We start from the raw sequence: 72,089 nt of genomic DNA, 5'->3' as shown, positions 1-72,089 counted from the left end.
ACTATAGCTTCTGCAGTGAGATTATTTTTAGGCTCTGTCTCTCTCTCTCTCTGTTATTTTGGGGGGATGTTTCAAGAGGGAATGGCAGATATGAGGGACAGGGAGATGAGTGGGACTGGGGTGTATGATGTGAAACTCACAAAGAATCAATTAAAAGTTTTTTTTTTAAAGGTGTATCTTTCCACCTCTAAGATCCAGATTAGAAGTCGATCTTCCCCTTTCAAATTAAGCAAAAAGTTCCCCCTCACAAGTATACCTTTCATTTTTGTGTTCTAGTTAATCCCAGATGAAGTTGACAAGTAAGATTAGCCATCGCAGTAGCTTTGCTGGTTATCTTATCCCCGTATCAACAAAATGGACTCAAGCATGCATCCGCCATCATCTCTGCAGGGTCTGTGGCTGGTGTACTTTCTCCATTGTCAGGGGATAAATGGCCTATTCGTATGAAATCAGATCATCAGATTGGAAAATGCTAAGGTAGCCAATAGCCAGAGAAGCCACTGTGATTATAGGCATTGCACAACTCTGAAGGTGTCAAACATTTTTTACTTAAAAGCTAAGTTTATTGTCAATCAGGACCATACATAAAGAGTGCTTCTCTATATTCCACAGACAAGATGGATCAATGACAGCACTCCTGTGTTTGCAGTTGGAAGAAAGACATGGGTGAGACCAAGTTGTTGTTCCTTGGCTTTGTGCCTTCAGGTGAGTCCCTGACTCTCTCAGTGTTAGCTCTCTCACTTGAAAAACAGATAATTCCCTATTGCTAGGGTACTTAGCTGCTTGCATTCTAATACTAATTTGTGTACCCCCCTCCAAAAAAGAAAAACTGTTTGCACAAGAGTGTCCACAGGTAGCTTCTGGGACCCTGCCGCCACTTGGTTCTGGTTGGTAAATAAAGATGCTGTCATCCAATAGCTGGAGAGGACAGACAGAGGCAGGACTTTCAGATTCCCAGGCTTGAGGCTGGAAGGAGAACAGGAAGAAGGAGATAGGCCATGCTTTAGGAGAGTGAGGAGATGGGAGAGACAGAGGCTGCTGCCATGGGGTAGAGAAGCAAGGAGAGTGCCCTGGGCTCCAGGCCCAGAAAGCACTGCCCGGAGGGCTGCAGAAATGAGTCCGGAGCAGGCAAGATGGAACTTAGTAAGTAGTAACTCAAAATTATCGGTGGGAGGTAGCATCCACCAGGACTGATGGTCAGCTATCATGCTGCTTAAGGTGTATTAAAAATACAATGGCTGTGCTTATTATGTCTTTCATTTGGGAAACTAAACCTTTGAGGCTGCAAGCAGCCCCATGCAGGGATTAATTAATAATTAATACAACAGGGATGTAAACAAAACGAACACATCTGTACTCCAGCTTTGAAGTTTTGCTCCCGGTTACAGGTGCTATTGTCAAAGGTTCTGGAAAATTTAGGAGGAAGGATCTAGTGAGGGGAAAGGGCAAGAACAGCTTTTGGAAGCTTATCTTGTTCTCCGCTCCTCTTGCTCTGGTTTCTGTCCACTCTGATGTGAGTAGCCGCTGCCCCATGCCTCTGGTACCATAACGCTTAATCTTGGAACCAGATACAGTGGAGCTGACCACGATGGACTGAATGCTCTGAAACTGTAGCTTAAATAAATCCTCCCTCTCGAAAGCTGTTTTGGCAGATATTTTGTCTTAACAATGTAAAATCAACCAATACAGAAGATCGGTATTAGAGGCATCAGGTCACTGCTATGAAATCTGCCCATGTAATTTCAAAGCCTTTGGAACGGATTTCAGGAAGAATTTGGGAGAGTTTAGGAGACTGTGCTGGAGAAGTTCCAGAATGCTTCAAGGTCAGCAGTCAGCTTAGTAGGAGATTCTTCTAGGAGCTCAGAAGAATGTGAGTGATCAGTTATTTGTTTTTGTTTGTTTTGTTTTGATCAGAAGTAGCTAGCCAGAGAAGGGCCAATATTCTGTAAACCTCCATCATCTTAGGATACACCCGTGTTTGCCCAGCCCCTGGCCTCTCCTGAGTCTGGATTCCCTTACCACACCCCTGTCCCTCGTGACAGATTATGAAGAAGAGCTCCCACCACTGGGAGGAGGGACAGTCACCCCTGCCTTAGAATAAAAGTTTCCTGCACCAGTGTGCTTGCTAGCTCAGCTGGGTCAATGGCATATCCCTTCTGCAGAAAACCAAACCAAAGCAAACCTGCCTTGCAGGTTACTCTTGCCTTCTTAGAGTGTTCCTTTGTGTAGCACAGAGGAGGCTCCCCTCCCCATCCTACCCCACCCCCACCCACAGAGACACAAGGATGTCGATAGGATTCAGGTGGGGAAGGTTAGGTTCAAGTTCCAAGTGGGAATGCAAACTCTATCAAGAATTAGACAAAAGGCCATTCATGTTATGTTCAGGCAAATAAGCTGTCTGTTTTGCCCACATCTCAAAACTTTGTGTAAGTCTGAATTTAAAGACAACAGACTTTAAGGCAGTGGGTCTCAATCTGCGGGTCTCCACCCCATGGGCGTTGATTGACCTTTTCACAGACGTCGCCTGAGACCATTGGAAAACATGGACATTTATACTATAATTCACAGTGATAGCAAAATTACAGTTATGGAGTAACAACAAAAACAATTTTATGGTTGGGGGTCGGCACGACGTGAAGAACTGTATTAAAGGGCTGAGGCATTGGGCAGGTCGAGAATGACTGGACTAGGGTTTTGCAGAGACTATATTGCATGACAGTGTAGCGATCAGGAAGTAACACGAGGCTGGTAACTTTCAGATGCATTTATAGTAAGAATTTGGAGTAAAAGGCGGAGTGGAAGACTGGAAAAGTGTGCATGGTGATCTGGAGTGAATTTTGTAGACAAGGATGAGATGACTGTTAGAGATCAAAGTGCTGAAAGGAACCCAGGCGACATTTAGTAGGACAAGAGGAGAGTCGCTTTGAGGGCATTTCCAGAATTGACCAAACTCTGTCCATTTGTAGGCTCAAGGCTGCAGAATCGTAAACTCTGGCAAAACATTCGCAGCTGTACCTTGCTTTCACAGGGCCGCCCAGAGAAGGGTTTTCCCTGGGATCAGCTGCCAAGGCACTCAGAGGCCCTATTAGCCGTCGTCCAGGAGGCCATCGGCTACTGCTCAATCCGGAGCTACAACTTGGCATCACAACATGGCACTGGTTTTACGGGTATGCAGAGTGCAAGCCTTACCAAGTCATGGGACTTTCTATCAAAGTCTCAAGGGAAGCCTGGGAGTCAAGTCACAGCCTGTCAAGATCAGGATCCCTGCAGGCAGCTCTTGAGAGGGCGACAAAGCTGGCTCAGTCAGTCAACAGGGTCTCAAGGGAGGGAGTGAGGATTGAAAAAGAAAACGACGATTAGACAACACTATAACCTGACTCTGGCCAGTGCTGCGGCTGAAGCAGCTTTATGTCTGTCTAGCCTGCTTTTATATTAATCTAGGTGCATACAAAAACCACGGTCAGCTCTTAGATCAAAGACACAGTAATCAAGCCATAAACAGAGACACTCCTGGTAGTCATCAAGCAAGCAGTAAGCCAAAGGATCACACAAGGTGATAATTAAGTCAAGGAGTAAGCACAGAGTTCACACAAGGCTGTAATCAAGCAGAGCAGTAAGTCGTCATGGTTTCTAATAGTCTTCTCTGAGCCTACTTCCCTGTCCGAGCCCAGGGACAAATGCCAAACTTCTAGAAGGGTACCAAAAGCTCTCCCCAAGAGGGCAATGCTTAAAGCTTTGAGGGTGAAGCCCAGATTGCAAAGAGAAACCTCAGGGTGTTGGAGAGGTCGGTAACGTGGAATGATCTTAGGAAAGCCACAGGCCGGCAATAGGAAGGCATAAGTGGATGCTCACAGTCATCTATTACATCTATCACAGGGCCCCTAATGGAGGAGCTAGAGAAAGTACTCAAGGAGCTGAAGGGGTCTGCATCCCCATAGGTGGAACAACAATATGAACTAATCAGTACCCCCAGAGCTTGTGTCTCTAGCTGCATATGTAGCAGAAGATGGTCTAGTCAGCCATCATTGGGAAGAGAGACCCCTTGGTCTTGCAAACTTTATATGGCCCAGTACAGGGGAAGACCAGGGCCAAGAAGTGGGAGTGGGAGGGTAGGGGAGCAGGGTTGGGGGAGGGTATAGGGGACTTTCATGATAGCATTTGAAATATAAATGAAGAAAATATCTAATAAAAAATGAAAAAAAGGGACTATGGGTAACAAAGTTGCAGAGACAAGGCTGAGTGAGCCTGCGGACCTCCTATTAGTACATCACCTGCCCCTAATGCCCAAGCACAGATCTCAGCTGTAGGATTTAATGTTTACTCTGCCTAGTTTCAGTCTTGCTTCTTTCTGATCCTTCCATGCCATTTACCACCCCTCCTTTCCGGAGTGGGCTTCTCTCTGACCCATCCTCTTCTACACTAGCTTAGCAAGCAAGGCTTTGGCACCTGGCCTTGGGGAAGATTTCAGAGATAAGCCATAACAGTCTTTGTATCCAGAGATTGCTTTTAGAAAGCCCATGTGATCCTCTTCATTCTGCCTTTATTCCTTCCTCATAGTTTGCTATTGAATGTCTGCTGCCATCAAACCCTGAATCATTAACTTTCTGATAAATTAACTTTCAGATAAATGTTCTCTGCTTTTACGATGACAGATTCTTATACTATTTTTTTATTCTAAAACATTTATTATTTTATGGCTGTAGCAGGATACCCAGCTTCTCATCGCTATAACCAAATCCCTGACACACTACAGATGCTAAAAAGAAGGCTGAGCCCGCTGATCTGGCCTCTGATGAGCACAGTGGATACCACAATGCTGCAGAAGCACTCACAGAAGCAGACAGTCACACCTCAAACTGGAGCTGAATGAAAAAGGACAGACCATGGTTTGCTCTGCGTACAGTAATTCAGAGAACTCAAGGGGCTGTTGAATTGACCAAGGGACCTTCTGAGGAATTCTCAAACTCAATAAACTCCAATAAGACCCCAGAGCCCCAAAGACCTACCACCTCCCACACAGCGATTCTGGCGATCAAGTCTTTTTTACCATAGCAGACCTTTGGTAAATACTTGAGTCACATTCAAACACAGTATGTATACAGCTTATAACATAGTTTATTACCATCTTGATATTTCCTTTAGACTAATTTATTTATTTTATTTCTATATTTATATTCAGTTCTGTATATTTTTATATTTATATACAGTTCTGTATATCTATATACAGATCAGTGTGTATATGTGTACAAGTGTATCATGACATGGATGTCAAGATTGGAGGACAACCCATGGAGTTAGTTCTCTCCTTCCACATGGTCCAAGGGATTTCATTTGGGTCATCGTGCTTGGCGGGAAGTGCCCTTAGCTCCCCTAGGTCATCGTGCTTGGCGGGAAGTGCCCTTAGCTCCCCAGCCACTATGCTGACCCAGCTTTGTTACTTATTGGACTGTCTAGCAGTATGTTGGCAAGAAGAAGATTTTTGTCTTTTTGTTTCCTGGTTCACCTTACCTTAACTAGAGCCTGAAAGATAACAAGCACTCTGTAAAACACTGGGGTAAACACTCGGCCGAGGCAGAGTAGAGACCTACAGAAGACAAGGTACAGCGTGCAGACTCAAGACTCAAACCACAGGGAGGGTCTCAGAGTCTTATGCCCGTCTCTAAGCGCCTTTTTTTTTTTTTTTTTTTTGGTCTAGCTGCCTCATCACCCTTCTTTCTTCCTGCTGAGCTCTTTTACACCACCTTCCTTCTCTCTTCTCATATATTTACTTTGTCTCTTGTTAAGATGGTGATCCTGGGTGAGCATTACCCAACAGAGAGGGGCAGACCTCTTCTGGAGAGCCAAACCCAAAACGTCTCTATTTACGACCAACAGAGTCAACTTCCTTTTTTCTTAAGTAGACGGTTGGGTAAATACTGGTAAATACTGTTATACAAGTATTATAAATACTAGTAAATGCTGTTATACGAGAATTATAAATACTAGTAAATACTGTTGGGTAAATGTTAGTGTGATGAAAAATTGGCCATATACAATACAGTAAGAAAGTGGCTTTCAAGAATTATATAAGGGGATTGTCATCCCAAATAACAATGTATTAGGGTTGAAGAGATGGCTCAGTGGTTAAGAGCACTGGCTGATCTTCCAGAGGTCCTGAGTTCAGTTCCCAGCAACCACATGGTGGCTCACAACCATCTGTAATGGGATCTGATGCTATCTTCTGGTGTGTCTGAAGACAGCTACAGTGTACTCATATAATAAAATAAGTAAATCTTAAAAAAAAAAACAATGTATGTTACTTTTTGTTGCTGTGATAAAACACAAACATTATGACCAAGGTAACTTATAGAACGGAAGGTTTATCTGTGCTTATGGTTCCAGATATATAAGGCTTAAATGGTGGAGCCATGGTGGCAGGCATAGCTTGTAACAGAAAGCTGAGAGCACACGCATTGAACCACAAGGAGGAAGCAGAGAGAGCAAACTGGTGATGGTACCCGCCTTTAGACTCTCCAAGCCTCCTTCAGTGATGTAGCTCCTCTAGTGTCCTTGCTGGCGTTGGGTGCCCACTTGACACAAGCTAGAGTCATCAGAGAGGAACAAAGCACAGCTGAGGAAATGCCTCCATGAGATCCAGCTGTAAGGCATTTTCTCAATTAGTGATCACTGGGGAAGGGCACAGCCCACTGTGGGTGGGGCCATCCCTAGGCTGGTGGTCCTGGGTTCTATAAGAAAGCAGGCTGAGCATGCCATAAGAGCAAGCCAGTAAGCAGCATCTGTGGCCTCCTGGGTCATCAGCTCCTGCCTCCGGGTTCCTTCCCTGCTTGTGTTCCTGTTCTGGCTTCATCGATGGACTGTAGAGCTAGAAGTGTAAGCCGAGCAGATGCTTTCCTCTCTAATATGCTTCTTGGTCATGGTGTTTCATCACAGCAGTAGAAACCCTAACGAAGACAAATTAGTCTCAGTGTGGTGGGGCATCACTGTGACAGACCTGACCATGCTTTGGGGAGGACTGTGGAAGCAATTTGGAACTCTGGGCTAGGAAAGCCACTGAGTGTTGAGAGCTCAATGAGAAGTTCTGTAGGAGTATGAAAGACAAGAATGTTGGGAACAGAGCAGAAGATGGAGGGAGACCTGGCTTGTGACAGTTCAGAGGGAAGATTAAAGATTCTATCAGGGCCATTTGTTATTTTGATGTAAGATTTTGTGGTTCTGGCTAGCTGTGTCTGAAGAATCAGCTGTGATTAACAAGATAGCAGAACTACTGAAGTGAAACCTCTGTGTTACTGGGACAATTGATGCTGGTTAGCTGGAGCTAAGAAATTAGTTTGGAGCTCAGAAATTAGCCATGATTAAGATGAGACCAGCATCACGGAGGTGAAATCTTCTGGGAAGTGTTTTCTGAGAGCACAGAGAAGCTGTGTTGCAGTCTGCCAAGGCTGTACTTCCTACTCATAGCTGGACTTGGTAATGTGCAAAAGTTGCCCAGGTGGTACTGGTTTTGAAGGCATGAGAGGTCATGGAGAACAGCTGAGTGTTGGCACTGAGAAAGCCCAGGAGAGCCCACTGGTGAAGGTGCAGCCTCAGTGACAGTTGAAGGCCTAGTACTGAATGAGTCATGCAAAGAAGTTGAGTCTTGGCATCATGAAGAGAGTCTATGAGAGGCTGTTGGTAAAAGTGCAGTCCAATTGCAGCAGAAGACCCCAGCGTTTTGGAGATGGCAGGACCATGGAATGGCCACCAAGAACAGCAGCAGCAGTAAAGTGGATCAAGCTGGATTCCAGAAGAAAAGCTGTGTGCGACAGAGGGCAGAGCTGGAGACCCAAACCCTTGGAGGAACCCAGAAAATGGTGAGTGAATCTCAGACATTGGATGGTTAGAGCTTGATTTTATTTTGATTTGATTGTTACTGTACCCTGATTTTTTCCCCTCTTGATATTGAGAAAGTATTTTATTTGAGCCCACAGTTGGGAGACTTTGATTAAAAAAAAAAAAAAAACAACAATTTTGGATTTAAGAGATTGGCTATCTTAAAAGAGACTGAAAGGTTGGTATGTTTTAAATTCGTAAAGACTGTGGGACTTTTAAAGTTATTTATGTTTTTAATGTGAGATCTAAGAAAGGAAGTGTTATGGATTAATAGTGATGTGTTTGTGTGTCCAGTTGACAAGCGGTCAGTTGTATTGGCTGGTTTTGTGTATCAACTTGACACAAGCTAGAGTCATCAGAGGAAGGAGCCTCAGCTGAGGAAATGCCTCCATGAGATCCAGCTGTAAAGTATTTTCTCAATTGCTGATCTGTGGGGGAGGGCCCAGCCCATTGTGGGTGGGGCCATCCCTGGGCTGGTGGTCCTGGTTCTATAAGAAAGCAGGCTGAGCAAGCCAGTAAGTAACATCCCTCCATGGTCTCGGCCTCTGCATCAGCTCCTGCCTCCAGGTTCCTGCCCTGTGTGAGCTCCTGTCCTGACTTCCTCCAGGCTATGATCTGGCCTTGTAAGCTGAATTAACCCTTTCCCCTCCAATGTGTTTTGTTTTTTTTTTGTCGTGGTGTTTCATCACAGCAACAGAAACCCTAACAAAAACATCCAGCAAGGCTGTGCCTCCTAAACTTCCCTGAACAGGGCCAGCAACTGGGGACCAAATGCTTAAATACTTGAACCTATCTGTGGTTGACATTGATTCTACCCACCATAGACAAGAGTAATTCTCTGGCAGTTGGTGCTTTGGGGATAGACTACCCATGCTCACTGCATTCCGAATGTTTAGATGCCTCCCATACTTGTCTAACTGTGCCCTCTGGACCTCTCTCTGGAAAATACATCATGATTCTGTCATCTTGGGATAATTGGTTTAACATGGCTCTACCCATGACTGCTCAGCAGCAATGGTTTCAGATGTGTGGCTTGGGGGAACAGTGCCAATCACTGACATCATTAAAGGCTGGGTTTTCCTGAAGTCATTAAATGTCCGTATGTCAGCGGATATAATTTCCCATTGAAGAAGGAAGACATGTTCACCAGGTTGTTGCTCTTTAAGTAAATACAATATGCAATTAGTAATCTTGCCAGAGGCAAATGCTTTCCTCTCTTCTATCTTTCTTTGAACATTAGTTCCCCCCCCCAAATCCTCTGCCCTGTACCTCCCCTCCCCATGTCCCTGCTGAATCACAATCCTTCTGAAGGCAGCCATTAAATGGGGGTGGTGACACACAGGCACGAGTTTGATTTGAGGGAACTGTGCTGTGAGCAGGGGGAATCAATGCACTCTGACAGAACAATGTATTAAGTGGATATTATGAGACCCATGATTCCAGATAACACTTTAACATGCGTAAATGTGCTCTACAGTTTAACTTAACAGGTTAGTTAATTGGGATATCCATTCTCTTTGGCCTCTTAAAGACAAGTGTGGGGGACTGGAAATGCAGTGTGCTCCTGTGGGGAACCTGTGAGCACTCTGCCCCACTGGGCATGCTGGATCATCAGTGGTATTATTGTGAGCTGGTGTTGTTGTGGGCAGGAAGGGCTTAAACTGTAAAGGAAATGAGTATTAGAGCAGTTAGTGTGTTTAGGGAGGGATGAGTGGTCTGCCTCTTCTGTTATGGAAGAGCAACACACTGGAGGAACTTTCTGATGGTCATAGTCTGGCCGCTGCATGTCTGAGAGTCACTGGCTTCTTCACACCTCACAGGGCAATTTGGGGATCGCTACTTCTCTGTCACCTTCTTTCAAGTTCTTTAACTCCTTGTCAGTGTTCTGGATTCCGGGATGGCCTCTGACGGTTACGTAGGGTGTTAGATATGGACTCCGGCTTACTGTCTCATTAGATATGCAGCGTCCCCTACTTCCCGATGCTCGGTGGCTGCCATGCGTATTACTGGTTCTTTATATCTACCCACTTTTGAAAAGAGTCACTTTTACTTTGTAGAATGTATGTGCCTGTGTGTCTGTGGGTATGATATGTGTGCTCATGCCTATAGAGGTCAGAAGATGGCATTGAGTCCCATGGAGTTAAGAGTTACAGGTAGTTGAAAGCCACCCAACTTGGAAGCTGGGAGCAGAGTTCAGGTCCTCTTCCTGTGAAGCAAGCACCTCTGAGCCATGTCTCTGCCCCTACTGGCTGTTCTACTCTACCAAGGACAGCATCTAAATTGAGGAAGAGATCATGTCCTTCCAGGTTTGGATTGCTAGTTCATTTATATGGAGGGGGAAGTTAGTATTTCACCAACTACCTCCTGACGGTCACTTCTTGGTTCAATGGGTTTATTTCCAAGCACTTCTGCTATTTGTTAGAGAGAAGCCATGTCTCATGGCTCAGTTTGACTGATACACAATGGCAGTGTGGTTGACTAAGCCAGACTTTGGGATCTCTTTACTTCTGCAGTAGCGGCTGCTTTAAAATGCTCATTTCTTAATGCTGGTGGATGAGACTCGAATACATGTAAGCACCTCCCCCCCCCCCCCCGGAGAATTCCTTCAGCTCTTGAAATAAATGATGCAATAGATTATTTATGCATGAGAACCTGGAAGAAAAATATACACAGAGCACTGTAATTGACTCATATTTTAAACATCTGATTGGTGGTATGCAGTCAACAGTAAACATTTTATTTATTTTAATCCCAGGGCTGGAGAGATGGCTCAGCAGATAAGAGCATTTACTAATCTTGCATAGTTTGATTTCCAACACCCAGTCTGATGGCTCCAAACCACCTGTAACCCTAGCTTCCGGGGTGGGGGTGGGGGTGGGGAGGCACTGACTCTGGTCTCTGTAGGCACCTGTATTTATACCCACATGTGTGTGCACGCAAACAGCTACCCACTCCTAAAAATAATAGGAGTAAATCTTAAAATTTTCTGTCTCTTAAGGTATTAAATCACTTAACAAATTAAACCTAAGCTTGAGAAAAGGGGTGGGGCAGGTAACCCAGTATGAGTAGAGATCCAAGTTTCAAAACCAGATCCCTTAAAGCTTAATAGTGTTGTCTATTCATTTCTTCACAGGGAACATGTGAAAGTTATGTAATAAACGTGTGTTCCAATGACCTGAAAATTGGCTACTAGTTGCCTCCCCTTCCAAATATCTCACTTATTGTAACGATTCTTGTTATTTGGACACTCTCGGAGATTCCCTTGGGTAGATTTCAGACTCGTGTGAGTCTCTGTTAAAGTGACTACTCATGGCACACATCTTTTGATGGATACAATGAAGCAGGCCTGCTGACAGAGATGGCTGCTATCAACAGGGGGTAGTTGCCAATCGTAGCAGTGTGTGGGAGTTCTTGAGAGTGGGCTGTGCAAAGCAAAGGCATTTGTGGGGTGTATGTGGTCTACCTTGGGTGGTGATTTTAAGGGTATAAAACCTTTATGGAAACAGAACCACCAAATGTGGAGAAACGGACAGCACCCAATCGGCTTTAGCCTCAGTTACAACCTGGATTGCAAAGAAGTTTTGTTGGGGGATTCCAAGTTGCTCTAGGTGGAACATTGTTCCCACGAGTGTTTTTTTTTCCTTTTCATTGAAGACACATGAGGTGCATTATCTACGATTAAGCAGGTTTTCAGCCTGGTATAGGTATGAGTACTTTCACTCGAAAGTGTCCTATATCCAGCTTTGGGGAGTTTACATTAATCCCATGCTCTCAAATGACATGAGAAACTTTGATCCCTGGTGTTCACATTCTTTCTGAAGGAACTTAGAATTCTAGACTCCCTTTTGAGAAGTGCATCTCAGAAACCTGGTTCCACTTCATATACCCCAGTCACACCCAATCCCAAATAGGTTCCCATTACCCAAACTTTTATAGCATTTCACTGAGTGTCCCCTGTTAGCTGCCTCTGCCCATCACTCTCCTGTCATGTCATATGTGGGGGTGGCGGCTCCAAACCTCTCTCCTCTCTCTCCTCCTCCCTTTGGTTTTGAATTGAGTGTCTGGAGCTATTTTTTATGAATCATCTACTTGTGACAAATTTGTCACAATCATCATGCAGATTGACTTAGCCCCTTTTCCACAGTAAGTCTGTTTCTCAACAGGCCTTGACCTCAATCTGTTTCTGTGTTGTAGATAGCCCTGGGGCTAATTATATTTGATGTTAATTCTGTTCTCTAATGTAACCTAAGCTACAGCTGCTGTTCATACCAGGGCTGCTGCCCCAAATGAAGTTTACTTGTCACCACTCTGTCCCACATCACAGAATGAACTGAGGCAGAACTGAGGGTTCCCACAGTCCCTGTGGCCCCTTTGCTCACCCCCTAGCATGTACATGTGTTCTTTGTATAGGGGGTTCCTTAAACAAATTGAGAATGAAGTAAATGAATGGCAAATTGTCACACAGCAGCCGGTGGCGAGGAAAGAGGGTTCGTATCCAGAGAGTGCTGGATGCTCTTGGCTTTAGGAGGTGGTAGGGTGTGGTAGATCTCGAGGAAAAGATAGTCATTTCCTCAAGAGATTCCTAGGGTATAAAACATTTATGGGAATATCGGGGGTTAAAAGGGAGCCAACACCCAGTCAGCCTGGATGCCAGTTGTAGAGAAAACTGGAGCAGGAACTGTGGTGTCAAAGATGGACAACCTTTTAAATTACACATCCCCCCTTCCCCCCAGATCTGGTGAAATCATGCAAATGTCAGGCAAGCTCCAACTTCTGAATTGGTGGAGGACTTGCTGCTGGTGTAGATTTGATGACTCAGAGAAGAGAATGGGGCAGGTGACCGGTATGGGAGAAGACTGCCACCCCCACCTCTCAGTTCACAGGGCTGTCCCTTCCATTGAAAGGTGAGTTTCTTACGAGAATGAAACATGAGCAATGCTGTGGTCTCGCGCTCACCGTGAGCTTTCATTTTACTGGTAAAAGCAGAACAGAAAAGCGGGTCTGGAGTGTGTGAGGGGAAGATAAAGAGGGAGAGTGACCAGCACTCGGGGGGGGGGGGGGTTGGGGGGGGAATCTCTGTCGGTCTGAGGCCAGCTTGGTCTACATAATGAGTTCCAGGATGGTCAAAGCTACACAGTGAAAACTTGTCTTGAAAAACAACAACAATGGGAAATATGGAACATTCTAGAATAATATTTTGGCACAAAGTTGGTGTTCAAATATCTGTTATTGGCCCTTCCACCCTGCTGTAATGTAGACAGAGATAACCTACAGTTTATAAAGGGACAGTCAGTCTCGTCATTCTATCTTTTTAAAAGCTTCCTTCATAACCAGACCTCATCAGGCAGAACTTCTTTGTTGTGTAACTTATTTGTAGAGAAATTGCAGACTCAAAGAGCAGCAGCTTCGTCTTTCATGGAAGATGTCTTTGCTTGATTCTGTGAATTTGTGTATAATTCACAGAATATATAATTGGACAAAGAATGAATCAATACACCCATTCCTGAGGTATCCCAGGATATCCTAGCCCTTTTCTACCACATTGTATTCCTTAGGACATATCCAAGTAGCTTGAAGAGGCACTTTTCCGGTGGCAGCCTCTCCTTGGACAGCAAGCCCCACGTTGTGTGGATGCAGCTTCCCATTTGCTGTTTTTAGATAGATTTTGATCTTAAGTTCTGCCCTTCATGGTAGATACTTACATACTGGGCTCAGTTTCTGCATAAGACTTCGAAAGTCTTCCACAAAGTCAAGTTCCTTGTGAATGTATAGTTGGAATGGAGCAAAGACATCTTCCATGAAGGACAGAGTTGCTCTTGGAGCCTGCAGTTCCTCTATGTATAAAGTACAAGAAATTGTATAAGGTTAGCCATGAATTAGGCATTTGTTTCTAATGTCACTGCAACATCGTTACTTAATGACTGTCTGGAAAAAAAAAAAAAGTAGACCACAGACAGAAAAGCATCAGACACATCGAAAAGTAACAATGGAAATGGTGTTCTAGTTTACCAGAAATAGCTTTTGTTTTCTTTTTAAACAGCTGTGTGTTTGAAATGCAGTGTTCCCACAACCAAAAAAGGATTAGATTGCATCAGGATTATCATCCCCTGTTCACACTACACGGCAGAGCTTGATACTGGAACTGCTGCTTCGGACCTGGCTACCTTGACAGACTGTCAACAGCTCTGGACTCTGCGTCCCTTGAATAAGGATTTTTGGTGACAAATGATTGTGATTTCTGGTAATGCACTTGGCAGTGCACGTGGCTCAGACAGGCCACATTTCAGCATGCACTTCACCCACATCTCCCTCTTCCTGGTTCTTAGGTCCTGTGGGCTCTCGTCCTGCTGGTAGGCCTCCCAGAAGTCCTGTTCCAGTTATTCCTGTTGTGGGCCCAGTGGCAGGTGATCAGCATCCAAGTGCATGAGAAGTGCATGAGAAGCCATTGTTCTAGCTTTACAAAAGAGGGCCTCTCCACAGGAGCACACAGTGATGGGGAAGAAACGTGGGGGACAGTTTGGACAGGAACAGTCCAGGAAACCCCTTACATTGAGGCCACAGTCGATAGTGCCAGGCAGATAGTCAGGTTCTGCATTCACACATCCGATCATCGTTCATCATCCTTTGATGCCATCCAGTAGGGGTTGTCCACCACTGTGTGCTGCTTCTTGTGGTCTGGCTTCTTCAGGCTATGCAAACCTTCAGACAGACTCTTCTCATGGATCCTAAGTTGAGGCAGCGCAAAGTGGCCACCACCATGTTCCTGTTCTCATGGACCAGACAGCTCTGGGAGTTGAGGTCTCTGTGGATGATGATTATCAAATGGAGGTAGGCCATCCCTGATGCAGTGTCCTTGCCAAAGCTGACCCTCTGACTTCACAGGTACTGGCTGTCCAGGCTCTCGCTCTTAATGATGCCCCACAGGGCACCGCCGTTAATGTACTCTGTCATGAAGTTCAGCCACTTGTTTTTGTATGGCACCCTGATCTTGAGCTTGTTAGGGTGCTCCAGGCACCACATGACCTTTACCTCCTTGAGGAATGTCCTTTGAATCTCTTCATCAAAGTGAATAAGTTCCTCCATCACCATCACCCTGCCTGTTTCTCAGTGTGTCACCTTGATGGACTGGCCTTAAGAGCTCAACACCTCCCTATAGATGAGGTCAGACAGCCGGGAGATGTGGTGTGGTCTGCAGAGGGATTCAGAACGATCCAGATCCTTGTGCTAGGAGGCTGGAGAGGCTAGTGAGATGGCACCCAGGGACATGTCAATACTTCAGCTCCTCTAGACCGGTTTCTGCTGGGCAGAGCTGCCTGCCTGTCTGCTGGGAGTGTGTACTGGGGAGCTCAGGGGGCTGGGATCCGATGAGTCACAGGGGTCATGCTGAAGGGTCAGCTGGAGTAGGCAGCTGGTCTCCTGGATCTCGGCCAGCAGCATATTCCGGATGGATGTGCTGTTGATTTCCCAGAACCAGTCTCCCACATGGATGGAATTCTTCACATCTGGGCTCAGGCAGCCCAGGTCTGCTCCTTGAAATCTGACTGTGTGTAAATGCTCCATGCCTGTAACATTCTGGTGGGTCATGAGGTGGGCAGGGGGTCGATGGAGATAGACAGGCCTCGTTTGCCATGGGCAGAGGCTGGGATAGACATTAAGGTTACAGGTGGGCAAGTGGGAGCCGGGTGAGCCAAGTAGGATCTGTTCGATGACTGGAGTTACCACACAGTCTGGTAGTAGCACTGCCGGCAGTACAGCTTGGAGCGCTCCACCAGTGTGTAGGTGTCTGCATGGCCATTGAGTTTCCACAGGCGAGGCAGATAAAGCACTCGGGGTGGTACTTCAGCTCCCAGGTCACCATGACTAGCCCTTTGGTGCTGTGTTCAGAGCACCCATGGCAAGTCTTGTCATAGAGGGAGTCCAAGTAGTCCTACTCGCAAGAGAGTTGTCCATCGTCTTAGTACCGGTGTGAAAGGGAGGCATTACACTCACAGCACCTATAGCTGTCCACATGCCAGTAAGCATTCAGGGCCTGAGTGTCATGTGTTTTGGGAATTGTATCTTGGGTATTCTAAGCTTCTGGGCTAATATCCACTTATCAGTGAGTGCATATCATGTGTGTTTATTTGTGACTGAGTTATCTCACTCAGGATGATATCCTCCAGATCCATCCATTTGTCTTAAGAATTTCAAAAATTAATTGTTTTTAATAGCTGAGTAGTATTCAATTGTGTTTAGCTATGCACTCCATTTTTAATAGGGTTATTTGGTTTGCTGGAGTCTTCTTGAGTTCTTAATATATATTGGATATTAACCCTCTGTCTTAGTCAGGGTTTCTATTCCTGCACAAACATCATGACCAAGAAGCAAGTTGGGGAGGAAAGGGTTTATTCAGCTTACAGTTTCCACACTGCTGTTCATCACCAAAGGATGCAGTACTAGAACTCAAGCAGGTCAGGAAGCAGGAGCTGATGCAGAGGCCATGGAGGGATGTTCTTTACTGGTTTGCCTCCCATGGCTTGCTCAGCCTGCTCTCTTATAGAACCCAAGACTACCAGCCTAGAGATGTCACCACCCACAAGGGGACCTCCCCACTTGATCACTAATTGAGAAAATGTCTTACAGCTGGATCTCGTGGAGGCATTTCCTCAACTGAAGTTCCTTTCTCTGTGATAACTCCAGCCTGTGTCAAGTTGACACATAAAACTAGCCAGTACAATTGACCCCTTGTCAACTTGACACACAAACACATCAGTAGTAAGCCTCAACCCTTATATTCTTATTCATCCCCAAGACCTAAATAATTTTAAAAGTCCCACACTTTATATATTAAAAGTTCAATCCCTTTAAAATGTCCAATAACTTTTAAAATTCAAAGTCTCTTAACTGTGGGCTCCACTAAAATACTTTCTTCTTTCAAGAGGGAAAAAAAAATAAGGTCACAGTCACAATCAAAAGCGAAAATTATTCTCCAATCATCCAGTGTCTGGGATCCAACTCACGATCTTCTGGGCTCCTCCAAGGGCTTGGGCCATTTCTCCAGCCATGCCCTTTGTAGCACACATGTCATCCTCTAGGCTCCAGATGCCTGTACTCTACTGCTGCTGCTGTTCTTGGTGGCCATTTCATAGTACTGGCATCTCCAAAACACTGCATGACCCCTTCAGTCCTGGGCCATCAATTGCAATTGAGGCTGCACCTTCACCAATGGCCTTCCATGGCCTCTCATAGTGCCGAGCCTCAGCTGCTCTGCATGACCCCTTCATGCCTTCAAAACTAGTACCAACTGGGTGACTCTTAACATTACCAAGTCCCACTGCAGCAGGAGTACAACCTTGGCTATCTCTGAAACACAGCCTCTTTGTGCTTTCAGAAAACACTTCCCAGAAGATGTCACCTCAACAATGCTGGTCTCTTCTTGATCACTGCTAATTTCTTAGCTCTAGCTAGCCAGCATCAATAGTCCCAGTAATGCAAAGTTTTCACTTTAGTAGTTCTGGTATCTTGTTAATCACAGCTGATTCTTCAGCCCCAGTTAACCAGAACCACAGAATCTTCACAATCAAAATAGCAATAGCCCTGATAAGTGTCTTTAATCTTTCCTCTGAAATTTCACAAGTCAGACCTCTATCTTCTGCACTGTTCTCAACATTATCTTCTAAGCTCTACACAACATCCCACAGAGCTCTTAACACTGAATGGATCTTCTAGCCCAAAGGTCCAAAGTCCTTCCACAGTCCTCCCCAAAACATGGTCAGGTTGTCGCAGGAATACCCCACTATGCTGGTATCAATTTGTCTTAGTCAGGGTTTCTATTCCTGCACAAACATCATGACCAAGAAGCATTTGGGGAGCCTGTGTCAAGTTGACACATAAAACCAACCAGTGCACCCTCTATTGGATTTAGGTTTGGTATAGGATCTTTTCCCAATCTGTTGGTGGCCTTTTTGTCTTATTGACAGTGTCCTTTGCCTGACAGAAGCATTGCAATTTTATGAGGTCCCATTTATTCTTGATCTTACAGCACAAGCCATTGCTGTTCAGTTCAGAAAATTTTCCCTTGTGCCCATATCTTGAGGCTCTTCCTCACTTTCTCCATAAGTTTCAGTGTCTCTGGTTTTATGTGGAGGTTCTTGATCCACTTAGACTTGAGCTTTGTACAAGGAGATAAGAATGGATCAATTCGCATTCTTCTATATAACCACCAGTTGAGCCAGCATCATTTATTGAAAATGCTGTCTTCCCCTGCCCCCCACTGGATGGTTTTAGCTCCTTTATCAAAGATCAAGTGACCATAGGTGTGTGGGTTCATTTCTGGGTCTTCAATTCTATTCCACTGATCTACCTGTCTGTCATCAGTACCATGCAGTTTTTGTCACAATTGCTCTGTAGTAGAGCTTGAGGTCAGGGATGGTGATTCCACCAGAGGTTTTTATTGTTGAGAATAGTTTTTGCTATCCTAGATTTTTTTGTTATTCCAGATGAATTTGCAAATTGCCCTTTCTAACTCTGAAGAATTGAGTTGGAATTTTGATGGGGATTGCATTGAATCTGCCAATCCATGAGCATGGGAGATCTTTACATCTTCTGAGATCTTCTTCAATCTCTTTCTTCAGAGACTTGAAGTTCTTATCAAACAGATCTTTCACTTCCTTAGTCACACAAAGGTATTTTATATTATTTGTGACTATTGTGAAGAGTGTTGTTTTCCCAATTTCTTTCTCAGCCTGTTTATCCTTGTGTAGAGAAAGGCCACAGCTTTGAGTTAATTTTGTATCCAGCTACTGCACTGAAGTTGTTTATCAGTTTTAGTTCTCTGGTGGAAATTTTGAGTTCACTTATATATACTATCATATCATCTGCAAATAGCGAAATTTTGACTTCTTCCTTTCCAATTTGTATCCCTTTAATATTCTTTTGTTGTCTAATTGTTCTGGCTAGGACTTCAAATACTATATTGAACATGTAGGGAGAGAGTGGGCAGCCTTGTCTAGTCCCTGATTTTAGTGGGATTGCTTCAAGTTTCTCTCCATTTATTTTGATGTTGGCTACTGGTTTGGTGTATATTGCTTTTATTATGTTTAGTAATGGGCTTTGAATTCCTGATCTTTTCAAGACTTTTATCATGAACAGGTATTGGATTTTGTCAAATATTTCCTCAGCATCTAATAAGATGATCATGTAGCTTTTTCTTTTGAGTTTGTTTTTATAGTAGATTATGTTGATGGATTTCCGTATATTGAACCATCCCTGCATTCCTGGAATGAAGCCTACTTGATCATGATGGATGATCATTTTGATGTATTCTTGGATGGAGTTTGCAAGAATTTTATTGAGTATTTTTTGCATCGATATTCATAAGGGAAATTGGTCTGAAGTTCTCTTTCTTTGTTGGATCTTTGTGTGGTTTAGGCATCAGAGTAATTGTGGCTTCATAGAATGAATTGGGTAGAGTACCTTCTGTTTCTATTTTGTGGAATAGTTTGAGGAGAATTGGAATTAGGTCTTCTTTGAAGGTCTGATAGAACTCTGCATTAAACCCATCTGGTCCTGGGCTTTTTCTGTTTGGGAGACTATTAATAACTGCTTCTATTTCTTTAGGGGATATGGGACTGTTTAGATCATTTATCTGATCCTGATTTAACTTTGGTACCTGGTATCTGTCTAGAAAATTGTCCATTTCATCTAGGTTTTCTAGTTTTGTTGAGTATAGGTTTTCATAGTAGGATGTGATGAGTTTTTTGGATTTCCTCAGATTCTGTTATTTCTCCTTTTTCATTTCTTCTTTTGTTAATTAGGATACTGTCCCTGTGCCCTCTAGTGAGTCTAAGGGTTTATCTATATTGTTGACTTTTCTTAAAGAACCAGCTCCTGGTTTGGTTGCTGCTTTGAATAGTTCTTCTTGTTTCCACTTGGTTGATTTCACCCCTGAGTTTGATTATTTCCTGCTGTCTACTCCTCTTTGGTGAATTTGCTTCTTTTTGTTCTAGAGCTTTTAGGTGTGCTGTCAAGCTGCTAGTGTATGCTCTTTCTAGTTTCTTTGTGGAGGCACTCAGAGCTGTGAGTTTTCCTCTTAGGACTGCTTTCATTGTGTCCCATAAGTTTGGGTATGTTGTGGCTTCGTTTTCATTAAACTCTAAAAGTCTTTAATTTCTTTATTTCTTCCTTGACTAAATTATCACTGAGTAGAGTGTTGTTCAGCTTCTACATGTATGTGCACTTTTTATTATGTTATTGAAGATCAGCCTTAGTTCATGATGATATGTTCAGATGCATTGGATAATTTCAATATTTTCGTATCTGTTGAGGCCTATTTGGTGACCGATTATATGGTCAGTTTTGGAAAAGGTACCATGAGGTTTTGAGAAGGTGTATCTTTTTTTTTATGAAATGTTTTATAGATATGTCAAATCCATTTGCTTCATAATTTCTGTTAGTTTCACTGTGTCTTGTTTAGTTTGTTTCCATGATCTGTCTATTGATGAGAGTGGGGTGTTGAAGTCTCCCACTCTTATTGTATGTGGTGTAATGTGTGCTTTGAATTTTAGTAAAGTGTCTTTAATGAAGGTGGATGCCCTTGCATTTAGAGCATAGATGTTCAGAATTGAGAGTTCATCTTGGTAGATTCTACCTTTGAGTATGAAGTGTCCCTCGTTTTTTGATAATTTTAGGTTGAAAGTAAACTTTATTCGATGTTAGAATGGCTACTCCAGCTTGTTTCTTGGGACCATTTGCTTGGAAAGTTGTTTTCCAGCCTTTTAGTCTGAGGTAGTGAAAGACTCTGACTTGGCAATGAAGAAGAAGCTCAGTTCAGCCTTGCTGAGTAGGAAACCAGGAACTCGCTCTCCTGTGGCAGAGCATCCATCCACTGTGCTTCAGAACTTTGCCTGTAAAGTCTCTTTCTCCATCAGCAAATCCGCGTATCTCTGTTGAAGCTCTTTCTCTCGTTCCTGTTGCCGCTGCACATCTTCTTCTAGACACTCTAGCCTACGGGGAATAGCAGAGTCTTCATGTTTCTTGAGTTCTTCAAAAGTGCGTAGCTCCAAGTGAGCCTGCTCAATCTGGTCCCATAAGTCATTCAACTGTTTCATGAGCCCCATAGCACGAGACTGGTATCCACCAAGCAAAATCTTCATCTTCTTTTCCATCTTTGCAGCTCTCTTGGCTTCTGTTGTCATGTGACCCCTGTTTATCTCAAGTCTCTTTTCAAGTGATTCAATTCTGTCCTTTTTGCTAGCAAGATTAGCGCGAGTGTAGCAGCTCTGAGCAGGAAGATAGAGGACTTGACTGTAGCATTCCTCCCACACCTGGTTGTAAGCTTCACTGGAGAGTTCTCCATGGCTCATTCCTTGTTTGACCACTTCCATCTCTTGTACCAGAGCATCCTGGGCCTTTTTCAGATCTTCTTTGGAGAACTTCTCATAAGGGCTATGCTCAAGATAAGTAATGTGCTCTGAATCGTTGGTAGCAAACCCAACATTTTTTCCTTTTTTGTTTCCAGATGGTTCGTAGGGATGATGTAGAAGATCATAATGAAGCATCGTAATCATTTCTTTTTTGATCAGTTCTTCGCTCTTCTGTAAATCTGTTAGAGGTGGTTCTACATCGAAAGGTCTTAAAATAGTTTCATTTACTTCAGACGGCCTGGGCAGATCCTTCTGAACGGCTTTGTGCATTCGTTTCATTTCCTTTACACGCTCAGCATCTCGGGTGGCCTGCTTTCGAGCATCCACATCAGCAGCATCTTCAATGTAGGTATCATCTATTTCACGTTCTTCCAGTTCCTTCTCGGCATTTTCAGGCAGAACGATTTCAAAATCGTTCTTAGGTGCAGGGAGGCCTAAGAACCCGAGACGGAGATGTTCACGAGATTCTCTTTCCATCTGCTTCACGTAAGAGGGGTCACTGTGGTCTGCCATTCCATCCTCTGGATTAATGTGTAACTTGTCTCTAAGTGGTGTTCTACCTGGGGTGGCATTAGTGACTGGTTTAGGAGTTGTTCCACTTCGGGGAGTCAGCCCTTCAGCTCCATTAGAAGGAGTCCTGAGAGGGGTAGACAGAACTGTATTTGGAGTCTGCACAACTTGCTGCTGTGGGGTCACACCAGAGAAGTCACTCTCATGCAGTGGGGTATTAAGCCCACCTATCAACGGAGTGTCCACATTGGTCAAGGCCATGAGGTTCTGAGCTTCCTGTAGAATCCTGTCTTGAGGGGCTGGTGTCCGTGGTGTTCTCAGAGCGATGCTGTTGTTTGTGACATTGTACTCAGACAGGAGAGTGCTAGAAGCAGAGTTTGTTATTCCTGACTCCTCCGCCGTCTGCCGTGCGACTTCACTGGCCTGGCCTACCTTGACAACTTCCTGGAGTTCAGCATCTGAAATCTGAGGCGCAGGCAACACAAGTTTGCTTCTCTTTTTAGTGAACTCGGAGACACCACTGGTTTGGAGGATAGCTGATGGTAAATCAGACTCCTTTTTCCTTTTTAAACGCTGTTTGTCTGTTTTTCTATCTCTTCCTTCTTTTTCAGATCTTAGCTCCCCATCAAGATCCTGCTGTCGCATTTTCCTGAAGTCTGCATCAAGGGCCTGGTAATTCTCCTCAGAAGTATCATAAAAACCAAGAGCTGGCTTTTTTTCAAATGGGATTTCAGCATTATAATCAACACCTCTCTTCCTTTTCCTTTTCTTCTGAATCTCTATGCCAGCTGCTCGAAGCTCTCGTCTTTTCTGGAGGGCAGCAAGGCGCCTGGCTTCTTCCAACTGCTTTTCTCTTGCTTTCCTTTTAGCCTTCTTTCCTTGAGTATTGGCCAGACGGGCTCGAGCCTCAGAGAGCATCTCAAGTTCATCCTCATCCATGTCAATTGGGTCCGGCCGGGCTGGCTTGGTCTCTGGGTTTGGATCGATCTCTCCAGGCTTAAGCTTTCGGGGGTCATCTGTTGTTTCCTCTTCATTGTCCCTTTGAGCAGTTTTGTCCAAGAGGAATTCATAGTGTTCCAGGCACTGGGCTGCTGTTCTTCCTATGATTGGAGCAATGGTCCTCCACTGCGTTGGCATCAGCTTGGCCAGGTGCAAGAGTTTTTCTTCCTCTTCTCTGGACCATTCAGTTTTTTTAATACTTGGATCCAGCCATTCGTACCATCTGGCTTTGCACTGCTTTGCCGATTTCCTATGCAGCAACGAGGCAATCCTAGACCACTGGTTTTTCCCATATTTCATTACCGCTGCTTTCAGAATTTCATCCTCCGTGTTCCTCCACACTCCTCCTTTGATCATAATCCGGGGCATCTTGGCAGCGGAGTGGAGTGTCTCGGCAAGGGGGCCGAGAGGAGCTTCGAGAGAGTAGTAACGGTGCTCCGGTCACGGGACACGGGACGCAAGAGGCCACTTCCTCCCAAGAGTGACCTTCTGCTTTAGAGACTCCCTTCTTCCAATGTCCTTATATTGTCTCCAGCAGAAGCTGTAGCTCAGATTAAAGGTGTGTTCCACCACACCTTTAATCCCAGGTGAAAGGTGTAGCCCAGATGAAAGCTGTGTTCCTCCACATCCTTAATCCCAGATGTCCTTGAATTCGGAGATTTATTTAATCTTCTGGAATCCATAGCCACTATGTCTAAAGATCTCCATACCTAGATCCAGATCAAAAACTTCTATCTACAAGCCTCCAGATAAGGGTCACTGGTGAGCCTTCCAATTCTGGATTGTAGTTCATTCCAAATATAGTCCAGTTGACAACCAGGAATAGCCACTACAACCCACCCCTTGTTAACTTGACACAAATAATATCTCATGTTTACATGAAACAATAACAAGGTTGTGAATACGCCTAACAGGATATAACTATCCCTCATACATTGGCAAATGTATTTGTAAATTTACAATGGGGCAATGTCCCTTGGGAACATCCTTTTAGTGTGTCAACTTAAACACAAATTGATGTTAAAGAAATTGGAAGTGAAAGACTCCGAGAGGAGCCCCTTGCTCAGGCCTCAGGACAATAGCGGACACCCAAGAACGCACGATAGACGGAGCTAGTTGCAGACCACGTGAGGCTTTATTTGGGGAAAGCCAGAGCTCTGGGGACGACTCATATCCCACTCAGGGGTAGAGGAGTCCACCTTGAGGGGAAAGAGGTCCCAGTTTTTATAGGCCCTCAGGGGAGAAAGGAGAAGGGAGAGTAGGGGATTTCCATATCTAAACAATGTCTATTCTCAACAAATGGGTATGGGAGGGGTACAAGGAAAGAGTCTGGTGCAGGTGTAGCAACTCAGGATTGGCTGGGCTGTGGTTGCTGGTGAGATTTTCTGACTCTTTCTCAGCAACCAATATCACAAACACCTGGCAATGGGCTTCTTCAGTGGGCACACACATGGGTTCAAGGAATGGTCAAAACATTGGCAGACATTGGTTCAAGGAGTGGCCAGAGCATTATGCACCTCTATTTTTCTAAATCAGTGAAGCTAGTACTGCTAACACTGACATCTATCTTGCCAATTTCAGGGCTTCTGTGACCATTTACATTCTTTCAGGATCTTTCAGTAGTGTTTGTCCTTTTCCCTGAGGTTGGTTTCCTATATGTAGCAAAATGTTGGGTTCTGTTTACATAGCCAGTCTGTTCATCTATGTCTTTTTATTTGGGAATTAAGCCCATTGATATTAAGAGATATTAGGGAAAAGTAATTGTTGCTTCCTGTCATTTTTGTTGTTAGAGTTGGGATTCTGTTAATGTGGCTATCTTCTTTTAGGTTTGCTGAAAGATTACTTTTTCTAGGGTGTAGTTTCACTCCTTGTGTTGGAGTTTTCCCTTTGTTATCCTTTGAAGGACTGGATTTGTGGAAAGATATTGTGTGAATTTGGTTTTGTCATGGAAAACTTTGGTTTTTTTTTTTTTTCCGTCTATGGTAATTGAGAGTTTGGCTGGGTATAGTAGCCTGGGCTGGCATTTGTGTTCTCTTAGTGTCTGTATAACATCTATCCAGGATCTTCTGGCTTTCATCGTCTCTGGTGGGAAGTCTGGTGTAATTCTAATAGGTCTGCCTTTATATGTTACCTGACCTTTTTCTTTTACTGCTTTTAATATTCTTTCTTTGCTTAGTGCATTTGGTGTTTTGATAATTACGTGATTGGAGAAATTTCTTTTTTGGTCCAAACTATTTGGAGTTCTGTAGGCTTCTTGTATGTTCATGGGCATCTCTTTAGGTTGGGGAAGTTTTCTTCTATAATTTTGTTGAAGGTATTTCCTGGCTCTTTAAGTTGAAAATCTTAATTCTCATCTATATGTATTATCTTTAGGTATAGTCTTCTCATTGTGTCCTGGATTTCCTGGATGTTTTGAGTTAGGATATTTTTTGCATTTTGCATTTTGCATTTTCTTTGATTGTTGTGCCAATGTTTTCTATGGAATCTTCTGCACCTGAGATTCTTTCTTCTATCTCTTGTATTCTCTTGGTGATGCTTGCATCTATGGCTCCTGATTTCTTTCCTAGGTTTATCTCCAGAGTTGTCTCCCTTTGTGAATTCTTTATTGTTTCTACTTCCATTTTTATATCCTGGATGGTTTTGTCCAATTCCTTTACCTATTTGATTGTGTTTTCCTGTAATTCTTTAAGGGCTTCTAGCTGTTTACCTGTGTTCTTCTGGATTCCTTTAAGGGAGTTATTAACGTCCTTCTTAAAATCCTCTACCAGCATCATGAGATATGATTTTAAATCCCAATCTTGTTTGTCAAGTGTGGGAGTACTGTGTTCTGATGATGCTGAGTGGTCCTGGTATATTAGTTTGGGTTCTCTGGAGTCACAGAACTTATGGATAGTCTCTATATAGTAAAGGAGTTGATTGATGACTTACAGTCTACAGTCCAACTCCAAACAATGGTTCAGTAGTAGCTGTGAATGGGAGTCCAAGGATCTAGCAGTTACTCAGTCCCACATGGCAAGCAGGTGAGGGAGCAAGAACGAGACTCCCTTCTTCCTTTTTTTTTTTTTTCTCAATTTTTCACATGATCTTTTTATTCAAGGGTTTACTCACAGGCAGTATTTAAAGTCAGGCTTTTTAAATTAAAGGCCTAAACTACGAAATCTTGTAAATATGACACTGGCAAAGAATGAGCATCTGGATAATTTAAACCCTCATTATCCCGGCGTCCAAGTTTGTAACACGGAACGCAAAGATCAGTATCATTCAAAACAAACAACTGAGAAACCACGGTGCTGGGTAACTTGTCAATGAAGAAGAAGCTCAGTTCAGCCTTGCTGAGTAGGAAACCAGCAACTCGCTCTCCTGTGGCAGAGCATCCATCCACTGTGCTTCAGAACTTTGCCTGTAAAGTCTCTTTCTCCATCAGCAAATCCGCGTATCTCTGTTGAAGCTCTTTCTCTCGTTCCTGTTGCAGCTGCACATCTTCCTTTAGACACTCTAGCCTACGGGGAATAGCAGAGTCTTCACGTTTCTTGAGTTCTTCAAAAGTGCGTAGCTCCAAGTGAGCCTGCTCAATCTGGTCCCATAAGTCATTCAACTGTTTCATGAGCCCCATAGCACGAGACTGGTATCCACCAAGCAAAATCTTCATCTTCTTTTCCATCTTTGCAGCTCTCTTGGCTTCTGTTGTCATGTGACCCCTGTTTATCTCAAGTCTCTTTTCAAGTGATTCAATTCTGTCCTTTTTGCTAGCAAGATTAGCGCGAGTGTAGCGGCTCTGAGCAGGAAGATAGAGGACTTGACTGTAGCATTCCTCCCACACCTGGTTGTAAGCTTCACTGGAGAGTTCGCCATGGCTCATTCCTTGTTTGACCACTTCCATCTCTTGTACCAGAGCATCCTGGGCCTTTTTCAGATCTTCTTTGGAGAACTTCTCATAAGGGCTATGCTCAAGATAGGTAATGTGCTCTGAATTGTTGGTAGCTAACCCAACATTTTTTTCCTTTTTTGTTTCCAGATGGTTCGTAGGGATGATGTAGAAGATCATAATGAAGCATCGTAATCATTTCTTTTTTGATCAGTTCTTTGCTCTTCTGTAAATCTGTTAGAGGTGGTTCTACATTGAAAGGTCTTAAAATAGTTTCATTTACTTCAGACGGCCTGGGCAGATCCTTCTGAACGGCTTTGTGCATTCGTTTCATTTCCTTTACACGCTCAGCATCTCGGGTGGCCTGCTTTCGAGCATCCACATCAGCAGCATCTTCAATGTAGGTATCATCTATTTCACGTTCTTCCAGTTCCTTCTCGGCATTTTCAGGCAGAACGATTTCAAAATCGTTCTTAGGTGCAGGGAGGCCTAAGAACCCGAGACGGAGATGTTCACGAGATTCTCTTTCCATCTGCTTCACGTAAGAGGGGTCACTGTAGTCTGCCATTCCATCCTCTGGATTAATGTTTAACTTGTCTCTAAGTGGTGTTCTACCTGGGGTGGCATTAGTGACTGGTTTAGGAGTTGTTCCACTTCGGGGAGTCAGCCCTTCAGCTCCATTAAAAGGAGTCCTGAGAGGGGTAGACAGAACTGTATTTGGAGTCTGCACAACTTGCTGCTGTGGGGTCACACCAGAGAAGTCACTCTCATGCAGTGGGGTATTAAGCCCACCTTTCAATGGAGTGTCCACATTGGTCAAGGCCATGAGGTTCTGAGCTTCCTGTAGAATCCTGTCTTGAGAGGCTGGCGTCCGTGGTGTTCTCAGAGCGATGCTGTTGTTTGTGACATTGTACTCAGACAGGAGAGTGCTAGAAGCAGAGTTTGTTATTCCTGACTCCTCCGCCGTCTGCCGTGCGACTTCACTGGCCTGGCCTACCTTGACAACTTCCTGGAGTTCAGCATCTGAAATCTGAGGCGCAGGCAACACAAGTTTGCTTCTCTTTTTAGTCAACTCGGAGACACCACTGGTTTGGAGGATAGCTGATGGTAAATCAGACTCCTTTTTCCTTTTTAAACGCTGTTTGTCTTTTTTTCTATCTCTTCCTTCTTTTTCAGATCTTAGCTCCCCATCAAGATCCTGCTGTCGCAATTTCCTGAAGTCTGCATCAAGGGCCTGGTAATTCTCCTCAGAAGTATCATAAAAACCAAGAGCTGGCTTTTTTTCAAATGGGATTTCAGCATTATAATCAACGCCTCTCTTCCTTTTCCTTTTCTTCTGAATCTCTATGCCAGCTGCTCGAAGCTCTCGTCTTTTCTGGAGGGCAGCAAGGCGCCTGGCTTCTTCCAACTGCTTTTCTCTTGCTTTCCTTTTAGCCTTCTTTCCTTGAGTATTGGCCAGACGGGCTCGAGCCTCAGAGAGCATCTCAAGTTCATCCTCATCCATGTCAATCGGGTCGGGCCGGGCTGGCTTGGTCTCTGGGTTTGGATCGATCTCTCCAGGCTTAAGCTTTCGGGGGTCATCTGTTGTTTCCTCTTCATTGTCCCTTTGAGCAGTTCTGTCCAGGAGGAATTCATAGTGTTCCAGGCACTGGGCTGCTGTTCTTCCTATGATTGGAGCAATGGTCCTCCACTGCGTTGGCATCAGCTTGGCCAGGTGCAAGAGTTTTTCTTCCTCTTCTCTGGACCATTCAGTTTTTTTAATACTTGGATCCAGCCATTCGTACCATCTGGCTTTGCACTGCTTTGCCGATTTCCTATGCAGCAATGAGGCAATCCTAGACCACTGGTTTTTCCCATATTTCATTACCGCTGCTTTCAGAATTTCATCCTCTGTGTTCCTCCACACTCCTCCTTTGATCATAATCCGGGGCATCTTGGCGGCAGAGTGTCCTGGCGAGGGGGCGAGAGGAGCTTCGAGAAAGTAGTAAGGGCGCTCAGGTCACGGGACGCAAGAGGCCACTTCCTCCCAAGAGCGACCTTCTGCTTTAGAGACTCCCTTCTTCCAATGTCCTTATATTGTCTCCAGCAGAAGCTGTAGCTCAGATTAAAGGTGTGTTCCACCACACCTTTAATCCCAGGTGAAAGGTGTAGCCCAGATTAAAGGTGTGTTCCTCCACATCCTTAATCCCAGATGTCCTTGAATTCAGAGATTTAATCTTCTGGAATCCATAGCCACTATGTCTAAAGATCTCCATACCTAGATCCAGATCAAAAACTTCTATCTACAAGCCTCCAGATAAGGGTCACTGGTGAGCCTTCCAATTCTGGATTGTAGTTCATTCCAAATATAGTCCAGTTGACAACCAGGAATAGCCACTACAACCCACCCCTTGTTAACTTGACACAAATAATATCTCATGTTCACATGAAACAATAACAAGGTTGTGAATACGCCTAACAGGATATAACTATCCCTCGTACATTCGCAAATGTATTTGTAAATTTACAATGGGGCAATGTCCCTTGGGAACATCCTTTTAGTGTGTCAACTTAAATACAAATTGATGTTAAAGAAATTGGAAGTGAAAGACTCCGAGAGGAGCCCCTTGCTCAGGCCTCAGGACAATAGCGGACACCCAAGAACGCACGATAGACGCAGCTAGTTGCAGACCACATGAGGCTTTATTTGGGGAAAGCCAGAGCTCTGGGGACGACTCATATCCCACTCAGGGGTAGAGGAGTCCACCTTGAGGGGAAAGAGGTCCCAGGTTTTAGAGGCCCTCAGGGGAGAATGGAGAAGGGAGAGTAGGGGATTTCCGGATCTAAACAATGTCTATTCTCAAGAAATGGGTATGGGAGGGGTACAAGGAAAGAGTCTGGTGCAGGTGTAGCAACTCAGGATTGGCCGGGCTGTGGTTGCTGGGGAGATTTTCTGACTTTCTCAGCAAGCAATATCACAAACACCTGGCAATGGGCTACATCAGTGGGCACACACATGGGTTCAAGGAATGGTCAAAACATTGGCAGACATTGGTTCAAGGAGTGGCCAGAGCATTATGCACCTCTATTTTTCTAAATCATTGAAGCTATTATTGATGACTTACAGTCTACAGTCCAACTCCAAACAATGGTTCAGTAGTAGCTGTGAATGGGAGTTCGGGATGGGCGTGCCCACCCATATCTCAAAGACCCACTTGGAGGTGAATTTTTTTGTCTAAAAATATTTCTGAGAGCCGGTGAGTTTCAGTGCTGAAATTTGCAGCCCCTACATTTCATGAGAAATGGAAACCTTTGCCTCGGGATGAGGCACTGAGTGTGAACAGCAGATGTGCTGGAATCACTGGTGGCTGCTGTTCACTCTGGGGGATGCCCTGACCGAGGGCAAAGACTCCAGGAGTTGGTCTGGGGTGAGGAGTGCACTTCCCTGACCTTCTGCATTTCTGAGTTGGTTTTGTCTTCCATTAGAAGACGGGCATTTGTCAGTGTGTGTTTGTTTTTTGTGTCTGTTTTCAGGTATTTGTCAGTGTGTGTGTGTTTTGTGTCTGTTTTCCATGATATTGAACAGACTGTAATGACCCCCCTAAGTTTGACTTTAGACCACTGGACTGAAGTTAGATCAAGGGCCCATAATCTTTCAGTAGAAATTAAGAAGGGTCCTTGGCAGACTTTTTGCACCTCTGAGTGGCCGACTTTTAATGTAAAATGGTCACTGGAGAGGACTTTTTGTTTGACTCTTTGAAGTTAAAGACATTGTTTTTCAGAGCGGACCTGGGTACCACCGGGATCAACAGCCTTACCTCATTCAGAATTCACTGCCATAAATCAAACCATGGATTCCCCCCGCCTCTCAGAGCCCTCCCCCAGCTGCTCCCATGCACGTGTGTGGGTCAGCACAGTGCCCTCACTTTTTGCCCTAAGAAGCAGTATGCACAGGAGCGATGGTGGCAGCAGTGGTGACAGTGCAGACCCTGCCTGAACCAGCGCCCTTTCTGGCCCTGTGGCAAGAAGGCACGCAGGGCTCCTCCTCAAGCTGCTCCCACTCCCCAGGTCCCTGCGCCTGGCTCTGAGATTGCTAAAGGCACAGTCTGAGGACCTGCAGCTGGGACCCGGAGCCGACAAGCCCAGAGTCGCCCAGCAGATGGAGCTCCTGACACCACTTCTGCCTTTTCCTTTGTGAGCTGTGAGCAACCCGCCCACAGACAGGCAGTCTCTGCAGACCCTCCAATATTGGCCTTTCTCATCGGCTGATCTATACAATTAGAATGCTGGGTTCCCTCTGGACCAACCAGATTGGAACTACAACACCGCTCAAGGTAGGGAGAGGTTGGCAGTTTACCACCGGGCTCTGGTCACAGGTCTAAAGGGAGTGGCGAGATGCCCCACCAATTTGGCTAAGGTAAATGAGGTGATGCAGGGCCCTACCGAACCCCCATCTGTTTTTCTGAAAAGATTGATGGAAGCTTATAGACGCTATACTCCTTTTGACCCGACCTCTGAGAGCCAACAAGCTGCGGTTGCTATGACTTTTATAGGGCAATCAGCATAAGATATTAAAAGAAAGTTACAGAGACTAGAAGGATTACATGCCATGGCTTTACAAGATTTAGTTAAGGAGGCAGAAAAGGTGTATCACAAGAGAGAAACAGAGGAAGAAGAGAGAGGGAAAATTGAGAAGAAGAAGAGAGGGAGAATAAGAGGGAAAGAAGACAGGAGAGGAATTCAAGCAGGATTTTGGTCGCAGTAGTAGGGGAATGTGAAGGAAGGAACAGGCCAGAGAATAGGCAGACAGGGTACCTGGGCAACAAGGAACCCAGACCTGAAGGAAGATCTGTCCAGAGATTTTAGAGAAGGACCAATGTGCCTATTGCAAGGGAAAAAGGACATTGGGCTCGGGAATGCCCAAAGAAGGGAAGGGCCCCTAAGGTCCTGATTCTGAAAGATGACGAATAGGGTAGACAGGGCTCAGACCCCCTCCCCGAGCCTAGGGTAACCCTGATGGTGGAGGGGACCCCCATGGACTTTTTAATTGACACAGGGGCAGAGCATTCTGTGTTGAAACATCCACTGGGAAAATTAAATAAAAGAACCATAGTGATTGGAGCCACTGGTCAGAAACAATACCCAATGAGCCGTGAAACAAGAGATGGAATCAGGCCACATATTCAGAGACTATTATAATTAGGTATTTTGGTACCTTGCTAGTCTCCCTGGAATACTCCTCTACTGCCGGTAAAGAAACCTGGCACGAGTGACTATCTACCAGTCCAAGACCTGAGACAGATCAATAAGAGGGTCCAAGATATTCACCCAACTGTTCCTAATCCCTATAACCTCCTCAGATCACTCCCTTCGGAGCGAAAATGGCACACAGTGCTTGATTTAAAAGATGCTTTCTTTTACCTGAAGTTACATCCCTCCAGCCAGCCCATATTTGCCTTTGAGTGGAGAGATCCTGACACTGGACAAATGGGACAATTGACCTGGACGCGGTTACCCCAGGGGTTCAAAAACTCCCCCACCCTTTTTGATAAGGCTCTACATCGAGATTTAGCCTCCTTCTTAGCTGAAAACTCCCAGATAACTCTGCTTCAATATGTTGATGACTTGCTCCTTGCTGCAACCACAGAGAGAGAATGCTGGCAGGGGACCAAGAGATTGCTAGCAGAACTGGCATTATCCGTCAGCCCCCAGACCGATGGATGGCAAATGCCCGGATGATTCACTACCAGAGTCTGCTGCTGACTGAACGAATCGTGTTTACTCCTCCTGCTATTCTCAACTTTCCTGCCTGAAACGGACAATTCCTCACCCGTTCACTGCTGTGCAGACATCCTTGTGGAGGAAATTGGGATTTGAAGTGATCTACGCGACCAGCCATGGCCAGGTGTTCCAAACTGGTACACAAATGGAAGCAGTTTCCTAATGGAAGGTAAGAGGATGGCAGGGGTGGCAGTGGTAGATGGTAAGCGAGTCATGTGGGCTGGCAGCCTGCCAGAAGGTATGTCAGCTCAAAAAGCTGAATTTATTACCCTGACCCAGACCCTTCAGATGGCTGAGGGGCAGTCCATCAACATTTACACAGATAGCAGGTATGCTTTTGCTACAGCCCACATCCACAGTGCCATCTATAGACAAAGAGGGTTGCTGACGTCAGCAGGCAATGACATAAAAAAGAGGAGATTCTGAGCCTCCTTGAGGCTATTCATCTGCCTGCCAAAGTGGCCATTATACATTGTCCTGGACATCAAAAAGGACACGATGCTGTGACAAGGGGGAATAACATGGCTGATGTTAAAGCTAAACAGGCTGCACTCGGCCCTAAGATACTGCCCTTCAGGACTCGACAGATAAAAATCTCTCCAGAAAGTTACTCTGCCAGAACTGGAACTGTGCAGCCAGAGTTTTGAGTATACCCCTGAATATATGAAACTAATGGACAATTTAGGGTTTACTGCAGAAAATTCACAGGGCCAATGAGCAGCCAGTAATGGTAAAATAATATTACCACAAAAAGAAGGGAAACGATTTATTGAAAATATACATCGGCTGTCCCACCTGGGAGCCAAACACCTGCAAACACTGGTCAAAGCATCTGCTTTCTATGTTTTAAGACTCTCTGATGTTGCAGAAGCAGTAGTTAAGAACTGTGTACTGTGTGCCATGACTAATGCAGGACATTCAAGATATCCTCCAGGGAGAGGACTACGAGGAGATTGCCCTGAAGCCTATTGGGAAATAGATTTTACTGAAGTAAAGGCAGCTAAATATGGTAATAAATATTTTTTAGTTTTTATAGATACCTTTTCAGGGTGGGTGGAGGCCTACCCAACAAAAAAAAAAAAAAAAACCTGCCAATGTTGTGGTTAAGAAAATCCTAGAAGAAATTTTTCCACAGTTTGGAATACCTAAGGTAATAGGATCTGACAATGGACCCGCCTTTGTTGCCCAGGTAAGTCAGGGAATGGCCATCCAACTAGGGATTGATTAAAAATTACATTGTGCTTATAGACCCCAGAGTTCAGAACAGGTAGAAAGGATGAATAGAACTCTAAAAAGAGACCTTGACTAAATTAATCTTAGAGACCGGCGGGAATTACTGGACAGCCCTCCTTCCCTTTGCCTTGTTCGCAGTTAAGAACACACTGGGAAAATTTAAGCTCACTCCATATAAAATTCTGTATGGGGAGGCCTCCCCCACTCACTGAAGTAGAGAGAATGTTAGATCCTTTAAAATTTAACCCTGGTCCTTCATTGTTTACACACATGAAAGCCCTAGAAGTGGTCAGAAACACCACCTGAGAGCAGCTCAAAGAGGCCTATGAACTAGGAGACTTGAAGATACCACACCAGTTCCAGGTGGGAGATTCAGTTCTCGTCTGATGACATCGAGCTAAGAATCTAAAACCTTGTTAGAAAGGCCCTTGCTTCGTGCTGCTGACCACCCCCAACTGCTGTCAAATAGAAGGCATCTCTGCTTAGATTCATGCCTCTCACATAATACGAGCTCCTGAAGAATAAATCCCCTTGGTTGACCACCCTCATTTCTACTCTGATAGACCCTCTAATAATTTTGCTCTTACTGCTAACATGTGGCCCGATAGTTCTTAATAAATTGGTGACCTTTATTAGAGAGAAGATTGGTGCCGTCCAGCTGTTAGTACTAAGACAATACCAGTCTCTGTAGAACCTTAAAGAAGAGATTGCAGTTTAGTTCTAAGATTAGAACTAGTAACTAGAAGAAGTGGGGAATGAAAGATCCTGACAAAATGTAAAAGGTCACACAAGCCCTGAAATCGGCCAGACAGATGTCAGTGTTAGCAGTACTAGCTTCACTGATTTAGAAAAATAGAGGTGCATAATGCTCTGGCCACTCCTTGAACCTGTGTGTCTGCCAATGTTTTGACCATTCCTTGAACCCATGTGTGTGCCCACTGATGAAGCCCATTGCCAGGTGTTTGTGATATCGGTTGCCGAGAAAGAGAAAATCTCCCCAGCAACCACAGTCCGGCCAATCCTGAGTTGCTACACCTGCACCAGACTCTTTCCTTGTACCCCTCCCATACCCATTTCTTGAGAATAGACATTGTTTAGATCTGGAAATCCCCTACTCCCCCCCCTCTCCTTTCTCCCCTGAGGGCCTATAAAAACTGGGACTTCTTTCCCCTCGAGGTTGACTCCTCTACCCCTGCGTGGGATAGGAGTCGTCCCCAGAGCTCTGGCTTTCCCCGAATAAAGCCTCCTGTGGTTTGCATCAAGCTTGGTCTACTGTAAGTTCTTGGGTGTCCGCTATTGTCCTGAGGCCTGAGCAAGGGGCTCCTCTCGGAGTCTTTCACTTCCAATTTCTTTAACATCAATTTGTATTTAAGTTGACACACTAAAAGGATGTTCCCAAGGGACATTGCCCCATTGTAAATTTACAAATACATTTGCGAATGTACGAGGGATAGTTATATCCTGTTAGGCGTATTCACAACCTTGTTATTGTTTCATGTGAACATGAGATATTATTTGTGTCAAGTTAACAAGGGGTGGGTTGTAGTGGCTATTCCTGGTTGTCAACTGGACTATATTTGGAATGAACTACAATCCAGAATTGGAAGGCTCACCAGTGACCCTTATCTGGAGGCTTGTAGATAGAAGTTTTTGATCTGGATCTAGGTATGGAGATCTTTAGACATAGTGGCTATGGATTCCAGAAGATTAAATCTCTGAATTCAAGGACATCTGGGATTAAGGATGTGGAGGAACACACCTTTAATCTGGGCTACACCTTTCACCTGGGATTAAAGGTGTGGTGGAACACACCTTTAATCTGAGCTACAGCTTCTGCTGGAGACAATATAAGGACATTGGAAGAAGGGAGTCTCTAAAGCAGAAGGTCGCTCTTGGGAGGAAGTGGCCTCTTGCGTCCCGTGACCTGAGCGCCCTTACTACTTTCTCGAAGCTCCTCTCGCCCCCTCGCCAGGACACTCTGCCGCCAAGATGCCCCGGATTATGATCAAAGGAGGAGTGTGGAGGAACACAGAGGATGAAATTCTGAAAGCAGCGGTAATGAAATATGGGAAAAACCAGTGGTCTAGGATTGCCTCATTGCTGCATAGGAAATCGGCAAAGCAGTGCAAAGCCAGATGGTACGAATGGCTGGATCCAAGTATTAAAAAAACTGAATGGTCCAGAGAAGAGGAAGAAAAACTCTTGCACCTGGCCAAGCTGATGCCAACGCAGTGGAGGACCATTGCTCCAATCATAGGAAGAACAGCAGCCCAGTGCCTGGAACACTATGAATTCCTCCTGGACAGAACTGCTCAAAGGGACAATGAAGAGGAAACAACAGATGACCCCCGAAAGCTTAAGCCTGGAGAGATCGATCCAAACCCAGAGACCAAGCCAGCCCGGCCCGACCCGATTGACATGGATGAGGATGAACTTGAGATGCTCTCTGAGGCTCGAGCCCGTCTGGCCAATACTCAAGGAAAGAAGGCTAAAAGGAAAGCAAGAGAAAAGCAGTTGGAAGAAGCCAGGCGCCTTGCTGCCCTCCAGAAAAGACGAGAGCTTCGAGCAGCTGGCATAGAGATTCAGAAGAAAAGGAAAAGGAAGAGAGGCGTTGATTATAATGCTGAAATCCCATTTGAAAAAAAGCCAGCTCTTGGTTTTTATGATACTTCTGAGGAGAATTACCAGGCCCTTGATGCAGACTTCAGGAAATTGCGACAGCAGGATCTTGATGGGGAGCTAAGATCTGAAAAAGAAGGAAGAGATAGAAAAACAGACAAACAGCGTTTAAAAAGGAAAAAGGAGTCTGATTTACCATCAGCTATCCTCCAAACCAGTGGTGTCTCCGAGTTGACTAAAAAGAGAAGCAAACTTGTGTTGCCTGCGCCTCAGATTTCAGATGCTGAACTCCAGGAAGTTGTCAAGGTAGGCCAGGCCAGTGAAGTCGCACGGCAGACGGCGGAGGAGTCAGGAATAACAAACTCTGCTTCTAGCACTCTCCTGTCTGAGTACAATGTCACAAACAACAGCATCGCTCTGAGAACACCACGGACGCCAGCCTCTCAAGACAGGATTCTACAGGAAGCTCAGAACCTCATGGCCTTGACCAATGTGGACACTCCATTGAAAGGTGGGCTTAATACCCCACTGCATGAGAGTGACTTCTCTGGTGTGACCCCACAGCAGCAAGTTGTGCAGACTCCAAATACAGTTCTGTCTACCCCTCTCAGGACTCCTTTTAATGGAGCTGAAGGGCTGACTCCCCGAAGTGGAACAACTCCTAAACCAGTCACTAATGCCACCCCAGGTAGAACACCACTTAGAGACAAGTTAAACATTAATCCAGAGGATGGAATGGCAGACTACAGTGACCCCTCTTACGTGAAGCAGATGGAAAGAGAATCTCGTGAACATCTCCGTCTCGGGTTCTTAGGCCTCCCTGCACCTAAGAACGATTTTGAAATCGTTCTGCCTGAAAATGCCGAGAAGGAACTGGAAGAACGTGAAATAGATGATACCTACATTGAAGATGCTGCTGATGTGGATGCTCGAAAGCAGGCCACCCGAGATGCTGAGCGTGTAAAGGAAATGAAACGAATGCACAAAGCCGTTCAGAAGGATCTGCCCAGGCCGTCTGAAGTAAATGAAACTATTTTAAGACCTTTCAATGTAGAACCACCTCTAACAGATTTACAGAAGAGCAAAGAACTGATCAAAAAAGAAATGATTACGATGCTTCATTATGATCTTCTACATCATCCCTACGAACCATCTGGAAACAAAAAAGGAAAAAAATGTTGGGTTAGCTACCAACAATTCAGAGCACATTACCTATCTTGAGCATAGCCCTTATGAGAAGTTCTCCAAAGAAGATCTGAAAAAGGCCCAGGATGCTCTGGTACAAGAGATGGAAGTGGTCAAACAAGGAATGAGCCATGGCGAACTCTCCAGTGAAGCTTACAACCAGGTGTGGGAGGAATGCTACAGTCAAGTCCTCTATCTTCCTGCTCAGAGCCGCTACACTCGCGCTAATCTTGCTAGCAAAAAGGACAGAATTGAATCACTTGAAAAGAGACTTGAGATAAACAGGGGTCACATGACAACAGAAGCCAAGAGAGCTGCAAAGATGGAAAAGAAGATGAAGATTTTGCTTGGTGGATACCAGTCTCGTGCTATGGGGCTCATGAAACAGTTGAATGACTTATGGGACCAGATTGAGCAGGCTCACTTGGAGCTACGCACTTTTGAAGAACTCAAGAAACGTGAAGACTCTGCTATTCCCCGTAGGCTAGAGTGTCTAAAGGAAGATGTGCAGCTGCAACAGGAACGAGAGAAAGAGCTTCAACAGAGATACGCGGATTTGCTGATGGAGAAAGAGACTTTACAGGCAAAGTTCTGAAGCACAGTGGATGGATGCTCTGCCACAGGAGAGCGAGTTGCTGGTTTCCTACTCAGCAAGGCTGAACTGAGCTTCTTCTTCATTGACAAGTTACCCAGCACCGTGGTTTCTCAGTTGTTTGTTTTGAATGATACTGATCTTTGCGTTCCGTGTTACAAACTTGGACGCCGGGATAATGAGGGTTTAAATTATCCAGATGCTCATTCTTTGCCAGTGTCATATTTACAAGATTTCGTAGTTTAGGCCTTTAATTTAAAAAGCCTGACTTTAAATACTGCCTGTGAGTAAACCCTTGAATAAAAAGATCATGTGAAAAATTGAGAAAAAAAAAAAAAAGGAAGAAGGGAGTCTCGTTCTTGCTCCCTCACCTGCTTGCCATGTGGGACTGAGTAACTGCTAGATCCTTGGACTCCCATTCACAGCTACTACTGAACCATTGTTTGGAGTTGGACTGTAGACTGTAAGTCATCAATCAACTCCTTTACTATATAGAGACTATCCATAAGTTCTGTGACTCCAGAGAACCCAAACTAATATACCAGGACCACTCAGCATCATCAGAACACAGTACTCCCACACTTGACAAACAAGATTGGGATTTAAAATCATATCTCATGATGCTGGTAGAGGATTTTAAGAAGGACGTTAATAACTCCCTTAAAGGAATCCAGAAGAACACAGGTAAACAGCTAGAAGCCCTTAAAGAATTACAGGAAAACACAATCAAATAGGTAAAGGAATTGGACAAAACCATCCAGGATATAAAAATGGAAGTAGAAACAATAAAGAATTCACAAAGGGAGACAACTCTGGAGATAAACCTAGGAAAGAAATCAGGAGCCATAGATGCAAGCATCACCAAGAGAATACAAGAGATAGAAGAAAGAATCTCAGGTGCAGAAGATTCCATAGAAAACATTGGCACAACAATCAAAGAAAATGCAAAATGCAAAATGCAAAAAATATCCTAACTCAAAACATCCAGGAAATCCAGGACACAATGAGAAGACTATACCTAAAGATAATACATATAGATGAGAATTAAGATTTTCAACTTAAAGAGCCAGGAAATACCTTCAACAAAATTATAGAAGAAAACTTCCCCAACCTAAAGAGATGCCCATGAACATACAAGAAGCCTACAGAACTCCAAATAGTTTGGACCAAAAAAGAAATTTCTCCAATCACGTAATTATCAAAACACCAAATGCACTAAGCAAAGAAAGAATATTAAAAGCAGTAAAAGAAAAAGGTCAGGTAACATATAAAGGCAGACCTATTAGAATTACACCAGACTTCCCACCAGAGACGATGAAAGCCAGAAGATCCTGGATAGATGTTATACAGACACTAAGAGAACACAAATGCCAGCCCAGGCTACTATACCCAGCCAAACTCTCAATTACCATAGACGGAAAAAAAAAAAAAACCAAAGTTTTCCATGACAAAACCAAATTCACACAATATCTTTCCACAAATCCAGTCCTTCAAAGGATAACAAAGGGAAAACTCCAACACAAGGAGTGAAACTACACCCTAGAAAAAGTAATCTTTCAGCAAACCTAAAAGAAGATAGCCACATTAACAGAATCCCAACTCTAACAACAAAAATGACAGGAAGCAACAATTACTTTTCCCTAATATCTCTTAATATCAATGGGCTTAATTCCCAAATAAAAAGACATAGATGAACAGACTGGCTATGTAAACAGAACCCAACATTTTGCTACATATAGGAAACCAACCTCAGGGAAAAGGACAAACACTACTGAAAGATCCTGAAAGAATGTAAATGGTCACAGAAGCCCTGAAATTGGCAAGATAGATGTCAGTGTTAGCAGTACTAGCTTCACTGATTTAGAAAAATAGAGGTGCATAATGCTCTGGCCACTCCTTGAACCAATGTCTGCCAATGTTTTGACCATTCCTTGAACCCATGTGTGTGCCCACTGAAGAAGCCCATTGCCAGGTGTTTGTGATATTGGTTGCTGAGAAAGAGTCAGAAAATCTCACCAGCAACCACAGCCCAGCCAATCCTGAGTTGCTACACCTGCACCAGACTCTTTCCTTGTACCCCTCCCATACCCATTTGTTGAGAATAGACATTGTTTAGATATGGAAATCCCCTACTCTCCCTTCTCCTTTCTCCCCTGAGGGCCTATAAAAACTGGGACCTCTTTCCCCTCAAGGTGGACTCCTCTACCCCTGAGTGGGATATGAGTCGTCCCCAGAGCTCTGGCTTTCCCCAAATAAAGCCTCACGTGGTCTGCAACTAGCTCCGTCTATCGTGCGTTCTTGGGTGTCCGCTATTGTCCTGAGGCCTGAGCAAGGGGCTCCTCTCGGAGTCTTTCACTTCCAATTTCTTTAACATCAATTTGTGTTTAAGTTGACACACTAAAAGGATGTTCCCAAGGGACATTGCCCCATTGTAAATTTACAAATACATTTGCCAATGTATGAGGGATAGTTATATCCTGTTAGGCGTATTCACAACCTTGTTATTGTTTCATGTAAACATGAGATATTATTTGTGTCAAGTTAACAAGGGGTGGGTTGTAGTGGCTATTCCTGGTTGTCAACTGGACTATATTTGGAATGAACTACAATCCAGAATTGGAAGGCTCACCAGTGACCCTTATCTGGAGGCTTGTAGATAGAAGTTTTTGATCTGGATCTAGGTATGGAGATCTTTAGACATAGTGGCTATGGATTCCAGAAGATTAAATAAATCTCCGAATTCAAGGACATCTGGGATTAAGGATGTGGAGGAACACAGCTTTCATCTGGGCTACACCTTTCACCTGGGATTAAAGGTGTGGTGGAACACACCTTTAATCTGAGCTACAGCTTCTGCTGGAGACAATATAAGGACATTGGAAGAAGGGAGTCTCTAAAGCAGAAGGTCACTCTTGGGAGGAAGTGGCCTCTTGCGTCCCGTGTCCCGTGACCGGAGCACCGTTACTACTCTCTCGAAGCTCCTCTCGGCCCCCTTGCCGAGACACTCCACTCCGCTGCCAAGATGCCCCGGATTATGATCAAAGGAGGAGTGTGGAGGAACACGGAGGATGAAATTCTGAAAGCAGCGGTAATGAAATATGGGAAAAACCAGTGGTCTAGGATTGCCTCGTTGCTGCATAGGAAATCGGCAAAGCAGTGCAAAGCCAGATGGTACGAATGGCTGGATCCAAGTATTAAAAAAACTGAATGGTCCAGAGAAGAGGAAGAAAAACTCTTGCACCTGGCCAAGCTGATGCCAACGCAGTGGAGGACCATTGCTCCAATCATAGGAAGAACAGCAGCCCAGTGCCTGGAACACTATGAATTCCTCTTGGACAAAACTGCTCAAAGGGACAATGAAGAGGAAACAACAGATGACCCCCGAAAGCTTAAGCCTGGAGAGATCGATCCAAACCCAGAGACCAAGCCAGCCCGGCCGGACCCAATTGACATGGATGAGGATGAACTTGAGATGCTCTCTGAGGCTCGAGCCCGTCTGGCCAATACTCAAGGAAAGAAGGCTAAAAGGAAAGCAAGAGAAAAGCAGTTGGAAGAAGCCAGGCGCCTTGCTGCCCTCCAGAAAAGACGAGAGCTTCGAGCAGCTGGCATAGAGATTCAGAAGAAAAGGAAAAGGAAGAGAGGTGTTGATTATAATGCTGAAATCCCATTTGAAAAAAAGCCAGCTCTTGGTTTTTATGATACTTCTGAGGAGAATTACCAGGCCCTTGATGCAGACTTCAGGAAAATGCGACAGCAGGATCTTGATGGGGAGCTAAGATCTGAAAAAGAAGGAAGAGATAGAAAAACAGACAAACAGCGTTTAAAAAGGAAAAAGGAGTCTGATTTACCATCAGCTATCCTCCAAACCAGTGGTGTCTCCGAGTTCACTAAAAAGAGAAGCAAACTTGTGTTGCCTGCGCCTCAGATTTCAGATGCTGAACTCCAGGAAGTTGTCAAGGTAGGCCAGGCCAGTGAAGTCGCACGGCAGACGGCGGAGGAGTCAGGAATAACAAACTCTGCTTCTAGCACTCTCCTGTCTGAGTACAATGTCACAAACAACAGCATCGCTCTGAGAACACCACGGACACCAGCCCCTCAAGACAGGATTCTACAGGAAGCTCAGAACCTCATGGCCTTGACCAATGTGGACACTCCGTTGATAGGTGGGCTTAATACCCCACTGCATGAGAGTGACTTCTCTGGTGTGACCCCACAGCAGCAAGTTGTGCAGACTCCAAATACAGTTCTGTCTACCCCTCTCAGGACTCCTTCTAATGGAGCTGAAGGGCTGACTCCCCGAAGTGGAACAACTCCTAAACCAGTCACTAATGCCACCCCAGGTAGAACACCACTTAGAGACAAGTTACACATTAATCCAGAGGATGGAATGGCAGACCACAGTGACCCCTCTTACGTGAAGCAGATGGAAAGAGAATCTCGTGAACATCTCCGTCTCGGGTTCTTAGGCCTCCCTGCACCTAAGAACGATTTTGAAATCGTTCTGCCTGAAAATGCCGAGAAGGAACTGGAAGAACGTGAAATAGATGATACCTACATTGAAGATGCTGCTGATGTGGATGCTCGAAAGCAGGCCACCCGAGATGCTGAGCGTGTAAAGGAAATGAAACGAATGCACAAAGCCGTTCAGAAGGATCTGCCCAGGCCGTCTGAAGTAAATGAAACTATTTTAAGACCTTTCGATGTAGAACCACCTCTAACAGATTTACAGAAGAGCGAAGAACTGATCAAAAAAGAAATGATTACGATGCTTCATTATGATCTTCTACATCATCCCTACGAACCATCTGGAAACAAAAAAGGAAAAAATGTTGGGTTTGCTACCAACGATTCAGAGCACATTACTTATCTTGAGCATAGCCCTTATGAGAAGTTCTCCAAAGAAGATCTGAAAAAGGCCCAGGATGCTCTGGTACAAGAGATGGAAGTGGTCAAACAAGGAATGAGCCATGGAGAACTCTCCAGTGAAGCTTACAACCAGGTGTGGGAGGAATGCTACAGTCAAGTCCTCTATCTTCCTGCTCAGAGCTGCTACACTCGCGCTAATCTTGCTAGCAAAAAGGACAGAATTGAATCACTTGAAAAGAGACTTGAGATAAACAGGGGTCACATGACAACAGAAGCCAAGAGAGCTGCAAAGATGGAAAAGAAGATGAAGATTTTGCTTGGTGGATACCAGTCTCGTGCTATGGGGCTCATGAAACAGTTGAATGACTTATGGGACCAGATTGAGCAGGCTCACTTGGAGCTACGCACTTTTGAAGAACTCAAGAAACATGAAGACTCTGCTATTCCCCGTAGGCTAGAGTGTCTAGAAGAAGATGTGCAGCGGCAACAGGAACGAGAGAAAGAGCTTCAACAGAGATACGCGGATTTGCTGATGGAGAAAGAGACTTTACAGGCAAAGTTCTGAAGCACAGTGGATGGATGCTCTGCCACAGGAGAGCGAGTTCCTGGTTTCCTACTCAGCAAGGCTGAACTGAGCTTCTTCTTCATTGCCAAGTCAGAGTCTTTCACTACCTCAGACTAAAAGGCTGGAAAACAACTTTCCAAGCAAATGGTCCCAAGAAACAAGCTGGAGTAGCCATTCTAACATCGAATAAAGTTTACTTTCAACCTAAAATTATCAAAAAACGAGGGACACTTCATACTCAAAGGTAGAATCTACCAAGATGAACTCTCAATTCTGAACATCTATGCTCTAAATGCAAGGGCATCCACCTTCATTAAAGACACTTTACTAAAATTCAAAGCACACATTACACCACATACAATAAGAGTGGGAGACTTCAACACCCCACTCTCATCAATAGACAGATCATGGAAACAAACTAAACAAGACACAGTGAAACTAACAGAAATTATGAAGCAAATGGATTTGACATATCTATAAAACATTTCATAAAAAAAAAGATACACCTTCTCAAAACCTCATGGTACCTTTTCCAAAACTGACCATATAATCGGTCACCAAATAGGCCTCAACAGATACGAAAATATTGAAATTATCCAATGCATCTGAACATATCATCATGAACTAAGGCTGATCTTCAATAACATAATAAAAAGTGCACATACATGTAGAAGCTGAACAACACTCTACTCAGTGATAATTTAGTCAAGGAAGAAATAAAGAAATTAAAGACTTTTAGAGTTTAATGAAAACGAAGCCACAACATACCCAAACTTATGGGACACAATGAAAGCAGTCCTAAGAGGAAAACTCACAGCTCTGAGTGCCTCCACAAAGAAACTAGAAAGAGCATACACTAGCAGCTTGACAGCACACCTAAAAGCTCTAGAACAAAAAGAAGCAAATTCACCAAAGAGGAGTAGACAGCAGGAAATAATCAAACTCAGGGGTGAAATCAACCAAGTGGAAACAAGAAGAACTATTCAAAGCAGCAACCAAACCAGGAGCTGGTTCTTTAAGAAAAGTCAACAATATAGATAAACCCTTAGACTCACTAGAGGGCACAGGGACAGTATCCTAATTAACAAAAGAAGAAATGAAAAAGGAGAAATAACAGAATCTGAGGAAATCCAAAAAACTCATCACATCCTACTATGAAAACCTATACTCAACAAAACTAGAAAACCTAGATGAAATGGACAATTTTCTAGACAGATACCAGGTACCAAAGTTAAATCAGGATCAGATAAATGATCTAAACAGTCCCATATCCCCTAAAGAAATAGAAGCAGTTATTAATAGTCTCCCAAACAGAAAAAGCCCAGGACCAGATGGGTTTAATGCAGAGTTCTATCAGACCTTCAAAGAAGACCTAATTCCAATTCTCCTCAAACTATTCCACAAAATAGAAACAGAAGGTACTCTACCCAATTCATTCTATGAAGCCACAATTACTCTGATGCCTAAACCACACAAAGATCCAACAAAGAAAGAGAACTTCAGACCAATTTCCCTTATGAATATCGATGCAAAAAATACTCAATAAAATTCTTGCAAACTCCATCCAAGAATACATCAAAATGATCATCCATCATGATCAAGTAGGCTTCATTCCAGGAATGCAGGGATGGTTCAATATACGGAAATCCATCAACATAATCTACTATAAAAACAAACTCAAAAGAAAAAGCTACATGATCATCTTATTAGATGCTGAGGAAATATTTGACAAAATCCAATACCTGTTCATGATAAAAGTCTTGAAAAGATCAGGAATTCAAAGCCCATTACTAAACATAATAAAAGCAATATACACCAAACCAGTAGCCAACATCAAAATAAATGGAGAGAAACTTGAAGCAATCCCACTAAAATCAGGGACTAGACAAGGCTGCCCACTCTCTCCCTACATGTTCAATATAGTATTTGAAGTCCTAGCCAGAACAATTAGACAACAAAAGAATATTAAAGGGATACAAATTGGAAAGGAAGAAGTCAAAATTTCGCTATTTGCAGATGATATGATAGTATATATAAGTGAACTCAAAATTTCCACCAGAGAACTAAAACTGATAAACAACTTCAGTGCAGTAGCTGGATACAAAATTAACTCAAAGCTGTGGCCTTTCTCTACACAAGGATAAACAGGCTGAGAAAGAAATTGGGAAAACAACACTCTTCACAATAGTCACAAATAATATAAAATACCTTTGTGTGACTAAGGAAGTGAAAGATCTGTTTGATAAGAACTTCAAGTCTCTGAAGAAAGAGATTGAAGAAGATCTCAGAAGATGTAAAGATCTCCCATGCTCATGGATTGGCAGATTCAATGCAATCCCCATCAAAATTCCAACTCAATTCTTCAGAGTTAGAAAGGGCAATTTGCAAATTCATCTGGAATAACAAAAAAATCTAGGATAGCAAAAACTATTCTCAACAATAAAAACCTCTGGTGGAATCACCATCCCTGACCTCAAGCTCTACTACAGAGCAATTGTGACAAAAACTGCATGGTACTGATGACAGACAGGTAGATCAGTGGAATAGAATTGAAGACCCAGAAATGAACCCACACACCTATGGTCACTTGATCTTTGATAAAGGAGCTAAAACCATCCAGTGGGGGGCAGGGGAAGACAGCATTTTCAATAAATGATGCTGGCTCAACTGGTGGTTATATAGAAGAATGCGAATTGATCCATTCTTATCTCCTTGTACAAAGCTCAAGTCTAAGTGGATCAAGAACCTCCACATAAAACCAGAGACACTGAAACTTATGGAGAAAGTGAGGAAGAGCCTCAAGATATGGGCACAAGGGAAAATTTTCTGAACTGAACAGCAATGGCTTGTGCTGTAAGATCAAGAATAAATGGGACCTCATAAAATTGCAATGCTTCTGTCAGGCAAAGGACACTGTCAATAAGACAAAAAGGCCACCAACAGATTGGGAAAAGATCCTATACCAAACCTAAATCCAATAGAGGGTGCACTGGTTGGTTTTATGTGTCAACTTGACACAGGCTCCCCAAATGCTTCTTGGTCATGATGTTTGTGCAGGAATAGAAACCCTGACTAAGACAAATTGATACCAGCATAGTGGGGTATTCCTGCGACAACCTGACCATGTTTTGGGGAGGACTGTGGAAGGACTTTGGACCTTTGGGCTAGAAGATCCATTCAGTGTTAAGAGCTCTGTGGGATGTTGTGTAGAGCTTAGAAGATAATGTTGAGAACAGTGCAGAAGATAGAGGTCTGACTTGTGAAATTTCAGAGGAAAGATTAAAGACACTTATCAGGGCTATTGCTATTTTGATTGTGAAGATTCTGTGGTTCTGGTTAACTGGGGCTGAAGAATCAGCTGTGATTAACAAGATACCAGAACTACTAAAGTGAAAACTTTGCATTACTGGGACTATTGATGCTGGCTAGCTAGAGCTAAGAAATTAGCAGTGATCAAGAAGAGACCAGCATTGTTGAGGTGACATCTTCTGGGAAGTGTTTTCTGAAAGCACAAAGAGGCTGTGTTTCAGAGATAGCCAAGGTTGTACTCCTGCTGCAGTGGGACTTGGTAATGTTAAGAGTCACCCAGTTGGTACTAGTTTTGAAGGCATGAAGGAGTCATGCAGAGCAGCTGAGGCTCGGCACTATGAGAGGCCATGGAAGGCCATTGGTGAAGGTGCAGCCTCAATTGCAATTGATGGCCCAGGACTGAAGGGGTCATGCAGTGTTTTGGAGATGCCAGTACTATGAAATGGCCACCAAGAACAGCAGCAGCAGTAGAGTACAGGCATCTGGAGCCTAGAGGATGACATGTGTGCTACAAAGGGCATGGCTGGAGAAATGGCCCAAGCCCTTGGAGGAGCCCAGAAGATCGTGAGTTGGATCCCAGACACTGGATGATTGGAGAATAATTTTCGCTTTTGATTGTGACTGTGACCTTATTTTTTTTTCCCTCTTGAAAGAAGAAAGTATTTTAGTGGAGCCCACAGTTAAGAGACTTTGAATTTTAAAAGTTATTGGACATTTTAAAGGGATTGAACTTTTAATATATAAAGTGTGGGACTTTTAAAATTATTTAGGTCTTGGGGATGAATAAGAATATAAGGGTTGAGGCTTACTACTGATGTGTTTGTGTGTCAAGTTGACAAGGGGTCAATTGTACTGGCTAGTTTTATGTGTCAACTTGACACAGGCTGGAGTTATCACAGAGAAAGGAACTTCAGTTGAGGAAATGCCTCCACGAGATCCAGCTGTAAGACATTTTCTCAATTAGTGATCAAGTGGGGAGGTCCCCTTGTGGGTGGTGACATCTCTAGGCTGGTAGTCTTGGGTTCTATAAGAGAGCAGGCTGAGCAAGCCATGGGAGGCAAACCAGTAAAGAACATCCCTCCATGGCCTCTGCATCAGCTCCTGCTTCCTGACCTGCTTGAGTTCTAGTACTGCATCCTTTGGTGATGAACAGCAGTGTGGAAACTGTAAGCTGAATAAACCCTTTCCTCCCCAACTTGCTTCTTGGTCATGATGTTTGTGCAGGAATAGAAACCCTGACTAAGACAGAGGGTTAATATCCAATATATATTAAGAACTCAAGAAGACTCCAGCAAACCAAATAACCCTATTAAAAATGGAGTGCATAGCTAAACACAATTGAATACTACTCAGCTATTAAAAACAATTAATTTTTGAAATTCTTAAGACAAATGGATGGATCTGGAGGATATCATCCTGAGTGAGATAACTCAGTCACAAATAAACACACATGATATGCACTCACTGATAAGTGGATATTAGCCCAGAAGCTTAGAATACCCAAGATACAATTCCCAAAACACATGACACTCAGGCCCTGAATGCTTACTGGCATGTGGACAGCTATAGGTGCTGTGAGTGTAATGCCTCCCTTTCACACCGGTACTAAGACGATGGACAACTCTCTTGCGAGTAGGACTACTTGGACTCCCTCTATGACAAGACTTGCCATGGGTGCTCTGAACACAGCACCAAAGGGCTAGTCATGGTGACCTGGGAGCTGAAGTACCACCCCGAGTGCTTTATCTGCCTCGCCTGTGGAAACTCAATGGCCATGCAGACACCTACACACTGGTGGAGCGCTCCAAGCTGTACTGCCGGCAGTGCTACTACCAGACTGTGTGGTAACTCCAGTCATCGAACAGATCCTACTTGGCTCACCCGGCTCCCACTTGCCCACCTGTAACCTTAATGTCTATCCCAGCCTCTGCCCATGGCAAACGAGGCCTGTCTATCTCCATCGACCCCCTGCCCACCTCATGACCCACCAGAATGTTACAGGCATGGAGCATTTACACACAGTCAGATTTCAAGGAGCAGACCTGGGCTGCCTGAGCCCAGATGTGAAGAATTCCATCCATGTGGGAGACTGGTTCTGGGAAATCAACAGCACATCCATCCGGAATATGCTGCTGGCCGAGATCCAGGAGACCAGCTGCCTACTCCAGCTGACCCTTCAGCATGACCCCTGTGACTCATCAGATCCCAGCCCCCTGAGCTCCCCAGTACACACTCCCAGCAGACAGGCAGGCAGCTCTGCCCAGCAGAAACCGGTCTAGAGGAGCTGAAGTATTGACATGTCCCTGGGTGCCATCTCACTAGCCTCTCCAGCCTCCTAGCACAAGGATCTGGATCGTTCTGAATCCCTCTGCAGACCACACCACATCTCCCGGCTGTCTGACCTCATCTATAGGGAGGTGTTGAGCTCTTAAGGCCAGTCCATCAAGGTGACACACTGAGAAACAGGCAGGGTGATGGTGATGGAGGAACTTATTCACTTTGATGAAGAGATTCAAAGGACATTCCTCAAGGAGGTAAAGGTCATGTGGTGCCTGGAGCACCCTAACAAGCTCAAGATCAGGGTGCCATACAAAAACAAGTGGCTGAACTTCATGACAGAGTACATTAACGGCGGTGCCCTGTGGGGCATCATTAAGAGCGAGAGCCTGGACAGCCAGTACCTGTGAAGTCAGAGGGTCAGCTTTGGCAAGGACACTGCATCAGGGATGGCCTACCTCCATTTGATAATCATCATCCACAGAGACCTCAACTCCCAGAGCTGTCTGGTCCATGAGAACAGGAACATGGTGGTGGCCACTTTGCGCTGCCTCAACTTAGGATCCATGAGAAGAGTCTGTCTGAAGGTTTGCATAGCCTGAAGAAGCCAGACCACAAGAAGCAGCACACAGTGGTGGACAACCCCTACTGGATGGCATCAAAGGATGATGAACGATGATCGGATGTGTGAATGCAGAACCTGACTATCTGCCTGGCACTATCGACTGTGGCCTCAATGTAAGGGGTTTCCTGGACTGTTCCTGTCCAAACTGTCCCCCACGTTTCTTCCCCATCACTGTGTGCTCCTGTGGAGAGGCCCTCTTTTGTAAAGCTAGAACAATGGCTTCTCATGCACTTCTCATGCACTTGGATGCTGATCACCTGCCACTGGGCCCACAACAGGAATAACTGGAACAGGACTTCTGGGAGGCCTACCAGCAGGACGAGAGCCCACAGGACCTAAGAACCAGGAAGAGGGAGATGTGGGTGAAGTGCATGCTGAAATGTGGCCTGTCTGAGCCACGTGCACTGCCAAGTGCATTACCAGAAATCACAATCATTTGTCACCAAAAATCCTTATTCAAGGGACGCAGAGTCCAGAGCTGTTGACAGTCTGTCAAGGTAGCCAGGTCCGAAGCAGCAGTTCCAGTATCAAGCTCTGCCGTGTAGTGTGAACAGGGGATGATAATCCTGATGCAATCTAATCCTTTTTTGGTTGTGGGAACACTGCATTTCAAACACACAGCTGTTTAAAAAGAAAACAAAAGCTATTTCTGGTAAACTAGAACACCATTTCCATTGTTACTTTTCGATGTGTCTGATGCTTTTCTGTCTGTGGTCTACTTTTTTTTTTTTTTCCAGACAGTCATTAAGTAACGATGTTGCAGTGACATTAGAAACAAATGCCTAATTCATGGCTAACCTTATACAATTTCTTGTACTTTATACATAGAGGAACTGCAGGCTCCAAGAGCAACTCTGTCCTTCATGGAAGATGTCTTTGCTCCATTCCAACTATACATTCACAAGGAACTTGACTTTGTGGAAGACTTTCGAAGTCTTATGCAGAAACTGAGCCCAGTATGTAAGTATCTACCATGAAGGGCAGAACTTAAGATCAAAATCTATCTAAAAACAGCAAATGGGAAGCTGCATCCACACAACGTGGGGCTTGCTGTCCAAGGAGAGGCTGCCACCGGAAAAGTGCCTCTTCAAGCTACTTGGATATGTCCTAAGGAATACAATGTGGTAGAAAAGGGCTAGGATATCCTGGGATACCTCAGGAATGGGTGTATTGATTCATTCTTTGTCCAATTATATATTCTGTGAATTATACACAAATTCACAGAATCAAGCAAAGACATCTTCCATGAAAGACGAAGCTGCTGCTCTTTGAGTCTGCAATTTCTCTACAAATAAGTTACACAACAAAGAAGTTCTGCCTGATGAGGTCTGGTTATGAAGGAAGCTTTTAAAAAGATAGAATGACGAGACTGACTGTCCCTTTATAAACTGTAGGTTATCTCTGTCTACATTACAGCAGGGTGGAAGGGCCAATAACAGATATTTGAACACCAACTTTGTGCCAAAATATTATTCTAGAATGTTCCATATTTCCCATTGTTGTTGTTTTTCAAGACAAGTTTTCACTGTGTAGCTTTGACCATCCTGGAACTCATTATGTAGACCAAGCTGGCCTCAGACCGACAGAGATTCCCCCCCCAACCCCCCCCCCCCGAGTGCTGGTCACTCTCCCTCTTTATCTTCCCCTCACACACTCCAGACCCGCTTTTCTGTTCTGCTTTTACCAGTAAAATGAAAGCTCACGGTGAGCGCGAGACCACAGCATTGCTCATGTTTCATTCTCGTAAGAAACTCACCTTTCAATGGAAGGGACAGCCCTGTGAACTGAGAGGTGGGGGTGGCAGTCTTCTCCCATACCGGTCACCTGCCCCATTCTCTTCTCTGAGTCATCAAATCTACACCAGCAGCAAGTCCTCCACCAATTTAGAAGTTGGAGCTTGCCTGACATTTGCATGATTTCACCAGATCTGGGGGGAAGGGGGGATGTGTAATTTAAAAGGTTGTCCATCTTTGACACCACAGTTCCTGCTCCAGTTTTCTCTACAACTGGCATCCAGGCTGACTGGGTGTTGGCTCCCTTTTAACCCCCGATATTCCCATAAATGTTTTATACCCTAGGAATCTCTTGAGGAAATGACTATCTTTTCCTCGAGATCTACCACACCCTACCACCTCCTAAAGCCAAGAGCATCCAGCACTCTCTGGATACGAACCCTCTTTCCTCGCCACCGGCTGCTGTGTGACAATTTGCCATTCATTTACTTCATTCTCAATTTGTTTAAGGAACCCCCTATACAAAGAACACATGTACATGCTAGGGGGTGAGCAAAGGGGCCACAGGGACTGTGGGAACCCTCAGTTCTGCCTCAGTTCATTCTGTGATGTGGGACAGAGTGGTGACAAGTAAACTTCATTTGGGGCAGCAGCCCTGGTATGAACAGCAGCTGTAGCTTAGGTTACATTAGAGAACAGAATTAACATCAAATATAATTAGCCCCAGGGCTATCTACAACACAGAAACAGATTGAGGTCAAGGCCTGTTGAGAAACAGACTTACTGTGGAAAAGGGGCTAAGTCAATCTGCATGATGATTGTGACAAATTTGTCACAAGTAGATGATTCATAAAAAATAGCTCCAGACACTCAATTCAAAACCAAAGGGAGGAGGAGAGAGAGGAGAGAGGTTTGGAGCCGCCACCCCCACATATGACATGACAGGAGAGTGATGGGCAGAGGCAGCTAACAGGGGACACTCAGTGAAATGCTATAAAAGTTTGGGTAATGGGAACCTATTTGGGATTGGGTGTGACTGGGGTATATGAAGTGGAACCAGGTTTCTGAGATGCACTTCTCAAAAGGGAGTCTAGAATTCTAAGTTCCTTCAGAAAGAATGTGAACACCAGGGATCAAAGTTTCTCATGTCATTTGAGAGCATGGGATTAATGTAAACTCCCCAAAGCTGGATATAGGACACTTTCGAGTGAAAGTACTCATACCTATACCAGGCTGAAAACCTGCTTAATCGTAGATAATGCACCTCATGTGTCTTCAATGAAAAGGAAAAAAAAACACTCGTGGGAACAATGTTCCACCTAGAGCAACTTGGAATCCCCCAACAAAACTTCTTTGCAATCCAGGTTGTAACTGAGGCTAAAGCCGATTGGGTGCTGTCCGTTTCTCCACATTTGGTGGTTCTGTTTCCATAAAGGTTTTATACCCTTAAAATCACCACCCAAGGTAGACCACATACACCCCACAAATGCCTTTGCTTTGCACAGCCCACTCTCAAGAACTCCCACACACTGCTACGATTGGCAACTACCCCCTGTTGATAGCAGCCATCTCTGTCAGCAGGCCTGCTTCATTGTATCCATCAAAAGATGTGTGCCATGAGTAGTCACTTTAACAGAGACTCACACGAGTCTGAAATCTACCCAAGGGAATCTCCGAGAGTGTCCAAATAACAAGAATCGTTACAATAAGTGAGATATTTGGAAGGGGAGGCAACTAGTAGCCAATTTTCAGGTCATTGGAACACACGTTTATTACATAACTTTCACATGTTCCCTGTGAAGAAATGAATAGACAACACTATTAAGCTTTAAGGGATCTGGTTTTGAAACTTGGATCTCTACTCATACTGGGTTACCTGCCCCACCCCTTTTCTCAAGCTTAGGTTTAATTTGTTAAGTGATTTAATACCTTAAGAGACAGAAAATTTTAAGATTTACTCCTATTATTTTTAGGAGTGGGTAGCTGTTTGCGTGCACACACATGTGGGTATAAATACAGGTGCCTACAGAGACCAGAGTCAGTGCCTCCCCACCCCCACCCCCACCCCGGAAGCTAGGGTTACAGGTGGTTTGGAGCCATCAGACTGGGTGTTGGAAATCAAACTATGCAAGATTAGTAAATGCTCTTATCTGCTGAGCCATCTCTCCAGCCCTGGGATTAAAATAAATAAAATGTTTACTGTTGACTGCATACCACCAATCAGATGTTTAAAATATGAGTCAATTACAGTGCTCTGTGTATATTTTTCTTCCAGGTTCTCATGCATAAATAATCTATTGCATCATTTATTTCAAGAGCTGAAGGAATTCTCCGGGGGGGGGGGGGAGGTGCTTACATGTATTCGAGTCTCATCCACCAGCATTAAGAAATGAGCATTTTAAAGCAGCCGCTACTGCAGAAGTAAAGAGATCCCAAAGTCTGGCTTAGTCAACCACACTGCCATTGTGTATCAGTCAAACTGAGCCATGAGACATGGCTTCTCTCTAACAAATAGCAGAAGTGCTTGGAAATAAACCCATTGAACCAAGAAGTGACCGTCAGGAGGTAGTTGGTGAAATACTAACTTCCCCCTCCATATAAATGAACTAGCAATCCAAACCTGGAAGGACATGATCTCTTCCTCAATTTAGATGCTGTCCTTGGTAGAGTAGAACAGCCAGTAGGGGCAGAGACATGGCTCAGAGGTGCTTGCTTCACAGGAAGAGGACCTGAACTCTGCTCCCAGCTTCCAAGTTGGGTGGCTTTCAACTACCTGTAACTCTTAACTCCATGGGACTCAATGCCATCTTCTGACCTCTATAGGCATGAGCACACATATCATACCCACAGACACACAGGCACATACATTCTACAAAGTAAAAGTGACTCTTTTCAAAAGTGGGTAGATATAAAGAACCAGTAATACGCATGGCAGCCACCGAGCATCGGGAAGTAGGGGACGCTGCATATCTAATGAGACAGTAAGCCGGAGTCCATATCTAACACCCTACGTAACCGTCAGAGGCCATCCCGGAATCCAGAACACTGACAAGGAGTTAAAGAACTTGAAAGAAGGTGACAGAGAAGTAGCGATCCCCAAATTGCCCTGTGAGGTGTGAAGAAGCCAGTGACTCTCAGACATGCAGCGGCCAGACTATGACCATCAGAAAGTTCCTCCAGTGTGTTGCTCTTCCATAACAGAAGAGGCAGACCACTCATCCCTCCCTAAACACACTAACTGCTCTAATACTCATTTCCTTTACAGTTTAAGCCCTTCCTGCCCACAACAACACCAGCTCACAATAATACCACTGATGATCCAGCATGCCCAGTGGGGCAGAGTGCTCACAGGTTCCCCACAGGAGCACACTGCATTTCCAGTCCCCCACACTTGTCTTTAAGAGGCCAAAGAGAATGGATATCCCAATTAACTAACCTGTTAAGTTAAACTGTAGAGCACATTTACGCATGTTAAAGTGTTATCTGGAATCATGGGTCTCATAATATCCACTTAATACATTGTTCTGTCAGAGTGCATTGATTCCCCCTGCTCACAGCACAGTTCCCTCAAATCAAACTCGTGCCTGTGTGTCACCACCCCCATTTAATGGCTGCCTTCAGAAGGATTGTGATTCAGCAGGGACATGGGGAGGGGAGGTACAGGGCAGAGGATTTGGGGGGGGGAACTAATGTTCAAAGAAAGATAGAAGAGAGGAAAGCATTTGCCTCTGGCAAGATTACTAATTGCATATTGTATTTACTTAAAGAGCAACAACCTGGTGAACATGTCTTCCTTCTTCAATGGGAAATTATATCCGCTGACATACGGACATTTAATGACTTCAGGAAAACCCAGCCTTTAATGATGTCAGTGATTGGCACTGTTCCCCCAAGCCACACATCTGAAACCATTGCTGCTGAGCAGTCATGGGTAGAGCCATGTTAAACCAATTATCCCAAGATGACAGAATCATGATGTATTTTCCAGAGAGAGGTCCAGAGGGCACAGTTAGACAAGTATGGGAGGCATCTAAACATTCGGAATGCAGTGAGCATGGGTAGTCTATCCCCAAAGCACCAACTGCCAGAGAATTACTCTTGTCTATGGTGGGTAGAATCAATGTCAACCACAGATAGGTTCAAGTATTTAAGCATTTGGTCCCCAGTTGCTGGCCCTGTTCAGGGAAGTTTAGGAGGCACAGCCTTGCTGGATGTTTTTGTTAGGGTTTCTGTTGCTGTGATGAAACACCACGACAAAAAAAAAACAAAACACATTGGAGGGGAAAGGGTTAATTCAGCTTACAAGGCCAGATCATAGCCTGGAGGAAGTCAGGACAGGAGCTCACACAGGGCAGGAACCTGGAGGCAGGAGCTGATGCAGAGGCCGAGACCATGGAGGGATGTTACTTACTGGCTTGCTCAGCCTGCTTTCTTATAGAACCAGGACCACCAGCCCAGGGATGGCCCCACCCACAATGGGCTGGGCCCTCCCCCACAGATCAGCAATTGAGAAAATACTTTACAGCTGGATCTCATGGAGGCATTTCCTCAGCTGAGGCTCCTTCCTCTGATGACTCTAGCTTGTGTCAAGTTGATACACAAAACCAGCCAATACAACTGACCGCTTGTCAACTGGACACACAAACACATCACTATTAATCCATAACACTTCCTTTCTTAGATCTCACATTAAAAACATAAATAACTTTAAAAGTCCCACAGTCTTTACGAATTTAAAACATACCAACCTTTCAGTCTCTTTTAAGATAGCCAATCTCTTAAATCCAAAATTGTTGTTTTTTTTTTTTTTTTTAATCAAAGTCTCCCAACTGTGGGCTCAAATAAAATACTTTCTCAATATCAAGAGGGGAAAAAATCAGGGTACAGTAACAATCAAATCAAAATAAAATCAAGCTCTAACCATCCAATGTCTGAGATTCACTCACCATTTTCTGGGTTCCTCCAAGGGTTTGGGTCTCCAGCTCTGCCCTCTGTCGCACACAGCTTTTCTTCTGGAATCCAGCTTGATCCACTTTACTGCTGCTGCTGTTCTTGGTGGCCATTCCATGGTCCTGCCATCTCCAAAACGCTGGGGTCTTCTGCTGCAATTGGACTGCACTTTTACCAACAGCCTCTCATAGACTCTCTTCATGATGCCAAGACTCAACTTCTTTGCATGACTCATTCAGTACTAGGCCTTCAACTGTCACTGAGGCTGCACCTTCACCAGTGGGCTCTCCTGGGCTTTCTCAGTGCCAACACTCAGCTGTTCTCCATGACCTCTCATGCCTTCAAAACCAGTACCACCTGGGCAACTTTTGCACATTACCAAGTCCAGCTATGAGTAGGAAGTACAGCCTTGGCAGACTGCAACACAGCTTCTCTGTGCTCTCAGAAAACACTTCCCAGAAGATTTCACCTCCGTGATGCTGGTCTCATCTTAATCATGGCTAATTTCTGAGCTCCAAACTAATTTCTTAGCTCCAGCTAACCAGCATCAATTGTCCCAGTAACACAGAGGTTTCACTTCAGTAGTTCTGCTATCTTGTTAATCACAGCTGATTCTTCAGACACAGCTAGCCAGAACCACAAAATCTTACATCAAAATAACAAATGGCCCTGATAGAATCTTTAATCTTCCCTCTGAACTGTCACAAGCCAGGTCTCCCTCCATCTTCTGCTCTGTTCCCAACATTCTTGTCTTTCATACTCCTACAGAACTTCTCATTGAGCTCTCAACACTCAGTGGCTTTCCTAGCCCAGAGTTCCAAATTGCTTCCACAGTCCTCCCCAAAGCATGGTCAGGTCTGTCACAGTGATGCCCCACCACACTGAGACTAATTTGTCTTCGTTAGGGTTTCTACTGCTGTGATGAAACACCATGACCAAGAAGCATATTAGAGAGGAAAGCATCTGCTCGGCTTACACTTCTAGCTCTACAGTCCATCGATGAAGCCAGAACAGGAACACAAGCAGGGAAGGAACCCGGAGGCAGGAGCTGATGACCCAGGAGGCCACAGATGCTGCTTACTGGCTTGCTCTTATGGCATGCTCAGCCTGCTTTCTTATAGAACCCAGGACCACCAGCCTAGGGATGGCCCCACCCACAGTGGGCTGTGCCCTTCCCCAGTGATCACTAATTGAGAAAATGCCTTACAGCTGGATCTCATGGAGGCATTTCCTCAGCTGTGCTTTGTTCCTCTCTGATGACTCTAGCTTGTGTCAAGTGGGCACCCAACGCCAGCAAGGACACTAGAGGAGCTACATCACTGAAGGAGGCTTGGAGAGTCTAAAGGCGGGTACCATCACCAGTTTGCTCTCTCTGCTTCCTCCTTGTGGTTCAATGCGTGTGCTCTCAGCTTTCTGTTACAAGCTATGCCTGCCACCATGGCTCCACCATTTAAGCCTTATATATCTGGAACCATAAGCACAGATAAACCTTCCGTTCTATAAGTTACCTTGGTCATAATGTTTGTGTTTTATCACAGCAACAAAAAGTAACATACATTGTTTTTTTTTTAAGATTTACTTATTTTATTATATGAGTACACTGTAGCTGTCTTCAGACACACCAGAAGATAGCATCAGATCCCATTACAGATGGTTGTGAGCCACCATGTGGTTGCTGGGAACTGAACTCAGGACCTCTGGAAGATCAGCCAGTGCTCTTAACCACTGAGCCATCTCTTCAACCCTAATACATTGTTATTTGGGATGACAATCCCCTTATATAATTCTTGAAAGCCACTTTCTTACTGTATTGTATATGGCCAATTTTTCATCACACTAACATTTACCCAACAGTATTTACTAGTATTTATAATTCTCGTATAACAGCATTTACTAGTATTTATAATACTTGTATAACAGTATTTACCAGTATTTACCCAACCGTCTACTTAAGAAAAAAGGAAGTTGACTCTGTTGGTCGTAAATAGAGACGTTTTGGGTTTGGCTCTCCAGAAGAGGTCTGCCCCTCTCTGTTGGGTAATGCTCACCCAGGATCACCATCTTAACAAGAGACAAAGTAAATATATGAGAAGAGAGAAGGAAGGTGGTGTAAAAGAGCTCAGCAGGAAGAAAGAAGGGTGATGAGGCAGCTAGACCAAAAAAAAAAAAAAAAAAAGGCGCTTAGAGACGGGCATAAGACTCTGAGACCCTCCCTGTGGTTTGAGTCTTGAGTCTGCACGCTGTACCTTGTCTTCTGTAGGTCTCTACTCTGCCTCGGCCGAGTGTTTACCCCAGTGTTTTACAGAGTGCTTGTTATCTTTCAGGCTCTAGTTAAGGTAAGGTGAACCAGGAAACAAAAAGACAAAAATCTTCTTCTTGCCAACATACTGCTAGACAGTCCAATAAGTAACAAAGCTGGGTCAGCATAGTGGCTGGGGAGCTAAGGGCACTTCCCGCCAAGCAGGATGACCTAGGGGAGCTAAGGGCACTTCCCGCCAAGCACGATGACCCAAATGAAATCCCTTGGACCATGTGGAAGGAGAGAACTAACTCCATGGGTTGTCCTCCAATCTTGACATCCATGTCATGATACACTTGTACACATATACACACTGATCTGTATATAGATATACAGAACTGTATATAAATATAAAAATATACAGAACTGAATATAAATATAGAAATAAAATAAATAAATTAGTCTAAAGGAAATATCAAGATGGTAATAAACTATGTTATAAGCTGTATACATACTGTGTTTGAATGTGACTCAAGTATTTACCAAAGGTCTGCTATGGTAAAAAAGACTTGATCGCCAGAATCGCTGTGTGGGAGGTGGTAGGTCTTTGGGGCTCTGGGGTCTTATTGGAGTTTATTGAGTTTGAGAATTCCTCAGAAGGTCCCTTGGTCAATTCAACAGCCCCTTGAGTTCTCTGAATTACTGTACGCAGAGCAAACCATGGTCTGTCCTTTTTCATTCAGCTCCAGTTTGAGGTGTGACTGTCTGCTTCTGTGAGTGCTTCTGCAGCATTGTGGTATCCACTGTGCTCATCAGAGGCCAGATCAGCGGGCTCAGCCTTCTTTTTAGCATCTGTAGTGTGTCAGGGATTTGGTTATAGCGATGAGAAGCTGGGTATCCTGCTACAGCCATAAAATAATAAATGTTTTAGAATAAAAAAATAGTATAAGAATCTGTCATCGTAAAAGCAGAGAACATTTATCTGAAAGTTAATTTATCAGAAAGTTAATGATTCAGGGTTTGATGGCAGCAGACATTCAATAGCAAACTATGAGGAAGGAATAAAGGCAGAATGAAGAGGATCACATGGGCTTTCTAAAAGCAATCTCTGGATACAAAGACTGTTATGGCTTATCTCTGAAATCTTCCCCAAGGCCAGGTGCCAAAGCCTTGCTTGCTAAGCTAGTGTAGAAGAGGATGGGTCAGAGAGAAGCCCACTCCGGAAAGGAGGGGTGGTAAATGGCATGGAAGGATCAGAAAGAAGCAAGACTGAAACTAGGCAGAGTAAACATTAAATCCTACAGCTGAGATCTGTGCTTGGGCATTAGGGGCAGGTGATGTACTAATAGGAGGTCCGCAGGCTCACTCAGCCTTGTCTCTGCAACTTTGTTACCCATAGTCCCTTTTTTTCATTTTTTATTAGATATTTTCTTCATTTATATTTCAAATGCTATCATGAAAGTCCCCTATACCCTCCCCCAACCCTGCTCCCCTACCCTCCCACTCCCACTTCTTGGCCCTGGTCTTCCCCTGTACTGGGCCATATAAAGTTTGCAAGACCAAGGGGTCTCTCTTCCCAATGATGGCTGACTAGACCATCTTCTGCTACATATGCAGCTAGAGACACAAGCTCTGGGGGTACTGATTAGTTCATATTGTTGTTCCACCTATGGGGATGCAGACCCCTTCAGCTCCTTGAGTACTTTCTCTAGCTCCTCCATTAGGGGCCCTGTGATAGATGTAATAGATGACTGTGAGCATCCACTTATGCCTTCCTATTGCCGGCCTGTGGCTTTCCTAAGATCATTCCACGTTACCGACCTCTCCAACACCCTGAGGTTTCTCTTTGCAATCTGGGCTTCACCCTCAAAGCTTTAAGCATTGCCCTCTTGGGGAGAGCTTTTGGTACCCTTCTAGAAGTTTGGCATTTGTCCCTGGGCTCGGACAGGGAAGTAGGCTCAGAGAAGACTATTAGAAACCATGACGACTTACTGCTCTGCTTGATTACAGCCTTGTGTGAACTCTGTGCTTACTCCTTGACTTAATTATCACCTTGTGTGATCCTTTGGCTTACTGCTTGCTTGATGACTACCAGGAGTGTCTCTGTTTATGGCTTGATTACTGTGTCTTTGATCTAAGAGCTGACCGTGGTTTTTGTATGCACCTAGATTAATATAAAAGCAGGCTAGACAGACATAAAGCTGCTTCAGCCGCAGCACTGGCCAGAGTCAGGTTATAGTGTTGTCTAATCGTCGTTTTCTTTTTCAATCCTCACTCCCTCCCTTGAGACCCTGTTGACTGACTGAGCCAGCTTTGTCGCCCTCTCAAGAGCTGCCTGCAGGGATCCTGATCTTGACAGGCTGTGACTTGACTCCCAGGCTTCCCTTGAGACTTTGATAGAAAGTCCCATGACTTGGTAAGGCTTGCACTCTGCATACCCGTAAAACCAGTGCCATGTTGTGATGCCAAGTTGTAGCTCCGGATTGAGCAGTAGCCGATGGCCTCCTGGACGACGGCTAATAGGGCCTCTGAGTGCCTTGGCAGCTGATCCCAGGGAAAACCCTTCTCTGGGCGGCCCTGTGAAAGCAAGGTACAGCTGCGAATGTTTTGCCAGAGTTTACGATTCTGCAGCCTTGAGCCTACAAATGGACAGAGTTTGGTCAATTCTGGAAATGCCCTCAAAGCGACTCTCCTCTTGTCCTACTAAATGTCGCCTGGGTTCCTTTCAGCACTTTGATCTCTAACAGTCATCTCATCCTTGTCTACAAAATTCACTCCAGATCACCATGCACACTTTTCCAGTCTTCCACTCCGCCTTTTACTCCAAATTCTTACTATAAATGCATCTGAAAGTTACCAGCCTCGTGTTACTTCCTGATCGCTACACTGTCATGCAATATAGTCTCTGCAAAACCCTAGTCCAGTCATTCTCAACCTGCCCAATGCCTCAGCCCTTTAATACAGTTCTTCACGTCGTGCCGACCCCCAACCATAAAATTGTTTTTGTTGTTACTCCATAACTGTAATTTTGCTATCACTGTGAATTATAGTATAAATGTCCATGTTTTCCAATGGTCTCAGGCGACGTCTGTGAAAAGGTCAATCAACGCCCATGGGGTGGAGACCCGCAGATTGAGACCCACTGCCTTAAAGTCTGTTGTCTTTAAATTCAGACTTACACAAAGTTTTGAGATGTGGGCAAAACAGACAGCTTATTTGCCTGAACATAACATGAATGGCCTTTTGTCTAATTCTTGATAGAGTTTGCATTCCCACTTGGAACTTGAACCTAACCTTCCCCACCTGAATCCTATCGACATCCTTGTGTCTCTGTGGGTGGGGGTGGGGTAGGATGGGGAGGGGAGCCTCCTCTGTGCTACACAAAGGAACACTCTAAGAAGGCAAGAGTAACCTGCAAGGCAGGTTTGCTTTGGTTTGGTTTTCTGCAGAAGGGATATGCCATTGACCCAGCTGAGCTAGCAAGCACACTGGTGCAGGAAACTTTTATTCTAAGGCAGGGGTGACTGTCCCTCCTCCCAGTGTGGGAGCTCTTCTTCATAATCTGTCACGAGGGACAGGGGTGTGGTAAGGGAATCCAGACTCAGGAGAGGCCAGGGGCTGGGCAAACACGGGTGTATCCTAAGATGATGGAGGTTTACAGAATATTGGCCCTTCTCTGGCTAGCTACTTCTGATCAAAACAAAACAACAAACAAAAACAAATGACCGATCACTCACATTCTTCTGAGCTCCTAGAAGAATCTCCTACTAAGCTGACTGCTGACCTTGAAGCACTCTGGAACTTCTCCAGCACAGTCTCCTAAAATCTCCCAAATTCTTCCTGAAATCCGTTCCAAAGGCTTTGAAATTACATGGGCAGATTTCATAGCAGTGACCTGATGCCTCTAATACCGATCTTCTGTATTGGTTGATTTTACATTGCTAAGACAAAATATCTGCCAAAACAGCTTTCGAGAGGGAGGATTTATTTAAGCTACAGTTTTAGAGCATTCAGTCCATCGTGGCCAGCTCCACTGTATCTGGTTCCAAGATTAAGCGTTATGGTAGCAGAGGCACGGGGCAGCGGCTACTCACATCAGAGTGGACAGAAACCAGAGCAAGAGGAGCGGAGAACAAGATAAGCTTCCAAAAGCTGTTCTTGCCCTTTCCCCTCACTAGATCTTTCCTCCTAAATTTTCCAGAACCTTTGACAATAGCACCTGTAACCGGGAGCAAAAATTCAAATCTGGAGTACAGATGTGTTCGTTTTGTTTACATCCCTGTTGTATTAATTATTAATTAATCCCTGCATGGGGCTGCTTCCAGCCTCAAAGGTTTAGTTTCCCAAATGAAAGACATAATAAGCACAGCCGTTGTATTTTTAATACGCCTTAAGCAGCACGATAGCTGACCATCAGTCCTGGCGGATGCTACCTCCCACCGATAATTCTGAGTTACTACTTACTAAGTTCCATCTTGCCTGCTCCGGACACATTTCTGCAGCCCTCCGGGCAGCGCTTTCTGGGCCTGGAGCCCAGGGCACTCTCCTTGCTTCTCTACCCCATGGCAGCAGCCTCTGTCTCTCCCCTCTCCTCACTCTCCTAAAGCATGGCCTATCTCCTTCTTCCTGTTCTCCTCCCAGTCTCAAGCCTGGGAATCTGAAAGTCCTGCCTCTGTCTGTCCTCTCCAGCTATTGGATGTCGGCATCTTTATTTACCAACCAGAACCAAGTGGCGGCAGCGTCCCAGAAGCTACCTGTGGACACTCTTGTGCAAACAGTTTTTCTTTTGGGGGGGGCACACAAATTAGTATTAGAATGCAAGCAGCTACGTACCCTAGCAATAGGGAATTATCTGTTTTTCAAGTGAGAGAGCTAACACTGAGGGAGTCAGGGACTCACCTGAAGGCACAAAGCCAAGGAACAACAACTTGGCCTCACCCATGTCTTTCTTCCAACTGCAAACACAGGAGTGCTGTCATTGATCCATCTTGTCTGTGGAATATAGAGAAGTGCTCTTTTCGTATGGTCCTGATTGACAATAAACTTAGCTTTTAGGTAAGAAATGTTTGACATCTCCAGAGTTGTGAAATGCCTATAATCACAGTGGCTTCTCTGGCTATTGGCTACCTTAGCATTTTCCAATCTGATGATCCGACTTCATACGAATAGGCCATTTATCCCCTGACAATGGAGAAAGTACACCAGCCACAGACCCTGCAGAGATGATGGCGGATGCATGCTTGAGTCCATTTTGTTGATACGGGGATAAGATAACCAGCAAAGCTACTGCCATGGCTAATCTTACTTGTCAACTTCATCTGGGATTAACTAGAACACAAAAATGAAAGGGTATACTTGTGAGAGGGAACTTTTTGCTTAATTTGAAAGGGGAAGATCGACTTCTAATCTGGATCTTAGAGGTGGAAAGATACACCTTTTTAAAAAAAAACTTTTAATTGATTCTTTGTGAGTTTCACATCATACACCCCAGTCCCACTCATCTCCCTGTCCCTCATATCTGCCATTCCCTCTTGAAACCTCCCCCCAAAATAACAGAGAGAGAGAGAGAGAGAGGGAGAGAGCCTAAAAATAATCTCACTGCAGAAGCTATAGTGTGTTACAGTGTATCCCTCTGTATAAAGCACATCTTCACTAGCGAATGTTCATTGCAATGAGTCATTGGTCTGGTTTGGGGTCCCTGACTTCTGTGACACCGTCAATATTGGACCCTCACCAGGACTCCTCCCAGATATCCTGTAGTTGTCCTGTGTCGTGGACATCCTGAAACTTTGGATCAGCAGGACCGGCCCTTTCACGAATCCCAACTGTTCAGAGATGATATAGATTTTGGGGTGGACCAGCTTAGAGCCCTGGTACTGGGCCTGGGTAGCAGCTGAGCTGCTCAGCCTGCAGACTCTCCCTTACTCACACCACCAGGGTGAGCTCTCCAGCACTGCTCTGGCTAGGCCACCCAGTGCCACCACTTGCAGGAGGCAGGGTCAGCTCTCCTCTCGTGCCTTCTGAGTGTCTCACTCGAATGCATTCCTCCAGCACAGTGGAGCTGCCCAGTAAAGGTGTGGGCCCACTCTCCCATGTGCTGCAGACCTGTGAGGGGCTAGGCCAGCTCTCCCTGCTCCCACACCCTTGGGGAGGGCTTACCTGTGTCCCACACCCTCAGGGCAAGCTCCTTGTTGCCCAGGCAAGATAGAGGATCCGTTCTCACAAGTGTTATAGACAGTGAGGGGGCAGTGTTAGCTCTTCCAGTCTCATACCATCCGGGCCAGGTGGTGAGGGGAGAAGGGAGAAGAACAACTCACACACACACACACACACACACACACACACACACACACACACAGCTTACACACACTGCTTACATGCCACTTCATGACAGATGAATGGCAGAGCCACCTCTCCCGTCGCCCTCAGAGCAGCCTCACCCGTTTACCCTCCACTAGGGCCAGCTCAACTGAGCACCCCAGGCATGGTAAAAGGCTGCCACTGGTGAGAGGTGGGGCCAGCTCTTCCCGAGTGCTAGAGCCAGTGAGGGGCGGGCCAGTTCTGCACTGCCCCTGGATATCCACATGGTCCCAGATGGCTACCACCCATTAGGGATGCGCCCATGTTCTCTATGGTAATACTAGCCACAGACGTCAACACTGACCCCTGCCACTGCAGAGCCACTTGACCCAGATTTGGCCTTCAGCAGCTGGGACTGAGACTTCACTATGGCACTGGGTGGTGGGGCTGGTCACTCACAACAGGCTACTCCTCTCCACACTTGAGTCTCTAATTCCATCTCTCTTCGTAATGCTCAAGCCGCTCCACTTCTCTCTTTCTCTCTCTCTCTCTCTCTCTCTCTCTCTCTCTCTCTCTCTCTCTCTCTCTCTCTCCTGTCTCTTACCACATACTCGAACATTGTGGTGGCTCCAGATGTAGGCTGGCCACACAGCTGGCAGGCCCCTGAGTGATATCTTCCATCTGCTCTGTGTCTTGGTGTGGTGAAAAGCAGATGTCTGTGGCCTGCCCATAGGTCTCCATCTGTCTTCCTCCTCCCTGGCTGGGCTATGTGGTGGTAGGCGGGGTTCTGTGTGTCTACAGCTGGCCTCTGAGGTGGGGTGGCAGTTCTGTGAGCATCTTTCTTTGCCCACACTGCCTAGCATAGTGTAATGCAGGTCTCTGTCTGTCTTCCTCCTTCCACGATGCACTGCCTGAATTTGATTTGATTTGATTTGATTTGATTTGATTTGATTTGATTTGATTTTTATAGACATAAAACAGCTTTGGCCACCAAGCCAGGCGTCAAGCCAGGATGAACAAAGGACTGCCATCTGCTCTGTCCCTGGCTGAGAGAAGACCACCAACAACAACATGGTGCCTCTTTGCCCATTGCCTAGGAGGGAAAGATAGACCTTTAATCCAGGTCTTTTGAGGCAGGATGATTTTGTTCTTTGCCTGCTTGCTCTTACCTTGCTGGCAAGTCCATTCCTTCACTAGTATTGCAGCCTACTTCTTTAGTATTCCGTCTGAGAGATTCAGCCTTGTGGACTGAATAAATACTGGATTCTTGGACCTTCCGGTTAGAGGCAGCCATCTCAGGATTGGCTGGACCACAGCCTGTAAGTCATTCTAACAAATCTGCATCCGTATGCATAGAGAGATTCACTCTGTAAGTTCTGTTACTCTAGAGAACCCTGACTAACTCAGCCACACGGGGGAAAACGAGCAGTGAGGGCAGAGCTAACCAGAGTGGTCTACATTGCCGAGTCAGGAATACAGACAGGAATAACAAGTTTCGGTCCTTGAGAAACTCTTAAAGTGCACAAGTCACAAATGATTAAACTCTAGTGTGACCAGTGTGAAGGAAGATGGAAAAACTCAACTTTGTAGACCATTTACTGCACCACCACTCGAAACAGAAGGAGAGCTGGGTCATTTCACAATGGAGATATTTTAACCTGCAGAGATATTTCCACCTCTCAAAAGATCAGCTCAAATATCAACCAATCAGAACCCCCCCTCCCCCGAGCGCCCAAGGACTATACCAACAACCAAGGAGTACACATGGCTCCAACTGCATATGTAGCAGAGGATGGCCTTGTCAGGCATCGGTGGGAGTAGAGGTCCTTGGTCCTGTGAAGGCTCGATGCCCCAGTGTAGGGAAATCAAGGATGGGGAGATGGGAGTGGGTGGATGGGTAGAGGAACACCCTCATAGAAGCAGGGGGAGGAGGGATGGGATAGGGGGGTTCTGGGTAAAGGGATAACACTTTAAATGTAAATAAATTTTAAAAATAAATAAATTTTTTTAAAAATCAGCTCATTTCCAATCTTTGGGTCCCTTTCTGTTGACAACTGTCATCTTGTCAGAACCTCTTCAGTACTGAACTTTAGTCTGTCTGTAACTTGAGCAGTTGTACCTCTTGTCATCACAGGCTCCTTGCAGACAGCATCTAAATATTATGGCTCCTGTCACACAGGGTCTTGCATAGCCTGTGATGGAATTAAACCTAACTGAAATTGCCAGTCTTCACACAGGCAAACGGCAAACAAAGATCCACAAAATTCTTCAACAATCATCATATGGAAAATAGCACTGACTGCCATCACAAGAGGGTAGTGTCCCAGGTGAGAAGCAGCTCACAAAAGCGCCTCTCAGCATGCAGACATCACAAATAAACAGCGCCCAGGTTCTCACAGCACATGGACCTCCCAGAGCAACAGAGCCCACCTGTAAAATGCCCTGGTGGCACTGAGGTGAAACTGCAGGGGTACCTAAGGGAGGTGAGGTTTACAAAACGATCCCCAAGGTTAATAAGGAAAGGACTGTGGCTAACATAGACATAATTGGTCACTCTAAAGAGCTTTGGTGTTTACAACAAGGAAAGGGGAGAAAGAAAGGAGAGCCAGGCAGGTAAGAAGTAACCAAACGCCATGCTAGGATGGGGTGGGATGAATGGAGATGCGCAAGTGTCCCCAAGAATCAGCAGTGAGAAAAATGCCACCAAGCCAAGGAGCAAGAGCACTCCTGGGCCAGTGGGGGGGGGGGGGGGGAAGGCATTTCTTAGGGTCCCTTAAGAGACAGTGAGCATTGACCTATGTGTCCTCACTTCCCAGCACAGAGCCTTATTGAAGCAACAGGGGGAAATTGAAAATCTAAGTACTTAACTGGACACCTTTAATTCCAGCACTTAGGAGACAGAGAGAGGCAGGCAGATCCCTGTGAGTTCAAGGTCAACCTGCTCTGCAGAGCAACTTCCAGAATGGCCATGGCTACACAGGTGAAACCTTGTCTCCAAAAACAAACAAACAAACAAACAAAAAACAACAGCAGAAAGACACTAAGTGCTTAATTTTAGTAATGAAAATATTACCCTTCCTATTTTGTTTTATAGCAAGTTGAAAGTTCTCACACAACTTCAATATGTTAATGACTGGCTGCAATTGTCTGTTAACAATCTTATCCAGGTTCCCACACTTCAGCAGAAATAAAGTGGGAGACATGAAGGAGACAGGCACACCAGACAGAGACTCCATGGAAGTCATGGCACAGTCAAATTGGGCAATGGAGAGGAGTTTACATTTGTTATTTCATTGTTGAGAGAGTTAATGAAAATCAATAAGAAATGTTGGGGTTCTGTAGCGCTCACAGTAGTTCAAAGCCCGCTGGGGACAGGTTGAGAGCATTTACCAGAACAGCAAAAAAGAGCAACAGAAAGAACAGCCTAGAGAGCTTTGGCTTTTCAGAGAAGTGCACTGCTGATGTGAATAGCAACCCAACAAGGGCTTCAGGGGCTCAGTGCTTTGACCTCATTCTCATTCTTCTGCCTCCTGCTAAGCTGGTCCATAAACCAAGAGCAAGCAAAGCCTGGAGAGCCAGCACGATAGTAAAGGTGATCTGTTTCAGTCACACTGAACACAAGATGGTGTGGGAAAGAAGGGGTAGGAGCTAGAGAAACCAATCAGCCTAATTCTTCTTCCTTCAACATGCCACCTAGTAGTCTTGTCTCTGAAAGGAAGAAGGGAAAAAATTATGTGCCAACTCAGAACACTCATGGAATTTCATCAGGCACCTTGTCTTACAAGATGTCAATGTGGTCAGATTTCTACATAAAAATAAGACACCACCCACTTTAAATACTCTTCATATAGGAGGAGATGGGGAAAACATCTAATTTTCAGCTAAATTAATAGAAAGTTTCTATTAATCCTTTTCTTATAGCAGCTGCTCTTAAGACCTAGGTAAAATTCTTAGGGAAAGTTGGCAATTTAAAGACTTTCCATACAAGACTCTATGAATTGAAAGCATTCAAATAGCATAGTGCATGCTGTATACCTAAGATACAGAGGAAAGAACATTGGAAATGACAAAAGAGGTCACGGGACAGCTGAAATACATGGAGAAACAGACAGGCTCTGGAAAGAAAAAGGAAAAATATCAGCCCACGACCCCAACCCTGCTCTTTGAAGAAGGAGAAGACGAAGACCACAAGGTAGACCAGTAATCCCTGATGAGACCAGCCTTTCAGTCCTGACCATAGGACAAGCATGTGGTTCTCACAAGCCGTTAGCCCAGTATGACAGTAAGTCCTTCATGACAGACCAGCCTTAAAGGAGCCAGCTATTTTGTTCTTCTGAGATCTTAGAGCACTATTGTCAGATGCTACCTTAATGGCTGACACGTGGCTGAGCCAGCAAGGCAGAGAGAAACAGGGTTGAAGCAGACAAGATAGACATGGTTGAAAAGGAGTGAGGGCAGTGGAGGGCTGTGATGTGAATTGTAGATTTCACGCTTCCTGTGATGCCAAGCCATCAGCAACAGGAGAACATTTGCGCTGATGTCCTATTTTCAAATTTATGTAGCTTAGAAGAGAGGAAACAAATAGTTGGAGAGAGGACATTTGTAAATTATTAGGCTCATTTGTTGGAGAGATCATCCCAGCTCAGGAAAGAGCTAGCCATTTGAGCAATGAGAAGATCCAGCCAGTGTTTTAGTGTCCACATAGAGAATTTCTGGTGCATCCAACGTGAGCCTGGATCAGAGGAAGCCATGACTGATGTTCTCTGCTCCTGAGTGTTGCCTGACATCAATTGCAACTCAAATTTTGCTCAAGTCAGCACCCTGGAACTCACTCGGAAGAAGAAGGCAAACATCTTCAGCAAATCTGAAGTCACTATTCTACTGCTGTGACAAGACTCCATGACCAAGGCAACTTATAAAAGAAAATGTTTATTTGGGGGCTAACTTACAGTTTCAGGGGCTTAGTCCCCATCATGGAGAGGAGTCCAGTGGGAGGCACACAGGCAGGTATGGCACTGACATGCTAATATCTTGTAAGATATCAGCAGTAGCTAACAACTTATATTTATAAGAAGGTTAGAGGCAGAGAAAGCAAGGCTGGGCATGAGGTTTTAAAACCTCAAAAGCCACCCCCAATGACACAGCTCCTCTAAGTTCAGATCCTGGAAACAGTTCTACCAACTATGGAACCAAGCATCCAGAGTCACCAGCCTGTGGCTGTAATTCTCATTTCAAACCACAGCTTCAGCTTATCCAAAAATGATAACGGTTCGATAGTCCATAAAGCTGTTTCCTGCGGCATCATCACTTCTGTTGTCCAGGAAGAAGGGACAGTTCACACACAGGCTCACTGCTCACTACCCCATGCTGTGGGAGGCTGGCAAAAGCAGGTCACTGGCAAGTGACCTGAGGAACAGACTCATGGCACCAGGTAGTAGAAGAAAACACTCTAGACAGACAGTCTCTAACTTTGTCTACCTAGTGACTTTGACCTTCTATGAAAAGACATACATAATAAATTTCCTTCTCTCTAGTGGCTTTTCTGTGCTAGTATCACGTCTCCTAATCTAACCTTTGTCTTTTCTCTGTCTCTCTCTTTCTCCTCGGTACCACAGTATAGATTTTGAAAATGCACAGTTTCTCTTTGTGTGTTCCAGAATATACTTCCCATTTGCTGGCACAAAAGCCTTGTATAAATGATAGTTCCACTTGTCAGAGAGACTTGCTCACCCACACATAATGTATTACTTTCTTCTCAGGAAGACTGAGAAATGCCCTCCCTAGAAATGAAGCAGTTCCTTGTGTTCACAAAACATTTCTTCATATGTCTCTGATTCCTTCCATAAAAATGAAACCCATTTTACCCATAAAATAGATTGTGGTGTGTGTATGTGTGTGGTGTGTGTATGTGTGTATGTGGTGTGTGTGTGTATATGTGTGTGTGTATGAGTGTGTGTGTGTGTGTGTGTGTGTGCTAGCTTTAAAGCACTGCAAAAACTATCAGAAGCAGTCATCTTACAAAGGAATAAAGTTTATTCCTATCATAGTATCAGAGGGTTCGGTTCATGGCCAATTGGGTCAACTGTATTTAGATTTGTAGCCAGACTCCCTGTCAAAGTGTGTGAGTACATGATCAAACAAAATCACTTACCTCATGCCCAAGACGCAAAAGCAAGAGAAGTAGAAGGGACTTCCGTCCATTTGTCTCCTTCAAGGGTATACCCACTTGACAAGAAAAGCACCCACCAGACCTAAGGGCTGTACCGCCTCTCGATAACCATTGTCCTGAAAACTAAGCCTTTAAAGCGAGTTTGCAGGGTGGGGAGATAGTTCAGAGGGTAAGAGTGTGTAGGGTAAATGCATAAGGTTCTGATATTGATTCCCCAGCATCTGTGTAAAATACAGCCAAGTGTGGCCACACAAGGCTGTAAGCTCCATGAGGTAGGGCACAAAGATCAAAGAATTAAGAGAGTGGGCTGGAGAGATGGCTCGGTGGTTAAAAGCACTAACTGCTCTTCCAGAGGTCCTGAGTTCAATTCCCAGCAACCACATGGTGGCTCACAGCTACAGTGTACTCATATAAACATAATAAATAAATCTTAAAAAAAATTAATAGAGCTTGTTGGCCAGCCTAGCTCCAGGTTCAGTGACAGACCCTGTCTCAAATAATAAGGCAAAGACTGATAGAGAAGAACACCTAATATCCATCTCTGGCTTTCACATGCATAGCCACACACACACACAACACACACACACACAAAACCACAGGCCTCCAGGAACAAACTTTAACAGTATAATATGGGTCAAGCATGAAATCATGAGAATGATTGGGTAATGATGATGATGATGGTATTGTTGATATTAAAGGGAGAAAAATTACAAGACAGAAGATTTATGATATCCATGTGTTTATTAAAGCCTAAGATATCTTGTTTCCATAGTTATTGTCATAAATATTATTTGCCTTATACTAAATATCAATAGCAGATAATGTTTCTATAAATAAATCCATATTAATAAACTGACATAAATAAAATGTATACTTATAATAAATAAACTTACATATATAAAATATTGGTTATGGAAATGAAGTTACATAAGCTTTTTTTCTAAAGGAATGAGAGGTAACCTCCTTTCAAACAATTTTTTAAAGTACATTATTTTTCTGTTGTATCATCAGTGACAATAAA

General features: G+C 44.6%; 1 protein-coding gene and 6 pseudogenes across 1 annotated transcript in view; 3 read left to right on the top strand and 4 right to left on the bottom strand.

Annotated features, from left to right (window-relative positions):
• On the bottom strand, positions 14,201-15,866 carry Gm9035 (predicted gene 9035; annotated as a pseudogene).
• Positions 20,677-23,173, bottom strand: Gm32802 (annotated as a pseudogene).
• Gm9030 (predicted gene 9030) lies at positions 25,853-28,698 on the bottom strand (annotated as a pseudogene).
• Positions 35,510-38,355, top strand: Gm9029 (predicted gene 9029; annotated as a pseudogene).
• On the top strand, positions 41,037-43,511 carry Gm32717 (annotated as a pseudogene).
• On the top strand, positions 48,342-50,007 carry Gm9585 (predicted gene 9585; annotated as a pseudogene).
• Positions 71,791-72,089, bottom strand: part of Il22 (interleukin 22) — a 5,464-nt gene continuing 5,165 nt past the window's right edge. The window contains exon 5 of the mRNA NM_016971.2: positions 71,791-72,089. This exon is cut by the window's right edge and continues 300 nt beyond it. The gene's annotated coding sequence lies outside the window, so the exon portion shown is untranslated.

Source organism: Mus musculus, chromosome 10, assembly GCF_000001635.26.
Source record: "Mus musculus strain C57BL/6J chromosome 10, GRCm38.p6 C57BL/6J".
Taxonomy (NCBI): Eukaryota; Metazoa; Chordata; class Mammalia; order Rodentia; family Muridae; genus Mus; species Mus musculus.
This window is presented reverse-complemented; position numbering and strand designations above follow the sequence as displayed.